The sequence below is a fragment of the Citrus clementina genome, unplaced genomic scaffold (genome assembly GCF_000493195.1).
Source record: "Citrus clementina cultivar Clemenules unplaced genomic scaffold, Citrus_clementina_v1.0 scaffold_9, whole genome shotgun sequence".
Lineage (NCBI taxonomy): Eukaryota > Viridiplantae > Streptophyta > Magnoliopsida > Sapindales > Rutaceae > Citrus > Citrus x clementina.
The window spans coordinates 19,929,731-20,001,819 of NW_006261964.1; the positions used below are offsets into that span (position 1 = coordinate 19,929,731).

At 34.9% G+C, this 72,089-nt stretch overlaps 2 non-coding genes across 2 annotated transcripts; both read left to right on the forward strand.

Annotated features, from left to right (window-relative positions):
* Positions 1 to 18,721: 18,721 nt before the first annotated feature.
* Positions 18,722 to 18,825, forward strand: LOC112095469. The gene has a single exon (XR_002903830.1). It is a non-coding gene; the product is annotated as a small nucleolar RNA R71 (small nucleolar RNA).
* A 13,531-nt stretch (positions 18,826 to 32,356) lies between these two features.
* Positions 32,357 to 32,460, forward strand: LOC112101615. Its single transcript, XR_002907640.1, has one exon. It is a non-coding gene; the product is annotated as a small nucleolar RNA R71 (small nucleolar RNA).
* Positions 32,461 to 72,089: the final 39,629 nt, after the last annotated feature.

A 72,089-nucleotide genomic window follows, 5' to 3' on the forward strand; every position in this document is an offset into this window, starting at 1 on the left:
AGTAGCAATGTTCTCGATCAACAGCAGTAGTTTTTGGATGGCCAGTAGCGCATTCGTTCTACTCTTCATGTTCACTTGCCAGCTCTCCACCACATCCATTACAATAGTTTTCTTTATTCTCCGTCACTTTGCTTTTCACACAAGCATTTATCATTTCTTGTTATGTTAACTTTATATTACACTTTTATTTTAATTTAGGAGATTGGATATTGGTTTCTATGATGATGGTTTGAACTTTTTATTACATGATTGTTTGATATTTGAAGGATTTGTGATGACTTCAATGATTTTGAGATGTTAGTATCTGTACTTTGATGATTTGGGTGTAATGTTGCTAAAAACGTTTTTTAGGGGATGCTTGTTGATAGGGGGAAGTTTTGCTGCAATTTCAACTCAGATAAAATTTTCTGCAATCTAGGTGTAATGTTGCTAAAACTTTAGATTTTCATTGCAATTTCTTTCCCTTTAACACTAAATAATTTTTTTTTTATGATGAAGGGAGAAAATAATACAAGCATTTAAACTTTAAACTTGTTAAATTGGCTTTTTACTAAGGAAATTGCATTGTTAAAATTGATGTATACGCATGCACACACGAAAGGGGATGCTTTTAAATTGATTAAAATTGGTATAACCTGTTATATTGACACCAATTAAAACTTCTAAGATACTAAGTGGAAGCTAATATTTTTTAACCATTCACGCTATGAATACATGTAAGATTTGTCATCATAAAAAAATAGAGAGATTGTTGACATAATATACTTATAATATTGATTTTGATGATAACAAACCATATGTGTCATAGGTTATAAAATGTTGGAGTCTTTAAAATTGAATGAAATTCTTAACCTATATAGTGTTTTGAGACAAAATTAAGGTTTTAGAAATAAATGGATTATCGCTAACTTTGAAATGGTTAACTAATAACTTAAGGTTACTTTTTGATTGATTATGGATGATAACTGATAACCGATAATATGCAAACAGCAAGCTGGCTTCGAATAGGTGAGTTTCTAGAGTAAAGCAGCAAACCATTATGCAAAAACGATAAGCCGACTTCGATCAATAAACTCTTTGGAATTAAAAGAAAAACCTTCATGTGAAAATGGGAAGCAGACTTCAATCAGTAAAATCTTTATAATCAAATTGTAAACCTATAATTCTAAATAGTGATTCGATAATGGTTACTTGGCACAAGTTAGAACGACAAACTGACTGAGGTTAAGGCAATAATTTTCAAAAAGTCAACAACGGCTAGTTTTCTTCTTTAACCATAAAGGCTCAATCAAATTCAAATTTAGGTGAGATTCAACAATTGTCATAAAGCTTGCTTTTGCATATTCAAACTATATTGAGTTCAAACATGTTTATTCTTTCATCAAATTGCTCTTTGAGCTTTCATTTGTAAATGCATACACTGTGTGAGGAAAATCTGTCTAATATTCATCTCAATATCAAAATCGAGTGATGGTAAGTGTGGTAAACACGTTGAGAAATGGGTTAGAGGTCATCTCAGATTGTAAAGGTTTTATTGACACCTTAAGCATTTTGAAGCCTTAGGTTGTGAAAGCTTGGATAGTGGAATCCTCAAGGTCTGTTAACTTGGAGATTTAGACATAGGCGAAGTTTGCCGAACCACATAAAAATACATATTTGCTCTCTTCTTCTTTATCTTTTAAATTTAATTATTGTTAAATTTACTATTATTGAAACTCTTAAGGAATTAGTTTAAATATTTGTATACTTTTACTATTTTTTTAAAACTCGTTCACCTCCTTCTTGGGCTGCTTAACTGGAATTTCAAAATGCATGGAACCCAAAAAGGCTGCATATCAATATCGTGTCTCTGGGTTATTCAACAAAAAACTTCACCAACAAGCTTTTAATAAAGGAGATCTAGTGCTCAAGGGGATATTTGAGAACACAAAAGTGGTTTCGAAATGAGTTTTTAGGACTAACTAGGACAGTCCTTATCGAGTATGCAAGCTGGTCGGTTTAGGTGCTTACAAGTTACTAAACATAGATAAGACTCTAGTTAAGTGCCCATGGAATGCAGTTATACTGAAGAAATATTACCAATAGGCCACTCTGATCACTACTCTCTTTATTTGTTGTTCTCTTTAAATATATATTTGTAATACTATGTGTAGGCCTTGTCAATACCACACTAGCTCCCTACAATAGTCAGTTGTTCTTTTCAATTCTTAGAAATTTTTACAACAAATCAAGAGGCCTATAAGTTTCGCCTCCCTTAGGTTAACTCCTGCCATGTCATGTAATGATATAAGCTCTCATTACCTAGAGAAAAATCATCTATGAATACATGTATTTTTTTATCTATAAATGCAGCTATTTTTTATCGTTTTATGAACTAATTGAATAATTAATGATTAAACTCAATTCGTTGAGCTTATCTCTTTGCTTGATGATATATTTATTATCTTATGGTTACTTACTCTTGAGTGATCTCCAGTAACAATTCGCCATATCTTGATGCTTTTAAATCCATGTCCCAAGTTAGCATGATTGTTAAGAGACTAACGTCATGAAAGCTAAAAATACTGCAACTTTGTGTTAGGAGTAGAGATCATAGAAGACCTAAGCATAAAATCAAATCGTGAAGAGCCTATTAAAGGTAATTTTTAGAATTAAATCGCACACACACTCTACCCAAATTAATTAAAGGCCATTCGGCCAAAAGATTAATGCAAGCAACCACTATGATAGTTAACTGAAAATGATATATGAGTTAGCCACCAAGCGGGCTAACCAAACAATGAAGAAAGGCAATGAGCCTTTATGAGTTCACGCCCACACGAGGGAAATGATATTGAAGGAGACACAAATGCTCCCATACTTGTGACAAAACGAGTTAAAAAAGCCCTTGAGAGAGCTCAACCACTCTACGATGCCCACAAGGCATCTCTTAAAATGTCTTATTTCACCATTTATCTTATTTACTGATTTGTCACTTATTTAAATCACCTAGAAAGATGAATATCGCCCTATAAGATATTGCCCAGATGAGATGAACTCCCATATAGTTTATTAAATTAATTGAATTCACCTTGAGTGAATGGATTGAGAATTCCTCTCGATGAAAGCATATTTTATTTGCCATTCAGAAGCATATATGTGTACAGGCATGTATGGTAAACATCCTAAACATGTAACCAAAGCACCATGTGGAAATTTAAGCTCCCCTAAGTGTCTAAAAAATAAGTAGAGAACTCCTCCCCATCAATGGTTTTTCTCTATTTGGTTGATAAGTGTAGATTGCTATGACGAGATGCAAGCCCCCAAGAACACACAAAAAAGAGTTTGAATAAATTTTGACCTAACTGCTCAAAAGGAAGAGCTCTAAAAATTTTCCAAACTGAGAAAAACCATAAACACTGTCAGTAAAATAGCCAAATAGTACTACTTACATAAACATCTTAGCTTAAATCAAACTTCAACGAAAGTTCCTGATTAACTCACCAAGTTTAGGTACCTAAAACAAATCAAGAGCAACTTAACCAAACAAATACAAAATAAAGCCCTATAGGAAGTGTTAATATGGAAATCAGTCATTTGTACCACCTTGAGAGGGTTACGATCTCCAAGGGGGGAAATTAGGATCGCTCAAAGGCAAAAACGAAGATCGCCAAATGAGAATTGAGGACCCCTCAAAATTAAAAATAAGAAACTCTAGATCGAGACCATGAATTAGTCAAAGGCACTAAGCCATTAGGGTGAAAATGTAGGGACAAGGCTTATTAATAGAAGAGAATCATGGAAACGAAATAAAAATGGATGAAGAAGTTGACTACCAAACTACCAAGCACACGAAAATAAGGGCACGACCCCTACTCCTAAAACAATACTCCACTTTCTTTTCAAATTGACTAGAGTCGGATTATGCCGGCTACGCCATCATCTCATGATCTCCTAAAATACAGGAAATGAAGTCAATAACTCCTCATATTCACCAAAATAAGGGACCTACTCACCTATAAATATGGTACACTATAAATACTCCATTACTTTCACAAAGAGAGGTAAGGTTCACTAGAACTCCAATTTTATAATTCAACTTGAATTCTCTAGCCACTGACTTTGACTTAAGCATTGGAGTAGGATCATCGGAAATCCTTTTTTCTAACCCTATCTCACCACTTTTTTTTGTTACTATATGCGTAGGCATACCTCTATAAACACACCTCTATCTGTTACACCAGGTTCGACCCTAGGCAGGAAACAATTTAAGTATCAATAGTTGGAGCTAGAACAAGGGTCTTTATGCCAACACAGTTATTGATTACAATGATGTAGTAAAAGTCACATCAATTGTCGAGTTCACTATAGTAATTTACTTTTAACTTTAACATGTCTTCCGAGACACAAGTTGTCCTAAAATTCACCAAATTTCAGCAAAATTAAAAAGAAGAGGCTATCAATCTAAAGGGCTAGAAAATATCATTCCCTTGGCGAACTTCATAGCATAAAAAAAAGGAAAATACACACGTAAATTTAGGAAAGCAAAAGGTTGAAGACAAAGGATTTCAACATAAATAAAAGAGAAAGACGCATATGAAGCTAGTCAAAAGCATAGGATTTGGAGACTTTAGCTTCCTTAGGAGAGTAAAACTACACTAATCAGAAATTTTGCCGCAAAGCCAAACTTTTTCCTAGAATGTTAAGTGTTATGACCACCTTAATGGTCACCAGATTTTTTTTTTAATCTATTAGCACCTATATCTTTTGAATTGACAATGATTACATGTAAACACATGCTATATGAAGTTGACCTGGCTTAAAGAAGCTTATGTATTAGCACTAGGAGGAAAGCACACATGTATTATATAGCTTCCAGTTAGGAAATTTCATTACATGAATAATCTTAATATATGAAGAAAATTGTATTACATGCCACCTTAAAGCTAAAAGTTCAGTACATTTACGAGGTGAATTATGGCATTTTGAGCGGGTAGAAAATTCTCTTATTATCGGCTAAGTGCGACATTTTAACACCTTATGGAGTAAAGATATGATAGTTTTAAGCTTGATATGGGATAAGTTATGAAAGCAAAATATGAAACTATGGCAAAAAAAGATTGAAATTGTTAACCTACAGTGTAGTTGAGAAATCATTATCACCAATATTTGTTTTGTATTTGTGCTATTAAGCTCAAATTTTGGAAGAACGAATTATTTAACTAAAGGTAACAAAATGTCTATGTAAAGTCATTTACAATTTCAATTTTAAATAATTCATAGATGTTAAGGGAAAACCCAACATTGTTAGCTATCTATAAGAGCATTAATCTCACGCTTGAAATTTCAAAATCTTTGATTGCAATGTATATCATAATCATTGTTCATTTGACATGTGACTATTAAAAAAAGAATGTTAAAATTTTACTTGTTTGTACGCTAATCTATCTTGACAAGCATCAATTGAGGGAAGAAAACTCAGAGTTGCATCAAGTATGTGAAAGCAAATATTATTAAATGATATGTTTTATATACTACTGACATTTGCTTGATATAATGCTCTCCCACTATTAAGCGGTGGAAAAAGCATAGATATGAATAGCGTCCCTCATCTAAGCAAGTGTTGGCAAGGTGCACTGCAAAGATAAAATACTTCCGCCTAAGAAAGAAGAAAAATAATAAAGAAACTAGAAAGCACAACTTTAATTTTGCCAAGCGTCGGATAGTTAAACGGGATAACTAGAGCGTAAATGAAAATGACAATAAAGCTCTTCCGGGAACTCAAAATTTGAAGTCTACAATGGCTACTTCTATTACTCAGTTGCAACTATATAAGATGAGCTTTATAGGTCTTGTTAAGGGGAATTTCATCATCAAATTTCATCTTATAGCAATTTTCATAGTTTCCACCCTACAACATGCTAGACAAAGGGGAGACCACATGAAAGATATTGCAACAAATTGTTCATGACTCATGGATGGAACCCTCAAAATTGATTAAATCTTTTATTCAACAATATTATAATTGAACATTTGAAAAAAGCAACATGGGAATCAGCACAATTAAACTATATGAGGTCTAGTATCATTGAGCTTATTTATAAGTTGTAATGAGGTCAGAGCTTGAGAAATCGATATGCTGACTACTTAACTTGAAAGTTGTTTAGAATTTTTTTTTTTTATATTATATGCTATGTTGGAACAATCAACACTTGGGCCAATTAATATTAGCTGAAAGGGAAGAACAAACCTTTACGGTTAAAGGAGTATTATATATGCATTATGTTTATTGTTTACTTGGAAATACAAAATTAATGATTGTGTTAATTAACTTTATTGCACACAAATTACTTTTGAGAAAGTTTGTGTTCCAAATTTAAGGAATCATTCGTTCTTACATGAGCATTTACCTTTAAGAAAGATCTAGCATCATGCCAGCCCACATGGGAAGATCATGACCTCAAACGTGGCAAATTATAAGTTTCATCCTGAAATTTTACGAGAGGATTGATGACATATTTCATTGCAACAAGGTGCGTGTATATGTTAGTTAAGCAATAAAAGGAAAAAAGAACATTGATACAAAGTCTCCATGAGATGAAACAACCAAGCAAAAATGAAAAGTGCTATAAAATAATCAAATGTAATGCCTGAAGAAAGGCCACTAGCTCAAGACCAGATGAGGGTTTTCAATTTAACCATGAAGACAACTATAAAACAGAGGATTATAATGTTTGATTAAGGAAAAAAGAATGCCCACAAGTGCCTACAATTACCGTGTTCTTTTATTTAAAGCAATTTAATTTCCTCACCCTAATTATAGTTTTCTACAACATAACGTTAGCATAGCGAGAGACGAATTTAGATAAAAAAATGGGATAAAGTTAGTGTACCTATAAAACTTAGTAAAATAAGAAAATACTTAAAGGACGACAAGTCTGCATGTCTGTCTAGATAGTTACAGCCTTAAATAAAGTGGAATTGGATGGTCTCTGTGAGTGCTAGAAAGTGTATATTTATAAAGGAAAAAATCATCATTTTACACTCCAAGTCTCACTAACATCCCTACTTTCATGTATTTAAGTCCCTTGTGATTTAATTATGTGTGTTTTTATTATAATTAAGTGTTTTATGTATTTTAAGGGGGCATCATGGTCATTTCACAATGACCAAGAGATCAGATAGTAAAACGGACATCAATTTTGAACTCAGGACAATTGAAAACCTTAGGAGGAGCATAAAAGGATAAACGACACCGTTCACATATACGGTACTATTCATGACACTATTGACATATGTTGTACGATGACGTGGCATTGACCGATGATGTGGCAGCATTTGATTGGATGAATGATGTGACATTGACTGCTTATGTGGTGTTGATTTATGATGTGACATTGACCGATGATGTGTCACAATCTTATTGGACTGGTGACGTGGTAGTTGTTGTGCAAATTTTAATGTACTCACAAGCGCACGAATCTATTGTAGTATAGATCAATGGTGACGAGTGTCGATCCCACGAGGAGGTGGATTTTAATTGTGTGTAGAATTAATTTTATAAATGGGTGATTGGATTTGTGGTGGAAATGATTTGGAATATGCTAAAACTTAAATTAAAATGGCGAGAATAAATTCTAAAATTGGAATTGAAATGACGAGAATAAATTGAAGAGAATTCTATTGAAATGAAGCACTTGGGTATCCGGATCCGTATCAACATGCCACATGGGCTAAATAATCCGTATTAATGTCAATTAAATCATGAGGGGGGAATCCACACCTCATGAACCACGCTCTAATTAATATGGTGCTAAGGGTTTATCGTACCAAATAATAATAACCTTGTACTAGAGGGCCGATGAAACCAAGGCGGTACTAGACAAGATTAGTATTATTTGTCGACGAGAAGTCAAAACATCCACAAAAACTAGAGGGGAAGAGAAAATTAGCCACTCATAATTGAACTAGGGGCAAAATGGAAATTTATTAAAATACGAAGAAAATACAAGATAAGAAAGGAATTACAGAAAATAAATCCCAAAAATGGATTCAGAGATATCAAATTAGGGGGGAAGGCCCCCTTTTTATAGATACATGGAGTAAATCATGGCCATCGGATTAAAAACAGTTTGGACGCTTAGGATTGCGCCGTGTCATCAGTCAACAGTACGCGGTTTGACCACGCGGATGAACAGTAACACAGTTTGACCTGGGTTGAACAGTAACGCGCGTTTGGTTGAAAATAATCCTGTGTGATGCATGTACCGTACGCGAGATTTTTCGTCCACTGATATGCTGCCACGTCACTATCAACAGTATATAAGAATTTTAGTCCAACAGGATCGTGACACCTCATCAGTCAATGCCACATCATCAGTCAATGCCACATCATCGATCCGTCTATGTGAACAGTGTCGTGAACAGTAACGTAGACAGTACCGTACACGCGAATAGTACCGTACATGTGAATAGTGCCATTTTTCCTTTTATGCTCCTCCTAAGGTTTTTGACCGTCCTGAGTTCAAAAGTGATGTCCGTTTTGCCGTCTGATCTCTCCTTTATTGTGAAATGACTATAATGCCCCTAAAATACATAAAATACTTAATTAAAATAAAACACATGTAATTAAATCACAAGAAGGTTAAATACATAAAAGTAAGGGTTGTTAGTAAGACTTGAAATGTAAAATGACGGTTTTCTCCTTTATAAATATGCATTTTCTAACACTCAACACACCCCCCAACCAGCTTATTGCTAGTCCCTGGCAAATAAAGCGAAAACAAAATTCAAATTCAAAATGATTTTTTTTTTTTAGAAACACTCGTGTTTATTCAATCAGATTAATGATAACAATCAAATAAAAGTATAAGCATTATCTCCAGTCTAAAGCAACATCACACCCACATCAACCATCCACATGAATCAGCCCAGTAGACTTTGTTATAGCTACTTTCAAGAATGACATGTCAAACCCCAAAATCTCACTGGAAGTACTGACACTCTCACAAAGAAATTAAAACCAATAAAAATAGTCACTCCAATGAATGGTAATTGAGAGAGAAAATAATAAAAAAGTGATATCACATGCTCTCACCAAGATGAAATAAATATGCCATCAGCTTAGAAATAATACGATCTCAAGTCAAATAAAAATGCTAGTCAACCCAATTTATTTATCTTTTTTTTCTTTTATTTATTTATTTATTTTTATTATGCACCACTACATCTTTTTAGCCCATATAACTAGCTCCTACTTCAAACTATAGTTCCCTAAAATTAAGAAGGACTTTTATTAGGACGTAACGTAGGCTAGGGATATGGATAACAAAGAAAGGAAATAAGGAAAACAAAGTGTATGTTTGAGAAAAACGCAGAGATTTTTTTTTTTTTTTTGGAAGTTGCAAGGTGGATTTCACCTATTATTGTTATTTTTATTTTTTTGAAACAACAACTTTTGTTTTTTGTTTTTTTTTTAACTTATTTCGCATAACTTCACTGAACAACATAATTATTTACATTTTCTCAAACATAAATAGGTGATGGAACTTATAAGACATCGGGTAATACTCCAAATCGGAGTGGGTCAAGATGATAAGTTGACAAAGAAAATGGTTTTTTTTTTAAAGGCTCAAAAGGGTTAACTATGGATATTTAATAAAAGGGATGGCTAGAAAGGCTCAAACGGATCAAAGATGGCCTTTCCATCGTCTTTTAGGGTTCTAAATAATCATCCATATCTACTAGTTAGACGGGCCTCCCAATGTAGCAACACACATTTTTTTTTCTTTTTCTTCTTTTTTTTTATTTTATCATTTTTTTAAGGGTTAACTCAAAAGAAATCTAGAGATCGTGTATAAAATAATAAACTGCTAAACTGTATAGATAATGGGCAAAAGGGTTACTCTCCAAGAAAATGATAGGCTCAACAACTCACTTGGCACTTATTTATGACATGTTCATTCCTTCAAGCAACTCATATTTGTCTCCGACATCAACATGTAAAGTAGCAAACATAGCGTAACATCACTTAAGACCAAAGATAATACATATACTAAAATTTGAAATTAATCATGTCATCCAATGTTAAAACAAATCACACAATGTTTTTTTTTAAACAACATTCTACCACCCAACCTATTCTAAACATGAAAGGAAAATATGCATGCAGAAATGTGAAAATGATGCATAAAAACTAATTAGAAAAGTTACACGTAAAATGATAGAAAACGAAAATGGGTTTTTTTTTTTTTTAAGAAGATGCGTTTCTAGAGGCACTACACTCCATATTCAGCCATCTTCGACTCAAAAGTTAGAAAATGTATATTTATAAGGAGAAATTAAAAAGAAGAAGAAAAATGAACATCAAAACATAATAAAGAAAAAGAAAATGTCTGAATTTTTTTTTTAGTTTTTTTTTAACGATGAAGATGCGTTTCTAGAGTCACTATACTCCATATTCAGCCATCTTCAACACAAAAAGTTAGCAACAGTTAGTTTCTACAACAAAAAATTAGTAAAAACTTAACCAAAATTCCACAATTGTCGACTATTCCCTCCCCCCAACCAGAACGAAACATTGTCCTCAATGTTTGAAAGGAAAGAAGTAGAGTTTAGAAGACATCACTTGGGTGGTGCAACACAGAAGAAAATATTTACAAGCGGAGAGTTAAATCTAATTTGTACTTCTTACTACGGCTACTGTTACCATCATTATTTGGGCGCTCCAACACAAAGGTCCAGGGGTCTGGCTCCGGTTTATAAGCTTGTAACAGATCAAGTAGCTCATTAGCAGTGTGAGCACAAATAAAAAGTTTTTTCACATTAGAAGGAATGAAATAGTTTTTTATTGCATGGTTAAGAAATGTGATAAAGTCATCATAAAAGTTATTGACATTTAATAAACCAATGAGTTTCTGGTGGATGTGCAGATGGGCCCAAGATGCTAGTGTGATAAGTGCCTCTAGTGTTGCAAGATCTCCTGGAAGGAAAATAAAAGCATCAGCATGATTAAGCATTTGAGTTATTCTTTCTTGCATACCTAAGACGACTAACTCTTCTCCAGTTGATGAGTCAGATGAACTGCCCAATGGTTTTAGGACTCTTAGGATGATGCCTAACACTTGACTTCCTCTGACAAAAGCTGCTTCAGAGACCATTTTTGATAACTCTCGGTTACCGCCTCCATACACCAAGTGTAATTTGCTCTCTGTTATACTTCGACCAAGATCGATCGCTGCCTCAACGAACTCTTTATGTTTGTCATAGGTAAATTCAGAAAGCACACAAATGTTCTTGAATTGTCTATTTGGAGTAGTTGCCATTGTGATACTTCTCAAAAAAATAATTTGTGAGTGCTAAAAAAAAATCACATTTAAGAGTCTTGGTGACAGTGAGTCACAGTTGTGTATGAGGTAACATGTCAGTGTCAAATAACGCGTAAAGCACGTGGCTCGCGAGTCAAAAAGGAAACAGTAAAAAGGAAAAAGCAAACAGTAATAAGGAAAAAGCAAACAGTAATAAAATTATTAAAGACAATAATGCACACAATAAAACAATAGTGAAATAAAATAACAGTAAAGTGAAAGGATATTTACAGGTAGTTGCGACTGTGGCTCACATCTTCCTCTGGTTTTACGTCCAGAAACGGCTTGAACGCCCTCTATGGGTCGAGGATAGGCTTCCTATCCAGTTTTCTTATAAACTGACAAACAGGGTCGTTTATTGTCAGATTCCCGAGACTATATCGTGCATGCTCTTTCTGGAATAATGGCCATAACTGGAGAATCGCTCCTTGCACATATCTACTGGGATGCGTTTCAAGAGACAAAAGGATATCATCTAATGACTCCTTATTCAAGCCATCCCTAATGAATTGAATCTTATCTTCTCTGTTATCAGACACCATTCCTAAAGAACATAGGTTTTTATTGCAACTCATTCTGGCACACTTATGACAAGCAACAGAAATTCTTCGAGCTCATCGTTTTCTTGCATAATTTCCTTTACCACAACCAGGCATGTATGCAATAAATTTTGGAGGTAACTCACCTGCCGATCGTACTTTAGCCTTGATTAACCAACGGATGTCAGCAGGTATGTTATTCCTCATGAGTAATCGCATGCATTCGAACCGAGCTTTATAGATCGTAAAGAGGGCATTCTGAGAAGTGAAGGGAATCGCTTGTGAAGCTTCTCTAGAATCTCGTTTCTGTCCATACTTTGGCTTCAGAATATCAGTTATTATGGGAAACTGAAGTAACCGACTTGATTGTCACGGAGTACCGTTATCCGCCACTTCACCGGGGTAACAAACGAAAGCATACAAACAGAGAAACAAATTAAAACACACAAAGAAAATTAAAATCGTCCTCTTATTGAATTTACCTCAAGCTCCAACTGGATGTCGTAAACACTTCTCTCAATGTCTCTGAGTTGGCTTTCTAGACCCTCAACATAAGTACTAACTCTGGTGGTTGTAGAGCCCAAATGTGATGTGTTTTACAAAATTGAATCTGCCTTTTGAGATGAGTTTTGACACGTTGAAGTGGTTTAAGAATGTTCAGGAGGAACGGTCTAAGTAAAGTACTCATGATTAAAAATGATAAGAGAAAACTTAATAGTTAAACAAACACACTTATGCAAAAATAATTTCAATTAGCAAAAGAATAATATAAAGCAAGAAAAAAAATCAAATCAACAAAAAGAAAAAAAATTAATTCAAATCTGGTGGGTCACTCAAATTTATTTCGGTGTCTTCTCCATGTGGTTGGTATTCTAGATATGGCTTTAATCTTTGACCATTAACTTTAAACGTGACACCGTTCGTTGGGTCCTTAATTTCAATTGCCCCATGTGGAAAAACAGTATGAACAATAAATGGGCCAGACCAACGAGAGCGTAACTTACCTGGGAATACGTGCAAGCGAGAATTGAATAAAAGCAATTTCTGACCTGGAGTAAAAGATTTTCTCATAATTTGCTTGTCATGGAAGACTTTCATTCGTTGCTTGTAAATCTTAGCACTTTCGTATGCGTCATTGCGAATTTCTTCAAGTTCTGCCAGTTGTAATCTTCTTTTTGAGCTGGCTTGCTGCATGTCAAAGTTGAATTTCTTGATGGCCCAATACACACGATGCTTGAGTTCCACAGGTAGGTGGCAAGTTTTTCCATACACTAACATGTAGGGTGACATCCCAATCGGGGTCTTGAAAGCCGTTCTATATGCCCATAATGCATCATCAAGTCTTAATGACCAATCTTTTCTGTCCGGCCTCACCATCTTTTCTAATATGTGCTTTATTTCTCGATTGGAGATCTCAACTTGGCCACTAGTTTGCGGATGATACGGGGTCGCCACTTTATGAGTGATTGAATACTTTGTCAAAAGAGCTTTGAATGCTTTGTTACAAAAGTGGGCACCACCATCACTGATTATTGCTCGAGGGAATCCAAAGCGTGAGACAATGTTGCTTTTCAAAAATGCTATCACCACCTTGTGATCATTGGTCCTACATGGAATTGCTTCTACCCATTTCGATACGTAGTCAACAGCAACCAATATGTATTGATGGCCAAAAGAAGGGGGAAAGGGTCCTATGAAGTCGATACCCCATACATCAAAAATCTCAACCACTAAAATTGGATTTAGTGGCATCATGTTCCTTCGTGTAATGCTCCCCATTCGTTGACACTTATCACATGAAGAACAGAAAGTGTAAGCATCTCGAAATATAGTTGGCCAATAGAAACCACATTGTAAAACTTTAGTCGCTGTTTTCTTAGCACTAAAATGGCCTCCACAAGCTTGTTCATGGCAGAATGAAAGGATATTCTGAATTTCAATTTCTGGGACACATCGTCTAACAATTTGGTCTGCGTAATACTTGAACAAATACGGGTCATCCCAAAAGAAATTCTTTATCTCTACAAAGAATTTAGCCTTGTCTTGCTTGGTCCAATACTCTGGAAGTTTACCTGTAACAAGATAATTAACTATATCAGCATACCAAGGTAATACTTCCACACTCATTAATTATTCATCTGGGAATGACTCATTCAATGGTAATGTATCCATAATTGTGTCAAAATGGAGATGAGAGAGATGGTCCGCCATGACATTTTCTGTCCTTTTCTTATCTTTGAATTCAAAGTCAAATTCCTGCAAAAGTAACACCCAATGAATTAGTCTAGCTTTTGCATCTTTCTTTGTGAGAAGATATTTAATAGCAGCATGATCTGTGAACACGATTATTTTACAACCAATGAGATAAGATCGAAATTTCTCTAATGCAAACACTACTGCTAGCATTTCTTTTTCAGTAGTTGAATAGTTCAACTGTGCATCATTCAATGTCATACTAGCATAGTAAATAACGTGGGGAATTCGATCAACTCTTTGTCCTAATACTGCTCCTACTGCATAATCAGATGCATCACACATGAGCTCAAATGGTAAGCTCCAATTTGGGGGCTGAATGATGGGTGATGATGTCAACAACTGTTTTAACTTTTCAAATGCCACAAGACATGAATCATTAAAGACAAAAGGTACATCCTTAGCAAGTAAATTGCATAAGGGTCTAGAAACTTTGCTAAAATTTTTAATGAAACGTCTATAGAAACCAGCATGCTCAAGGAAAGATCTTACTTCTCTGACTGTTTTGGGTGGAGGAAGATTAGAAATGAGATCCACCTTGGCTTTGTCAACCTCAATACCTTGCTCGAAATGATGTGACCGAGAACAATACCTTGTTTTACCATAAAATGGCACTTCATCCATAAAGACTTCAAGGAATCGTTCAACCATATCAGAAAAAATGCTCAACATGCATCATTGAAATGTAGCAGGTGCATTACATAATCCAAATGGCATTCTCCTATATGCAAATGTGCCAAAAGGGCAAATGAAAGTAGTTTTCTCTTGATCTTTTGGTGCTATGGGAATCTGATTATATCCTGAGTAGCCATCTAGAAAGCAATAAAATTCATGGCCTGCCAATCTATCAAGCATTTGATCGATAAATGGTAAAGGAAAATGGTCTTTACGTGTGACAGACTTCAACTTTCTATAATCAATGCATACACGCCATCCTGTAGTCACTCTAGTGGGTATCAATTCATTATCAGCATTCGTAACTACTGTGACTCCTGACTTTTTGAGGACAACTTGTACAGGACTGACCCATGAACTATCAGAAATTGAGTAAATGATACATGCGTCTAATAGCTTAAGGACTTCTGTTCTAACAACGTTTTTCATATTAGGATTTAACCGACGTTGCATTTCCCTAGTAGATTTAGCATTTTCATCAAGGTGAATGTAATGCATGCAGTTTACTGAATTTATACCTTTTATGTCTACTATGGTCCATCCTAATGCTCCTTTGTGCTCTGTTAAAATGTTGTGAAAATTTTAATGTACTCGCAAGCGCACGAATCTAGAAATAGAGCAGTGGTAACGAGGTCGATCCCACAGGGATTGTTATAAATTGAAAAGTCTAATTTAAATCTAAAATTAATATTAATTCTAACCTAGTTGACCAAATTGAGTTTTAAGAGAAATTAAACTAATTAAACTAAGAAAACAATTAAAGCAAATGAGAATTCAATGAGATAAAAATTACCGAGGTTTCGGAATCCACCACTATTCAACTAGTAATTATCTAATTATTAATTAATCCCCAATTTTAGAGTGACAACTCGAAATCAATCTGTGTCATCTCATGGATATAACAATTAAGCCCAAGTAATTAAATCTAATGTAGGTTCTTTTTCTGCTTAATAATATGACATCTAAGAATCTCATGTAAACACATTGAATAACAAAAAGTCAAAGTTTCCTAAGCACTCCATGTAAACAATTTAATGAAAGACATAAAATCAAAGATAATCATGTATAAACTTTATAGATCCAAGCATAGAATTAATCGAATATTAATCCTAACAATCAATAATGTATGACAGAATTGATGAAAAGATTTTATTAACATCCAATTAATCATGTGAAATAAAAACCATAATCATCAAAGAACATATATAGGGAATTAATTAAATAAAAAGATAATTATTTTATTGAATAGGGTTTCATCCTTAACCTCAGTGTAAGAAAATTAGCTAAACATACTTGAATTGGGAGTAACACAAGAAATAAAATCAGCCATGGAAGCCGAAATATTGCTGCTGCGGATTGCTCTCTTCCAAAGCCGAATTCTCCTCCACTGGCGGCTACTCTAATTCAAAAGCAAAACTCCCTTTTATATTGCTTGGCCACCGAATCCTATTGTGATTCTAATAACTAAACCAACTTTTACAAGCTAAAGCCCTAAGCTTGCCACGTAATTGAAAACAATAAAAGCCAAAAACTATTGATTTCCTTCCTTTATTCTACTTTGACTTTCCATTCAAAGGCTTAATTAAGAGCTTTGTTTTTATGTGCTGCCCACTTTAGCTTTAACCTTCTTCTTTGTTTGCACGTGGATGGTGAATGCATTTGTTGAGTTCGGTTTTCTTGGCTTGAATTAACATGCATATAAGCATAATTGCTTCCAAGTTAATTAATCTTTAATCCTCACAAATTGAACTCCTTTGTGCCCTTTTTATCCATAATCTCCAATTAATTCCCTATTCAATAAAATAATTCAATTAATTAAAAATAACAAATAAATATAACTAACAATTATTTAATTAATGGTAAAATATGTATGTATTATATGCTCATCATAACACATCCAACAACTTACCTTTTTGTTCGTCATTTAGGGATGATGAGATGATTACCGGTAAAGTACTTTCTTCCCCCAAAAATGCATATTCCAAAGTGTTGGGCAATGGTTTGAGCTCGAGTTTTGGTGGTGATTCTGATGATGGGATGAGTTTCTTCTCTAATAGTGCTAGTTGTTCAACTCTTGACTTCCATTTATTAGTGTCCATGGATGGTGCTGAGTCAAGCAGGGCGTTGACCTCATCGACTGATCTGTCAATATCAAAATCCAAACCAAAGTGAGTTAAACATGTTTGTAAAGGATCATCACTAAAGTTTGAAAGAAAAGTGTAATCAACTAATGCTTCAATTAAATCCACATCAACAATTTCATCATCTGCATTGTGAGGTTGTTTGGCAATGTTGAAAATGTTCAGCTCCATAGTCATGTTGCCGAAGGACAACTGCATATTTCCAGTCCTGCATTGAATGTGAGCATCCGCAGTTGCCAAGAAAGGTCGACCTAGAATAATGGGGATGTGCTTCCTTGAATCCTGTATTGGTTGAGTGTCAATTACAATGATATCAACAGGAAAATAAAACTTGTCTACCAGGATAAGCACGTCCTCCACAATACCACGAGATATTTTTGTGGACCGATCTGCAAGCTGTAAAACCACTGGAGTTAGGTGTAATTCTCCCAGTCCAAGTTTCAAAAATACTGAGTAAGGCAATAGATTTACACTAGCTCCTAAATCCAACAAAGCATTCTCAATTGTGTGGTTCCCTATGCTACATGAGATAGTGGGAGAGCCTGGGTCTTTGCATTTTAGAAGAATTTTATGTTGGAGGATAGAACTAACGTTTTCTGTTAAAAATGCCTTCTTTTAAACATGCATATTTCTCTTTTTAGTACAAAGGTCTTTAAGAAACTTGGCATAAGATGGAACTTGTTTAATAGCATCAAGTAAAGGGATGTTAGCACTTACCTGTTTGAAGATTTCAAGAATCTCATCTGTGGATTTTTCCTTCTTTCCTTTAGCTAACCTCTGAGGAAATGGAGCTTTCGGAACATATTCTCGTGGGTTGGTTTCTTCTTTTTCTTCCGATGGTGAGTCCTCAACATTCACAGGTACAATTTGATTTTCTTTTGTCACCGGTATCTCCACTTTGTTGTCGACTTCTTTTCCTTTTCACAAGGTCATGACTACTTTGACCTTTCCATGCTGCTGTGGTGAACTGGTACTTGCTTCATGTATTCCTTTAGGATTAGGCACTGGTTGACTTGGAAACTTGTCTTTCTCAACAATCATTGCCAAGGTCTGAACTGAAGAAGCAAGTTGTCCCACCATCTTCTCAAGGCTTGAAATTGATTGAGCTTGTGAGTTGAAGCATGCTCTCAACTCATTTCGTAGTCCATCAATGGTGCGGTTATGTTGCTCAATCGTAGAGTGAGTAAAATTCTTGAGATTTTGGAATGAATCCTCCCATGGTCTGGGTTGAGAGTAGTTCTGGTTCTGATTGTATAGTCTAAATGGGGGCTGAGAGGCTTGAGGATTTTGTGGAATTGGTGGAGCTGGAGTTGCTGGTCCGTTCTGTTGCAATCCTTGAGACCATGAAAAATTAGGGTGGTCTCTCCATCCAAGGTTATATGTGTTAGAGTATGGGTTGTAATTTGATGGCTTTCTCATTACACCTATGGCATTGGCTTGATCTGAGTATGAGTCATGGTCATGTGATTCTGTTGATTTAGCAGTCGATAACGATGCTATTTGTCGAGCAAGACCTTCAACCATCTCCTTGACTTCTTTGATTCCCGAAGTTGACTCGCCAATTTGAACCTCATTTACTCCCTTAATTCTTCTAGTATTCCGGAGTGATTGACTCCGTTGTTGGGAATTATCCGCTTGTCGTTGAAAGAACTCCCAAATCTCTTATGCACTTTTTGACATTAGCTCTCCTCCACTTGGTGCCATTAGCCATTCTTGCACATTCGGCAATAATCCCTCCAAAAAGTATTGACATTGGTGCCATTTCTCGTACCCATGATGTGGACACTTCAAGAGTAGCCCATTGAATCGCGCCCATGTTTCAAAAAACTGCTCATCTTCTCTCTGTGTAAACTCTAAAATTTCCCTGCGAATAGCATTGGTTTTATGCACTGGGAAATATTTATTCAAAAATTTCGTTACCATTTATTCCCATGATGAAATGCTATTAGCAGGTAATGTATTAAGCCATGAGCGAGCTCTATCCTTTAAAGAAAATGGGAATAGTCTAAGTTTAACATCATCGTTTGAAAAATTCTCGTATTTAAAAGTTTGACAAATAGCATGAAAATCATTCAGATGATTATATGGGTCCTCATTTTCTAAGCCATAGAATGTGGGGAGACAATTTAGCACACTAGGTTTTAGTTCAAAGCTCCTAACATCTACATTTGGGTATCTTATGCATGATGTGCTCAAATTAGCTAAAGGACTGAAGTAGTCCTTAAATGGCCTCTCCTGTGGTTGCAAATCCATTTTATTTTTAATTTGTTTGTGTGTGCGAAGTGTTTTTTCTAATTCAAGGTCTATAGGTTCAAGATTAGATAATAATGACCTACGACCATGCATGCAAAAAAAATAAAAATAAAGATGGGAACAAAACAAATAAAAATAAAGAAGAGGGAGAAATTACGATACTAACCTTATTGCGCTATTACAACCTTTCTATAAAAATACACAAAAATAAATACGTGAAATAAATTAACTAAAAATTAAATTAATAAAATAAAAAAAATTACAAAGAAAAATAAATTGAAAATTAAATTACAGAATTTTAAAGAAGAGAAAAAGAAAAGAAATACTAACCTTTAAATGTAGATTCACTTTTTTTTCTTTTTTTTAATAAAAAAATACAAGAAAACAAATAAAAGAAATTATTCACAAAAATTAATTCTATGAATTAAAATTACTTACCTCCCCGGCAACGGCGCCAAAAACTTGTTGTGCAAATTTTAATGTACTCGCAAGCGCATGAATCTATTGTAGTATAGATCAATAGTGACGAGTGTCGATCCCACGAGGAGGTAGATTTTAATTGTGTGTAGAATTAATTTTGTAAATGGGTGATTGGATTTGTGGTGGAAATGATTTGGAATATGCTAAAACTTAAATTAAAATGGCGAGAATAAATTCTAAAATTGAAATTGAAATGGCAATAATAAATTGAAGAGAATTCTATTGAAATGAAGCACTTGGGTATCCGGATCCGTATCAACATGCATCATGGGCTAAATAATCCGTATTAATGCCAATTAAATCATGAGGGGGGAATCCACACCTCATGAACCACGCTCTAATTAATATGGTGCTAAGGACTTATCGTGCCAAATAATAATAACCTTGTACTAGAGGGCCGGTGAAACCAAGGCGATACTAGACAAGATTAGTATTATTTGTCGACGAGAAGTCAAAACATCCACAAAAACTAGAGGGGAAGAGAAAATAAATTTACCAAATAAAGCCCATGACACATGTTGAGACTTCACCTTCAATCCAAGCTTGAAAGAAAATTAGCCACTCATAATTGAACTAGGGGCAAAATGATAATTTATTAAAATACGAAGAAAATACAAGATGGAGAAGGAGTTACAGAAAATAAATTCCAAAAATGGATTCGGAGATATCAAATTAGGGGGGGAAGGCCCCCTTTTTATAGATACATAGAGTAAATCATGGCCATCGGATTAAAAACAGTTTGCACGCTCAGGATTGCGCCACGTCATCAGTCAACAGTACGTGGTTTGACCACGCGGATGAACAGTAACACAGTTTGACCCGAGTTGAACAGTAACGCGGTTTGGTTGAAAATAATCCTGTGTGATGCATGTACTGTACGCGAGATTTTTCGTCCACTGATATGCTGTCACGTCACCATCAACAGTACATAAGAATTTTAGTCCAATAGGATCGTGACACCTCATCAGTCAATGCCACATCATTAGTCAATGCCACGTCATCGATCCGTCTATATGAACAGTGTCGTGAACAGTAACGTAGACAGTACCGTACACGTGAATAGTACCGTACATGTGAATAGTATCATTTTTCCTTTTATGCTCCTCCTAAGGTTTTCGACCGTCTTGAGTTCAAAAGTGATGTCCGTTTTGCCGTCTGATCTCTCGTTTATTGTGAAATGACTATAATGCCCCTAAAATACATAAAATACTTAATTAAAATAAAACACATGTAATTAAATCACAAGAAGGTTAAATACATAAAAGTAAGGGTTGTTAGTAAGACTTGAAATGTAAAATGATGGTTTTCTCCTTTATAAATATGCATTTTCTAACACTCAACAGTAGTATGTTACTGGACCAAAAAAGTGCATACGGTACATGCATATACACGGAATGACAACCCGGATGATGTGTTCTATCCAATCATAACTTGCCACATGTCGCAATCATGAGCGTCTAAATTGTTTTAATACAATGACCATGATTTACTCATTGTATCTATAAATAGGGAGCTCCCCCCTAATTTGGCACCCCTGAATTCATTTTTGAAATCTATTTTCTGTGATTCCTTCTCCATCTTGTACTTTCTATGTATTCTGTAATCCCCCCATTGTACTCCTAATTCAATTATGAGTAGCTAATTTTCTTTCAAGCTTGGGTTGAAGGCAAAGTCTCAAAATGTTCTATGGGCTTAATTTGGTAAATTTACTTTCTCTTACCCTCTAATATTTGTGGATATTTTGATTTTTTATCGACAGATAGTAATAATCTTGTCTAGATATTGCATTGGTATAACCGTCTCCCTAGTGCAAGGTTATTACTATTTGACACAATAAGCACTTAACACCATATTTATTAGAGTGGATTCATGAGAAGTGGAACCCCCCTCATGATTTAATTGGCACTAATAAGAAATATTAAGTCCATGGTGCATGTTGAGTGCAGATCCAGAGACCCAAGCACTTCATTTTAATAGTTTTCACTTTAATTTCTTCCCGCCATTCTAATTTAAATTTTAGAATAGTCTAAATCACTTTCACCACAAATCCAACCACCCACTTAGAAAATTAACTTTACAAGCAATTAAAATCCATCTCCTCATGGGATCGAGACTCGTCACCGTTGATCTATTATACAATAGATTCGTGCATTTACGAGTTCAATAAAATTTATAAAACAGTCTCAAGAAGGCCTTTCCATTTAAAAAAATCTTAATATGCAAATAATCGCAAATTATACTACCCTCTAAGCCATGAATTATATTGTCCTCTAGTAGAGGTGGCAAAAATACCCGCCCGGTCCGGACTCGGACCGTACCCGGGTGTTGCCAGCCCGGATATGAAGCCGGGTCGGTCTTGGGCATCACTTAATAAACCCGGAACCCAGATTTTATTAAAAAAATTATAAAATATATATTATTTTAAATATTTTATATTTATTTGACTCATTTATTATACATATATAAAGTTTTAAACACTTAAGTTTACATTTTCATATCAAATTTTATTAAAATAAATTTAAAACTTATAAAATTACCAAAAAATAAAAAATATATACACATAAGGCCCGGACTCGGACCGGTTGCATCCGGGCAAGGTCCGGTCATGGCAATACCCGGACCCGGCCTGGGGTTTTGCCATCTCTATCCTCCAGGCACAAATCATATTGCCCTATGAGCAGTGTGCAAATTATACTGCCCTTCGAGGCATGAATTATACTACCCTATGCGTAGTGTGCAAATAAGCACAAATTATATTGCACTCCGAGGCATTAATTATACAACCTATTGTGCAAATTTTATTGAACTCGCAAGTGCACGAATCTATTGTAGAATAGATCAATGGTGACGAGTGTTGATCCCATGAGGAGGTTGATTTTAATTATGTGTAGAGTTAATTTTCTAAGTGGGTGATTGGATTTGTGGTGGAAGTGATTTAGATTATCCTAAAATTTAAATTAAAATAAGGGGAATTAATTGAAGTGAAATCTATTAAAATGAAGCATTTGGGTATCTGGATCTGCATTAACATGCACCATGAGCTTAATATTCCTTATTAGTGTCAATTAAATCATGAGGGGGGTTTCCACTCCTCATGAACCACACTCTAATCAATACGGTGCTAAGGGCTTATCGTGCTAAATAATAAAACCTTGCACGAGGCAGCCGTTTATACCAGTGCAGTGTGTAGACAAGATTATTACTATCTGTAGACGAAAAGTCAAAACATCCACAAAAATCAGAGGGGAAGAGAAAGTAAATTTACCAAATAAAACCCATGGAACATGTTGAGATTTCATCTTCAACTGAAGCTTGAAAGAAAATTAACTACTCATAATTGAACTACGGGTAAAATGAAAATTTATTAAAATACATAGAAAATACAAGATGAAGAAGGGATTACAGAAAATGGAGCTAAAAAATGAATTTAGGGGTGTGGAATTAGGGCGAAGCCCCTTTTTTATAGATACAACGAGTAAATCATGGCCATTAGATTAAAATAATTTGAATGCTCAGGATTGCGCCACATGGCAAGTTCTGATCGGATAGAACACATCATTAGGGCTGCCATTCCATGTAATGTATATATCGTATGCACGTTTTTGGGTCCACTGACATACTGCCACGTCATCGGTCAACTCTACATAATCATTTTTGTCCAATAGGATCGCGACACATCAGCGGTCAATGCCATATAAGCAGTCAATGCCACATCATTAGTCCAATCAAATGCTGCCACGTCATCGGTCAATGCCACGTCATCGGTCAATGCCACATTATCGTGCCGTATATGTGAACAGTCTCGTGAATAGTATCATGAACAATACCATATGTGTGAACAGTACCGTATATGTGAGCAGTGTCATTTATCATTTTATGCTCCTAAGGTTTTTGACTGTCCTGAGTTCAAAATTGTTGTCTGTTTTGCTATCTGATCTCTCGTTCATTGTGAAATGACCATAATGCCCCCTAAAATACACAAAATACATAATTATAATAAACACACATAATTAAATTACAAGGGACTTAAATACATAAAAGTATGGATGTTAGTAAGACTTTGGAGTGTAAAATGACGATTTTCTCCTTTATAAATATACACTTTCTAATACTCAACACACCTCCCAACTAGTTTGTTGCTAGTCCTTCGCAAATAAAGCGAAAATAAAATTCAAACCCATAATGATTTTTTTTTTAAATTGTGTTTATTTAATCAGACGAATGATAGTAATCAAATAAAAATATAAGCATTATCTCTAGTCTAAAGAAACATCACCCTCACATCAACCATCCACATGCATTAGTCCAGCAGGCTTTGTCATAGCTATAGTAATCAATCCACTTTTAAGAATGACATGTCAAATCTCAAAATCTCACTGATAGTAGTGACACTCTCACAAAAAAATTAAACCCAATAAAAATAGTCACTCTAATGAATGGTAAATTGAGAGAAAATAATAAAGAAGTAATATCACATACTCTCACCAAGATGAAAGGAATATGCCCATAGCTTAGAAATAACATGATCTTTAAGTCAAACAAAATGCTAGTCAAACTAATGTATTTTTTTCTCTTTTTTTTAATTTCTTTTATGCATCACTACATCTTTTTAGCCTATATAACTAGCTTCTACTTCAGACTATAGATCTGTAAAATCAAGAAGGACTTTTATTAGGACGTAGCGTAGGCTAAGGACATGGCTAACAAAGGAGGGAAAATATGGAAAACAAAATATATGTTTGAGAAAAAGTAGAGATCTTTTGGAAATTACGGTGCATTTTGCTTATTTATTATTATTATTTTTTTCTTTTTCTCTTTTTCTCTTTTTTTTGAAACAACTTTTTTTGTATGGCACAACTTTACTGAACAAAATAATTATTTACATTTTTCTCAAACATAAATAGGTGATGAAACTTGTAAGACATCGGGTGATATTCCAAATCGGAGTGGGTCAAGATGATAAGTTGACAAAGAAAAAAAAATTTATATGAAAGATTCAAAAGAGTTGATTATAGATATTTCACAAAAGGGATGGTTAGAAAGGTTCAAACAAGTCAAATATGACATTTCCATCGACTTTTAGGGCTTTAAATAATCTTCCATATCTGCTAGTTAGATGGACCTTCAGATGTAGCAACACATTTTTTTTTCTTTTTTAAAAATTTTATTTAACCTTTTTTTTTGAGGATTAACTCAAAGGAAATCTAGAGATCATGTATAATATAATAAACTGATAAGCTGTATGAAGAATGGGCAAAAAGGGTTACTCTCCAAGAAAAATTACAGGCTTAAAAACTCATTTGGTATTCATTATGACATGTGCATTCTTTCAAGCAACTCATATTTGTCTCCGACATCAACATGTAGAGTAACAAACATGGCGTAACATCATTTAAGACCAAAGATAATACAAATACTAAAATTTAAAAGTCATCATGTCATTCAATGTTAAAAAAAAATCACAATTTTTTTTTGTTCAAACAACATTCTACCCCCCAACCTATTCTAAACATGAAAAGAAAATATGCATGCATAAAGGTGAAAATGATGCAGAAAAACTAATTAGAAATGTTACACTTAAAATGATAGAAAAAGAAAATGTCTAAAAATTTTTTTTTAACTAAGAAGATGCGTTTCTAGAGTCCCTGCACTTCATATTCAGCCATCTTCGACTCAAAAATTTGAAAGTGTATATTTATGAAGGAGAAATTAGAAAGAAGAAGTTATAAAATAAAAAAATTATTGTCAAAGCTTAATAAAGAAAAAGAAAATGTCTGGATTTTTTTTTTGTTTTTACTTCCAAACTAAGAAGATGTGTTTCTAGAGTCACTACACTCCATATTCAGCCATCTTCGACTCAAAAAGTTAGCCACGATTAGTCTCTACAACAAAAAATCAATAAAAACTTAACCAAGATTGAGACATTCCATAATTGTCAGCTATTCCCTCCCCCTAACCAGAACGAAATATTATCCTCAATGTTTTAAAAGAAAGAAATAGAGTTTAGAAGACATCACCTCGGTGTTGCAACATAGAAGAAAATACTTACAAGCGGAGAGTTAAATCTAATTTGCACTTCTTACTGTGGCTACTATTACCATTATTATTTGGATGCTCCAACACAAAAGTCCTGAGGTCTAGCTCTAGTCTATAGACTTATAACAGATCAAGTAGCACATTAGCAGTGTAAGCACAAATAAAAATATTTTTCGCTGTGGAAGGAATGAAATAGTTTTTTATTACATGGTTAAGAAATGTGATAAAGTCATCATAAAAGTTATTGATATTTAACAAATCGATGGGTTTCTGATGAATGTTCAGATGGGTCCAAGATGCTAATGTAATTAGTGCCTCCAGAGTTGCAAGATCTCTTGGTAGGAAAAAAAAATTAGCATGATTTATTATTTCAGTTATTCTCTCTTACATACCTAAGACGACTAACTCTTCTCTAGTTGGTGAGTCAGACAAACAGCCCAAAGGTTTTAGGTTTCTTGGGATGATGCCTAACACTTGGCTCCCTCTGACATAAGCAGTTTCTAAGACTAATTTTGATAACCCTCGGTCACCTCCTCCATATACCAATTGTAATTTCCTTGCTGTTATACTTTGATCAAGATCTATGGCTGTCTCAACAAACTCTTTATATTTGTCATAGTTAAACCAAGGGAGCACATAAATGTTCTTGAATTGTTTATTGGGAGTAGCTGCAATTGGGATAATTCTAAAAACTAATTTTTGAGTGCTTTAAAAATTTCATATTTAAGGATCTTGGTGACAGTGGGTCACAGTTATGTGTGAGGTAGCATGTTTTTGTCAATTAACGCGTAAAGCACATGGCTCGAGAGTAAAAAAAGAAACAGTAAAAAGGAAAAAACAAACAATGATAAAATAAAATTATTAAAGACAATAATGCAAATAATAAAATAACAGTGAAGTAAAATGATATTTACAAGTAGTTGTGACTGTGGCTCACATCTTCCTCTAGTTTTACGTCTAGAAACGGCTTGAACGCCCTCTATGAGTCGAGGATAGGCTTCCCATCCAGTTTTCTTATAAACTGGCAAACAGGGTTGTTTATAGTTAGATTCCCGAGACTATATCGTTCATACTCTTTTTGGAATAATGGCCATAATTGGAGAATTGCTCCTTGTACGTATCCACTGGGATGCGTTTCAAGAGACAAAAGGATATCATCCAATGACTCCTTATTCAAGCCATTCCTAATGAATTGAATCTTGTCTTCCCTGTTATCAGACACCATTCCTAAAGAACATGGATTTTTTTTTGCATCTCATTCTGGCATACTTATGACAAGCAACAGAAAGTTTTTGAGCTATTCTTTTTCTTGCATAACTTCCTTTACCACAACCAGGCATGTATGCAATAAATTTAGGAGGCAACTCACCTACCAATCATACTTTGGTCTCGATAACCAGCAGATGTCAGCAGGTATGTTATTCCTCATAAGTAATCGCATGCATTCGGATCGAGCTTTATAGATTGTAAGGAGGGCATTCTGAGGAAGTGAAGGAAATCTATTGTGAAGCTTTACTAAAATCTCATTTCTATCCGTACTTTCGCCTTAAAATATCAGTTATTATGGGAAACTAAAGTAACCGACTTGATTATCACGGAGTATCGTTATCCGCCACTTAACTGGGGTAACAAACTAAAGCACACAAACAAAGTAACAAACTAAAACATACAAAGAAAATTACAATCGTCCTCTTATTGAATTTACCTTAAGCTCCAACTAGATGTCGTAGATACCTCCCTCAATTTCTCTGAGTTGTTTTTCTAAAGCCTCAACATTGGATACTAACTCTAGTGGTTGTAGATTCCAAATATGATATATTTTACAAAATTGAATCTGGCTTCTGAGATGATATTTTACACATTGAAGTTGTCTAAGAAGGTCTAAGAGGATCTGTCTAGCTGAAGCACTCATGATTAACAATGATAAAAGAAAACTTACTGGTTAAACAATTACACTTATGCAAAAATAATTTCAATTAGCAAAAGAATAGTAAAAAGAAAAAAAGAAAAAAAATCAAATCAAATCATCGAAAAGAAAGAAAAATCTCAATTCAAATTTGGTGGGTCACTTAAATTTATTTCGGTATCCTTTCCTTGTGGTTGGTACTCTAGATATGGCTTTAATCTTTAACTATTAACTTTAAAAGTGACACCATTCTTTGGATCCTTAATTTCAATTACTCCATGTGGAAAAACAATATGAACAATAAAAGGGCTAGACCATCAAGAGCATAACTTACCTAGGAATAAATGCAAGCGAGAATTGAATAAAAACACTTTTTGACCTAGGGTGAAAGATTTTCTCAAAATTTGCTTGTCATGAAAGACTTTCATTGGCTGCTTGTAAATCTTGGCAGTTTCGTATGCATCATTGTAAATTTCTTCAAGTTCTGCCAGCTGTAATCTTCTTTCTGAGCTAGCTTGCTGCATGTCAAAGTTAAATTTCTTAATGGCCCAGTACACACGATGTTTGAGTTCTATAGGTAAGTGGCAAGCTTTTCCATACACTAACCTGTAGAGTGACATCTCAATCGAGGTCTTGAAAGTCGTTCTATATGTCTATAATGCATCATCGAGTCTCAATGACCAATCTTTTCTGTCTGGCCTCACCGTCTTTTCTAATATGTGCTTTATTTCTCGATTGGAGATCTTGCCACTTTGTGAGTGATGGAATCAAAAGAGCTTTGAATGATTTTTTACAAACGTGGGCACCACCATAACTGATTATTGCTCGAGGGAATCCAAAGCGTGAAACAATGTTGCTTTTCGAAAATCTTATCACTACCTTGTGATCATTGATTCTACATAGAATTGCTTCTACCCATTTCGATGCGTAGTCAACAGCAATCAATATGTATTGATGGCCAAAATAATGGGGAAATGGTCCCATGAAGTCGATAGTGGCATTATATTCCTTCGTGTAATGCTCCTCATTTGACACCTATCACATGAAAGCAAAAAGTGTAAGCATCTCGAAATACAGTTGGCCAATAGAAACCACATTGTAAAACTTTAATAGCTGTTTTCTTAGATCTGAAATGGCCTCCACAAGCTTGTTCATGGCAGAATGAAAGGATATTTAGAAATTCACTTTCTAGGACACATCCTCTGATAATTTGATATGTACAATACTTGAACAGATAAGGATCATCCCAAAAGGAATTCTTTATTTTCATAAAAAAATTGGCTTTGTCCTGCTTAGTCCAATGCTTTGGAAGTTGACCTATAACAAGATAATTAATTATATCAGCATACCATGGTAATACTTCCACACTCATCAATTGTTCATCTAGAAATGACTCATTCAATGTTAATGGTTCTGTAATTGTGTCAAATTGAGACGAGAGAGATGGTCAGTTACAACATTTTATGTGCCTTTTTTATCTTTTTGAATTTTCAAGTCAAATTCCTACAAAAGTAACATCTAACGAATTGGTCTAGCTTTTGTATCTTTCTTTGTGAGAAGATATTTAAGAGCAGCATGATCTGTGAATACAATTATTTTACAACCAATGAGATAAGATTAAAATTTCTCTAATGCAAACACTACTGCTAGCATTTCTTTTTCAGTGGTTGAATAGTTCAACTGTGCATCATTCAATGTCATATTATCATAGTAAATAAAATGGGGAATTCAATCAAGTATTTATCCTAATACTGCTCCCACTACATAATCAGATGCATCACACATGAGCTCAAATGGTAAGTTCCAGTTTGGGGGCTGAATGATGGGTGATGATGTCAACAACTGCTTTAGTTTTTCAAATGCCACAAGAAATGAATCATCAAAGATAAAAGGTACATCCTTAGCAAGTAGATTGCATAAGGGTCTAGAAACTTTGCTAAAATATTTAATGAAACGTCTATAAAAACCAGCATGCCCAAGGAAAGATCTTACTTCTCTTACTGTTTTAGGTGGAGGAAGATTGGAAATGAGATATACCTTGACTTTATCAACCTCAATACCTCTGCTCGAAATAATGTGACTGAGAACAATACCTTATTTTACCATAAAATGGTACTTCTCCCAATTTAAGACCAAGTTCTTCTCTATACATATTTGCAGAACTAGTGTTAGATAATGTAAACATTGATCGGATGAATCACCAAAAATAGAAAATTCATCCATAAAGACTTTAAGGAATCGTTAAACCATATCAGAAAAATACTTAACATGCATCGTTGAAATGTAGTCGGTGCATTACATAATCTAAATGACATTCTCCTATGTGCAAAAGTGCGAAAAGGGCAAGTGAAAGTGGTCTTCTCTTGATCTTTTAGTACTAGGGAATCTAATTATACCCTGTGTAGCCGTTTAGAAAGCAATAAAATTCATGACATGCTAATCTATCAAGCATTTGATCGATAAATGGTAAAAGAAAATAGTCTTTACGTGTGACAGAATTCAACTTTCTATAATCAATGCATACAGGCCACCCTGTAGTCACTCTAGTGGGTATCAATTCATTATCAGCATTGGTAACTACTGTGACTCCTGACTTTTTAGGGACAATTGAACAGGACTGGCCCATGAACTATTAGAAATTGGGTAAATGGTACTTGTGTCTAATAGTTTAAGGACTTCAATTCTAACAACTTCTTTTATGTTAGGATTTAATCGACGTTGCATTTCCTAGTAGGTTTAACATTTTCATCAAGGTGAATGTAATGCATGCAGTCTACTGGGTTTATACATTTTATGTCGGCGATGGTCTATTTTAATGCTCATTTGTGCTCTTTTAAAAATTCCAACAACTAATGTTTTTGTTCGTCATTTAAGGTTGATGAGATGATTACTGGTAGAGTGTTTTCTTCTCCCAAGAACGCATATTCCAAAGTGTTGGGTAATGGTTTGAGCTTGAATTTTGGTGGGGATTCTGATGATGGGCTGGGTTTCTTTCCTGATGGTGCTAGTTGTTCAACTCTTAACTTTCATTTATTAGTATCCATGGATGGTGCTAAGTCAAGTAGGGCATTGACCTCATCGACTTATCTGGCAATATCAAAATCCAAACCAAAGTAAGTTAAACATGTTTGTAAATGGTCATACTAAGGTTTGAAAGAAAAGTATCATCAACTATTTCTTCTATTAAATTCACATCAACAATTTCATCATCTGCATTGTAAGGTTGTTTGGCAATGTTGAAAATATTTAGCTCCATAGTCATGTTGCCAAAGGAGAACTGCATATTTCCAATCCTGCATTGAATGTGAGAATCGGCAGTTGCCAAGAAAGGTCGGCCTAGGATAATGGAAATGTGCTTCCTTGAATCCTGGACTGATTGAGTGTCAATTACAATGAAATCAATAGGAAAATAAAACTTGTATACTTGGATAAGCACGTCCTCCACAATACCACGAGGGATTTTCATGAATCGATCTGCAAGTTGTAACACCACTGGAGTTGGATGTAATTCTCCCAGTCCAAGTTTCATAAATACTAAGTAGGGTAACAGATTTACACTAGCTCTTAAATCTAACAAAACATTCTCAATTGTATGGTTCCCTATACTACACAAGATAAGGGGGGAGCCTGGGTCTTTGTATTTTAGAGGAATTTTTTGTTGGAGTATAGAACTAACGTTTTCTATTAAAAAGGCCTTCTTTTGAACGTGAATGTTTCTCTTTTTAATATAAAAGTGTTTAAGAAACTAGGCATAAGATGAGACTTGTTTTATAGCATCAAGCAAAGTGATGTTAACACTTACCTGTTTGAAGATTTAAAAAATCTCACTTGTGGATTTTTCCTTCTTTTCTTTTGCTAACCTCTGAGGAAAATGAGCTTTAGGCACGTATTCTCGTGGGTTGGTTTCTTCTTTCTCCTCTGATGATGAATCCTCGGCATTCACAGGTACAATTTGAGTTGTTTTTGTCACCAGCATCTTTACTTTGTTGTCGACTTCTTTTCCTTTTCGCAAGGTTTTGACGACTTTGACCTCTCTATGTTGTTGTGGTGAACAGGTATTTACTTCATGCACTCCTTTAAGATTAGGCACTGATTGACTTGGGAATTTGCCTTTCTCAACAATTATTGCCAAAGTTTGAATTGAAGAAGCAAGTTGTCCCACTATCTTCTCGAGGTTTGAAACTGATTGGGCTTGTGAGTTGAAGCCTACTCTCATCTCATTTCGTAGTTCATTAATGGTGCGATTATGTTGCTCGATCATGGAGTGAGTAAAATTCTTGAAATTCTGGAATGCATCCTCCCATAGTCTGGATTGAGAGAAATTCAGGTTCTGATTGTATGGTCTAAATAGTGGCTGAGAGGCTTAAGGAACTTGAGAAATTGGTTGCATTGGTGGAGCTGGAGCTGCTGGTCCATTCTGTTGGAATCCTTAAGACCATGAAAAATTGGGATGGTCTCTCCATCCAGGAAATACCTTCAACCATCTTTTTGACTTATTTAATTTCAGAACTTGACTCGCCAATGTGAATCTCATTCACTCCCTTAATTCTATTAACATTCCTGAGTGATCGACTCCGTTGTTAGGAATTATCCGCTTGTCGCTAGAAGAAATCCCAAATCTCTGATGCATTTTTTGACATTAGCTCTCCTTTACTTGTTTTAATTAGTCATTCTTACACATGCGGCAATAATCCCTCCAAAAAGTATTGGCATTGGTGCCATTTCTCGTACCCATGATGTGGACACTTCAAGAGTAGCCCATTGAATCGCTCCCATGCTTCGAAAAATTGCTCGTCTTTTCTCTGGATAAACTCTGAAATTTCCCTGCGAATAGCATTGGTTTTATGCACTAGGAAGTGTTTATTCAAAAAATTTGTTACCATTTGTTCCCATGATGTAATGCTATTAGCAGGTAATGTATTGAACCATGAACGAGCTCTATCCTCTAAAGAAAATGGGAATAATCTAAGTTTAACATCATCATCTGAAAAATTCTCATATTTAAAAATTTGACAAACTGAATGAAAATCATTCAGATGATTATATGGGTCTTCATTTTCTAGGCTATAGAATGTTGGGAGACAATTTAGCACACTAGGTTTTAACTCAAAACTCCTAGCAGCTACATTTGGGTATCTTATACATCATGTGCTCAAATTAGCTAAGAGACTGAAGTAGTCCTTAAATGGCCTCTCATGTGGTGCTGGTTTTGGTTGTTGTTGCAAATCCATTTCACTTTTATCTTTAATTACAACGTGTATGTGTGTGCGAAGTGCTTTTTCCAATTCAAACCTTATCACTTTTATCTTCGACCATGCATGCAAATAATACAAAAAGAAATGAGAACAAAATTAATAAAAATTAAGAAGAATGAGAAATTACGATACTAACCTTATCACGTTGTTACAACCTTGCAATGAAAACACACTAAAAAAATAAGTGAAATAAATTAACTAAAATTAAAATAAATTAATAAGATAAACAAAAAAATTACAAAGAAAAATAGCTTGAAAATTAAATTACAGAACTTTAAAGAAGAGAGAAAAAATAAAAGAAATTCTTACCTCAAAATTGAAGATTCACTTTTTTTTAAATAAAAAAAAATTACAATGAAACAAACTTTATTGAACTCACAAGTGCACGAATCTATTGTAGAATAGATCAATGGTGACGCGTGTCGATCTCATGAAGGATGTGGATTTTAATTATGTGTAGAGTTAATTTTCTAAGTGGGTGATTGGATTTGTAGTGGAAGTGATTTAAATTATCTTAAAATTTAAATTAAAATGGCGTGAATAAATTGAAGTGAAATCTATTAAAATGAAGCACTTGGGTATCTGGATCTGCATCAGCATGCACCATGGGCTTAATATTCCTTATTAGTACCAATTAAATCATGAGGGAGATTTTCACTCCTCATGAACCACACTCTAATCAATATGGTGCTAACGGCTTATCGTGCCTAATATTAATAACCTTGCACTAGGGAGCTGACTATACCAGTGCGGTATCTAGATAAGATTATTACTATTTATCGACAAAACGTCAAAACATCCACAAAAATCAGAGGGAAAAAGAAAGTAAATTTACCAAATAAAGCCCATGAAACATGTTGAGACTTCACCTTCAACGCAAGCTTGAAAGATAACTAGCTACTCATAATTGAACTAGGGGTAAAATGAAAATTTATTAAAATACGTAAAAAATACAAGATGGAGAAGGAAATACAGAAAATGGATCTAAAAAATGAATTTCGGGGTGTCGAATTGGGGGGGAGCCCCCTTTTGTACATACAATGAGTAAATCATAGCCATCAGATTAAAACAATTTGGACGCTCAGAATTGCGCCACGTGGCAAGTTCTAATTAGATAGAACACATCATCAGGGCTGTCATTCCATGTAATGCATGTATCGTATGCACGTTTTTTGATCCACTGACAAACTGCCACGTAGGCTTGGCAAAATCTGGGTCCAATTCGGGTTTTGGTGTTGCCCAGGACCAGACCGGATGAGTGAAACTCAAGACCGGACCCGGGTTAAAACACGATTTTTTCGAGTGCGGTCCGGGCTCAAGCCCAGCACTCGTTAGGCCTGGGTTTTTTATCCGGATTTCTAAGCCCGCATGTGATAAATTCAATTTTTTTCTTCAATTTTTTCTTTCATTTCTCTAACAATGCAAATTTTTAAAAAAGAAAATAGTCAAATACAAATATATAACATACTAACAATGCAAATTTTACACAAATAATAAATAAAAATTATTTCAATATACTTTCTAATACCTAAATTCATTCAATTTCTAATCTAAACTCATTCAATCTATATAAAAAAAAAATTAAATTCAACAACATAATAAATCTAAATAACATCCAACATATCATAAATTCATAATTATATATTTATATATAATATATAATATATGATATATTTATATTTTCTTTTTTAATTTATTAAGAAACCGGGTCCAGGTCCAGGTTTCGGGTTTTTGGTGTTAAGCCCGGACTCAGGCCCGGAAATGTCCGGGTTTGAGAATTTCAAACCCGAATCCGGTTTTTTTGTGTATGCGGTCCGTGTATTGTCCGGACCGGATTGCCCGGGTCCGGTCCGAGTGGGCTTTTTTGACACCCTTACTGCCACGTCACCGGTCAACTCTACATAATCATTTTAGTCCAATAGTATCACGACACATCATCGATCAACACCAACTCATCAGTTAATGCCACATCATTCGTCCAATCGAATGCTGCCACGTCATCGGTCGGTGTTACATCATCAGTTAATGCCACGTCATCGTACCATATATGTGAATAGTGCCGTAAATAATATCATGAACAATACCGTATGTGTGAACAATACTGTATATGTAAACAGTGACATTTATTCTTTATGCTCCTCCTAAGGTTTTCGACTGTCCTGAGTTTAAAATTGTGAAATGAACATGATGCCCCTAAAATACATAATTATAATAAAACACACATAATTAAATTACAATGGACTTAAATACATAAAAGTATGGATGTTAGTGAGACTTAGAGTATAAAACGACGATTTTCTCCTTTATAAATATACACTTTCTAACACTCAACACTCCCCTATGAGTAGTGTGCAAATAAGCACAAAGTATATTGCCCTCATAGGCATGAATTATATTGCCCTATAAGTAGTGTGCAAATAAGCACGAATTACAATACCTTTTGAGGCACGAATTATACTATAATATGAGCAGTGTATAAATAAGCATGAATCATGCTGCCCTTTGAGGCACGAATTATACTGCCATTCAAGGCATAACTTATACTACCTTATGAACAATGTACAAATAAGCACGAATTATTTTGCTTTCCGAGGCACAAATTGTATGACCCTCTAAGCCATGAGCAAGTAAGCACGAATTACACTGCCCTCTAGGCCATATGCAAGTAAGTATGAACTATACTACCCTCTAAGCAGTGTGCGAATATGCATGAACTATATCGCCCTTTGAGTTATGCATGGATATCGCAAGTTATTGCCATCTAAGCAGAAGTGCAGATAATCATGAGTACTTACCGTCTGGTCTGCGTGTAGATAATCGTGAATTATTGCAATCATGAGTAGAAGAATGGATAATTGTGGATTATTCCCATTTGAAAAAAATTGCAAACACGAATTGTTCATACTTGAGTAAGATGATGCATGAATTATTGCCACAGGAATACTGTGCCGATTAAAAACAAATTATTGCAACCAGAATAATATGCTAACTAAGCACAAATTATCACCATATGAGTAAATATATGGGTAATTACAAGATGTTCCTTTTGAAAGTGTGCATGTATGGACAAACCATATTGCCAGTAAGTAAAAGTAAACACTTTCTAGGCAAATGTTTAAGTAAGCACAAATTATACCTTCCAAGCAATGCGAAGTAAGTATGACCATATTATCGTATGTCAAAAGTGCAAAAAATCATGAATCATTGTTGTATATCCAACGTGTAGATAATCATCAATTATTGCCATATGAGTAGATGTACAAACAATTGCGAGTCTTCCTACCCAAAAAAAGTTCAAACACACACGCATTACTCACTTGTGAACAAGATAAGCACGAATTATTGTCATTTAAGCAAGAAGTGCAAATAAGCATGCAAAGTGCAAATAAAGCATGACTAATCACCATTGTAATAATGTGCCAACTAGGTACGAGTTATTCCAATTAGAATATTGTGCTAATTAAGCACAAATCACCATTATCAAAATGATGTGTAGATAGTATAACTAATCGCCATCAGGATAATGTGCTAGCTAGGCACGAATTATTGCAATTAGAATAAAGTGTTGATTAAGCACAAATTGTCACCATCAGAATAATGTCTGACTAGGCATGAACTGCTGTAATTAGAATAATGTGTTGATTGTGCATAAATCATCACCATCAGAATGAAATGCAGAATAAGTACAAATATCACCATCAGAATAATGTGTGGGTTAAATATGAATTGTCATCATCAAAATAATGTGACGACTAAGCATAAATTATCACCATCAGAATAACATGCCAATTAAAATAGTGTAGATGAAGCACAAATTATTACCATCGGAGCAAAGTGTAGATAAAGCACGAATTAACACCATTGGAATAAAGTGCTTTCAAGTACGAATAACTACCAATTACACAAAATTGCATTCAAGCAAGATTGCGACCTATGCAATTTTAGGTGAGTGATTCCTATCTCTCCAGAACGATTACATGTAAGAGCCAATCAAGTGATCATACATTGATTTTATGCATAATTCATTAAGTCCCCTTTGGAATTAAGGTGTTGTAGCTTTTAAGCTACAGTTGCTGTGGAAAAAGCTATAAATATTAAACAAAAGTTAATAATACATAATAAATATAAATTTTAAATAATAATTTGGACAAAATTATTAAACATATAATAGATTTTCTATTATACAAGTGAAAAATCATATCAAAATAGGTTTCAAGCTACAGTAGCCAGTGTTTACCAAATACTTTAGTGTTGTAGCTTAAAAGTTAAAGCTGTCCAATCTCAATCTCAAGCACACCCTTAGGCAATTCAACTTGCCTCAAGACAAAGCTATGCAATTGCCAAAAAAAATTGCCACCAAGGGAAAAATAATTAACATGAGACAAGTGTGCTGATAGACTATTACAAATGTGAAGAATTGCTCCATAAGAAAGAAATATGTTGAAGTTGTATAATCAGTCTTTGCAAATCAGATCATCAAAATGGACAACAAGGCAAAGACAAAAGTTACAAAACAAAAATGGCCTACATAATGGGTATAAACGTCTTCATTTAGAAAGAAAACATAAAAATATCCTTCAAAGTGATTTCTTCCCTAAATTCAGTAACATTTGTCGATTAAAAAGTGCCCAAGTAAGGGTCTAACAATACTTTTTGAGAAAACGATTGAGTTACCCAAGCATGAAAGCATACCACTTAAGCATACCTACAAGCTGTCTAACATATTGATGTTTAGCAAAAGACTACACCTGATGCAGCTTGCCTCTAGAGTACTACAACTGATGTTGTCTCATAATAAAAAGGCTACATCATATGCATCTTAACTCCATCATACTTCATCACTCGCTCTTAAACAATAAAACTTCTAATATCGCCGTCAAATCTTTTATCTTGTTAAGAAGTTGCTGCAATCAATATCTTCAAAAGGGCTATAACTTATAAAGCTTTATTAAATGCTGGAATAAACTCGGTAATGCTCCAAAATCTCCTAAAAGTAACTTAAGTTCAAGCAATAAGAAATCTTTCTCCTCTTAGATTTGAAAGGTACAAAGGAAGAATTGTGAAAAATAAAATGTCACCTTAAAAATGAGTGTAGGCACATATTTACTAGTTAGTTCATAAAATAAGACTTCTGAATTTAAAAACTCTTTTCATGAACTAGAGTATGTGTTGACATGGAAATTTGTCATTTGTACCACCTGAGGTGGTTAGGATCACCAACGAAGAAATTAGGATCCCTCAAAGGCAAGAAAAAATATCACCAGGCAGTTAATAAGGACGCCTCCATATAAGAAACAAGGAACTGTTGATCTAGGCCATGAATTGGTCAAAGACAATAAGCCAACATGGCAAAAACATAAGGACGGGTTTATTAATAGAAGAGAATCACAGAAACACAATAAAAATGGATGAAGAAGTTGAATATCAAGCTATCAAGCACACAGAAGTAGAGGCACGACACCCACTCTTAAAAGCATGGTCCACTTTCTTCTCAAAGTGATCCTAAGGATCGAATTATGCCATCTATGTCGTCATCTCATGACTTCTTAAAAAATAGGGGGTAAAGTCAATAGCTCCTCACATTCACCAAAATAAGGGACCTACTCTCCTAAAAATACGGTATACTATAAATACTTCATTACTCTATCAAAGAAAGGTAAGTGCACTCGAATTCTAATTTTAATATTCAACTTGAATTGTCCAACCACTAACTTTAGCATCAAAGTAGGATTGCTAGAAGCCCCATTTTTTGCCCTATTTTTTTGCTTTTTGTTTGTTATTGTATGTGCAAGTATACCTCTTCTGTTTGCCTTCTTTATCAACACTTGAGGAAATCTCCTCATTTCAATCTGAAGTGTCCTGCAAGCCTCCTTTAATGCCTCCTTTGGCCATTTTTTCTTCTTCTATTAGAGCCAAAATATCATTGTTCACCATGAACGACTCCAAGTATGGGGCCTCGAATTGAGGAGTATGATTGCCTGAGCTTGCTGATCACTTTGTTCTTAAGTCTCCTAAGTAATCCTTTTCTCTAAACATAGCTCATCTTCCAACTCCTTTTTCTCTCATGTGAACCTCACAAAGATAAGTGAGACCCTGCACTCAACGATGTTCACTTGCCAAGATTTGTTATAATTCAAATTCAAATGACTATAAAATAAAGAAAAAATACAATGGTATAAGAAATAAAGGGTTGATGTCATACTCAAGAAAAAAGAAAATATCATGAGTGGTGAGTTCAGAAAGAATGCCACAAAATGAAATCTTAATAAATTCTGAAAGTTCTTTAAAGATCCAAAGAGAAACGCTCTTACTATTATTATAAACTCTCATCTAAAATTCCTAATAAGATTACATGGGTTTATATAGTTATATTTACTAATGGAATAAGGTTTTCCTTATTACTAAATATAACCTAAAGTAAAGAAATAAAAGATCCTAAAATTAAAAAAATAAATAAAAGATCATACTTCTAAAATAAATTAGGAAAGAAAGATTTTGCCTTTTTTTAAATTGCCTAATGCCTTGTTTGTCATTCATCCAACTCAATCCCAATCAAAATTATAAGCTTGAATAATATTGGCAAAGTATTGATTATGTTGAATACTTATTTTAAATAGAATAGTGTCATGGATAAGGCATGAATTTCATATGTGCTCAATTAATCTGATTAATGCTTCCTTCATTTTATTGGTTCTTACCTTTATCATTAGACCTCCACGGATACTTAATGGATCTTGTGAAGCTTAATCAACATGGTCCTCATCGTTCTCAACCTTGTACCTTGGTGTGTGCAATCTCTAATGCTATGGGTGTTGATAACTCTATGAAATGAGAGTTATTATGACACTTTTAGACTTAAGTCATGATTACTTAGAGAGTAAATGACATGTTTTTATTGTATTTTAGTAATGTTTTGCATAAACATCCATTTTAGTTTACTTCTAATAAGTTTTATTTGATTTATAATAAATTGTGTGCTCATATGAATAATTATAGGTGACCGGAAGCAAATTGCGAAGAAGAAATGCGGCTACAATAGGCTTATAAAGATAAGGAAAGAACTTGGTTAGAGATGAATTGAAACAAGTCTGAAACAGTGCAGATGCTAAAGTTGTTGCTGTAGCAATCCTAGGGCATTGACAAAAAAGATTTCGCGCGAGATATTTTGAAGATTGCGATCTAAAGTTTCTTAAACTAGAAGATGCGCTCCCTAAGCTTTCGGTTGCCCTAATTTTCAACTATAAAAGGAGTAAACACACAAGAAAAAATGAAGGGCCTTTATTAGAGAGAATAAGATAAATAAAACAAGAGAAAATAAATATCAAGAGAGAAAATTGGTGATTGCAACAAAGGATTCAAGAACATCGAGTGGATCTTACTCTTATTTCTTGTTCTCTTGTTTTTACCTTGTTATGATGAATTGTTTGATGGTTGAAACTATTTTGCTTATTATTTTATCGCAAATTATGAACTAAATTTACTTGTGGTTGAGTGATAAACAAACTTGATGGTTAATTGACTAATATTCTGTGTTGCTGCATGTTTGCTACAGCATATTGTTATGATAATACTTATTTCAATTCACTATTTTGACTGACCACCTATTTAGTGATACTAGTTAAGAAAGAGCCTAAAAAAAGATAGACTTAGTGGAACATATTAGAGTAATACTTGGTTTTAGATTGGGTTTCCTAAGTTGGGTTTAACTTGATTCGAAAAGGGCCATGTTTAATCTAAAATTAGTGATGAACTAGATATAAGAATTCACCATGTAGGGTAATTAGAATCTAAAACGTGTAATGATATATCTTATGTTAGCATAATAATTGGTGACTGTTAAGTTACATTTAGATATAAGACATCTAACATGCGACAGCTGATGATACATAAGGATTTTGCCCAATGTTGTAGCAAATGTTGTAGCAACCGAACCAAACATTAAAAAAATAGTCAAAAACCATTAAGTGAGTTTAATCACTCAACTACTCCATTCCCCTTGGTTACATTCTTGTATTTGCTGTGATATTTTACTTTATTGCGTTTTTCTTATTACATTTTTATTTTAATTAGTTTATTAGTTTAAGAATTTATTTTAGGGATATTATCATTCGTATATCCTATCTAGGGTGAAAGTATTAGACAAAGATGAAAGAATTAAGAATGAAAGAGCTCTTACTGCCGAACTGTTGAAAGAATTGCTGGGGAGACTGTTGCTGTAGTAACACCAGAACATGTTACTGTAAGGAGGCTGTAAGAATTGAGTGATGAAAAGGAGATCGAGGATGAGCAGGATGATAAGCCTCTAGTTGCAGTGTTTCCAAGCAAGGACAAGGAAAAAGTTCTAACTGATGAAGAATCTAACGACGATCAAGATAATATTGATGCAGAAATTGAAACAGCTACTATGAGGGCTACAACAACTGTTGCAGAAAAGAAGATTTTGCTGGACATTATTGCTCAAATCACATCAGGGGAACCTGCTACAACAACACCTACAACAACCACTACTCAGAAACCTCCCCTCAAATCTCCTTCCCAAACTCCCAAGGTATCCAGCAAGTGCAAAAGGGCACAACCCTCTAGAGATGTTGCAGTAATGCACGCATCAGAAGAACTAGAGACTAAGAGAACAAAGTTTGATCAGCCCGCATCTTAGGAAGCTGCTAAAACCCCCATTCACCAACCAGTCCAGCAAGAAAAAGAAGAAATCGAGTGCCGCAACACGCATCTTACCAAGAAAGAGTGTCCAAGGTGGAGCCTAGCAGCAGTGACTCTGCTTCACCAGTGCTACAGCATAGCCCTCTAACAACGGACTACCCCTTACCAGCCAGTTTACTTTAATTATTTCTAAAAATTTTCTTTTATTTAGATATCTTTTCTTATATATTTTGCATGTCTTTTTATTTCGTCTATGCTTGTTTATCGTTATTTGGTTTTATGTGCATGTAAGGACACAACACCTCTCAAGTTTGGGGGGTGTTGTGTTATAATGCATTGTGTTTGTGTTGTGCATTATGTGAATCTCTGTTATCTAGTATTTGTGTATGAATTGAAAAACTTAATGAAGATAAATTGAGTGTTGTTCAATATTTATGACTGCCAATTAAGGATAGTTTATAGATGGAGGTTGAAATTTTGTCCCAACACTTGAGCTTTGGTTGAATTTTATGAGAATGTAGTAGTAGAGCCAGGAAAACTAAAAAGGGTATAAAATATTTCAAGTTTGAAGGAAATTTTTTGTTGAACTGTGCTTGTTATGAAATAAAATTATGCTCCAACAGTTTAAGTTGTTGAGTAACCAGGGCTAAGTATGCACCTCATATGCAGACTTGAGTCTAAAAGCAACAAGAGTTATGAGCATTGTTGTAGCAACGAAAAAAAGAGGTCCTCTATTTAGGATATTGAATAGTCACGTCTGTTCATGAGCCTCATGTTCAGCCTAGAGTTAAAGGTGTCTATATATAAGATTATGTTGTGAGTATTGCTACAGCAACTCTAACATGTACTTTGAGTGAGTAATTGGGTATCGTCATTACAAGTGATAGGCATTCACATGAAAGCTCAATGTACATTGAAGGGTTTGACTAAAAAAAAAATTAAGGATGATTGCTGTAGCATAGTTTAAAGTTGTTTTAAGACATTTGTCTTCCCCACAGGATATAATTGGTTATATTGTTTTCATCTGTAAAATACATCTGATGCTTGAGTGATGCTGCAACATCTCTAAGATTTGATCAAGGCACACACACACATTTTGGACATAATAAAGCCTAAGTATAAAACTGAACTACTATGGCAATTTTGCATGATTAAGAGTGTGATCTGAGGGTTGAAGAATCCTTGCAAATTTGATAACAGAGCTAAGTTATTTGTTGCATGATTGTATGATTAAAGTGTGAGTGTTGTTGTCATTACTTAAGGACAAGTAATAATTTAAGTTTGGGGGTGTGATAACTCTATGAAATAAGAGTTATTATGGCACTTTTAGACTTAAGTCAATGACATGTTTTTATTGCAATTTAGTAATTTTTTGCATAAACATCCATTTTATTTTACTTCTAATAAGTTTTGTTTGATTTAGAATAAATTGTGTGCTTAGATCATATGCATAATTGTAGGTGACCGGAAGCTCAAATTGCAAGGAAGTAATGCGACTGCAATAGGCTTGTAAAGATAAGGAAAGAATTTGGTTAGAGAATAATTGCAACAAGTCTAGAACAATGCAAATGTTGAAGTTGTTGTTATAGCATTATTGTTGTAGCACCGTTGTTGTAGCAATCCTGAAGCATTGACAGAAAAGATTTCATGCGAGATATTTTGAAGATTGTGATCTGGAGATTCCTAAATTGGAATATGCGAGCCCTGAGCTTCTGGTTGCCGTAGTTTTCAACTATAAAAGAAGCACACACAAAAGAAAAAAGGAGGGGTCGTCATTAACGAGAATAAGAGAAACAAAACAAGAGAAAACAAATATTAAGAGAGAGAATTGGCAATTGTAGCAAAGGATTCAAGAAGAACATTGAGCGGATCTTACTCTTATTTCTTGTTCTCTTGTTTTTACCTTGTTATGATGAATTGTTTGATGGCTGAAACTATTTTACTTCTTATTTTATCGTAAATTATGAACTAAATTTACTTGTAGTTGAGTGATAAATAAACTTAATGGTTAATTAACTAATATTTTGTGTTGCCGCATGTTTACTATAGCATGTTGTTCTGATAATACTTATTTCAATTCACTATTTCGGCTAACCACCTATTTAGTGATACTAGTTAAGAAAGAGCTTCAAAAATGCATATCTTAGTAGAATATATCAGAGCAATATTTGGTTTCCTGAGTTGGGTTTAACTTGATTAAAAAGGGTCATGCTTAATCTAAAATTAGTGATGAACTAGATATAGAAATTCACATTATAGGGTAATTAGAATCTAAAATGTGTAATGTTATACTTGATGTTAGCATAATAGTTGGTCATTGTTCAGTTGCATTTAGATATAATACATCCAACATGCAATAGCTAAGGTTACATAAAGATTATACCCAGTGCTGTAGCAGAGAGTGTAGCAATTAAACCAAACATTAAAAAAATAGTCAAAACCTATTAAGTGAGTTTAATCACTCAACTACTTCATTCCTCTTGGTTACATTCCTGTATTTGTTGTGATATTTTACTTTATTGCATTTTTCTTACTACGTTTTTATTTTAATTAGTTTATTAGTTTAATAATTTGTTTAAATTATAATTTAGACTAAAAACTACACTGATAAAATTACTATAGCAATTCCCATAACAACAATCCATGTGGAGATGATCTTGAGTACTTATTATTATATTATTTGTTGAGTACAATTGCACATTAACACCAATAGCAATAGAAATCCTACAACAGGTGTCAATGTGCAAATGTACACAATGTATTATACTAATGAGTATCTAGATTGTCTCCACAGGGATTGATGTTATCAGATTTGCTCCAGCAATCTTAACAGTGTGGTTTTGTTCTAAATGAAAATAAAGCGGCTAAAAAAATAAACTAATTAAAATAAAAATGCAGTAAAAAAATTCTCACATCAAACACAAGTATATAACCAATGGGAATAGAGTAGTTGAGTGAATAAACTCACTTAATGGCATTGATCATTTTCTCAATTACAGTACCGTTGCTACAACATCTACTATAGTACTGGGCAGAATCCCTCACGCATCTTCAGTTGTCGCTTGTTAGATATCTTATATCTAATGCAACCTAACAGTGACAAGTTGTTACGCCAACATTAAATATAGCATTAAACAATGTATGTTTCATTTACCCTATAAGGTGAATCCTTATATCTAGTTCATTACTAATTTTAGGTCAAGTACGACCCTATTCAAATTGAGATTAACTCAACTTGGGAAACCCAATCTAAAACCAAGTATTGTCTTAATGAGATCCACTAAGTCAGACTTTTTTAAGGCTTTTTGTTAGCTAGTATTTCTAAATGGGTGGTCAGCCGAAATAAAGAATAGAATAAATACAATTAAGACAAAATACTATAGCAAACATAGAGCAACACGCATATATTAGTCAAACATCCATCAAGTTCGTTTATTACTCAAGTACAATCACATTTAGTTTATGATTTGCGACCGAAAAATAAATAAAAAAGTTCCAGGCATCAAATACATCCCCACAAGTAAATAGAAAACAAGAAAAGAATAAGAAGAACTGATTTCAAATGGACTTTTGTGATTTCTCCTCTATCAGCCTTCGATCTCTCTCTTGATTTTTATTTTTTCTTATGTTTTTCTGTCTAGTTTATTCTTGGGTGGCGGCTCTCTTTTTTCCTTTGCGTGTGTGCTCCTTTTATAACTTAAAATTAGGGCAACTGGAAGTCTAAGGCGCACATCTTCCATTTTTGGAAACTCCAAATCGTAATCTTCTAAGTATCTCACGCAAAATCTTCTTTGTCAATGCTCTAGGATTGCTATAGCAACAGTGCTACAGCAACGACTACTATATGTTACTTCAAATTTAAGCTTCTGATCACTTACAATTATGCATATAATTCATGCACAAATTAATATAAAACAAACTAAATTTATTAAAAATAAACTAAAATGGATATTCATGCAAAATATAAGTAAAATGCAATAAAAACATGTCATTTACTCTCTAAGTAATCTTTATTTAAGTCTAAAAATGTCATGATAACTCTCATTTCATAGAGTTATCATACCTCTACTTTTGGGATTCCATTAAGGAGTTCACCTCTTCTAGTCACTCATTCTTCTGCTTATTTGAACGCTCATACTTCCTTTAGAATTGAGCCACCTGCTCTTCATATTTGGCATGCGCTAAGAGAACAGTAAAGGATTCCTTGGCCAAGTCATAGTTTTTTGTTAGCACAAGGTAGCTTGAAAATAAGAGAAAGATAAGCTCTCTACAAGGAGGAAATAAGAGAGGAATACATACAACAAAGCCAGCCATAGAGGAAAACTTACTTCCCGACGGGCATCAATGCCCTAGTAGCACTGTCCAAAGAGACTCTATTTGTTCATTACGGCGTCAGCTTCAGAAAGCAGGTGTTCACTTATGAATTGGAGAAACCTCCCAAGGTGAGAAGGTTCCCTGCCCAATGTTATATCTAAATCTACAACTTCTCGAACACCTGAAAAGAAAAACAGCTCAGGATGCTTTTTTATTTTAGAAAAAAAAGTAATCTCAAAAGGTTTCTTCAAGCCGATCATCAAGGAGTGCTAATGTCTAGTCATCATACTAAGGGCGAGAAGATAGCTCCTTTGTCAGAAAAATTCACATTCAGTTTCTTTTTAATTGACTTTGACATAAAGTCAACAAAGGCCTACTTGTCCAAAGCCTTCTGCTTACTCTTGTTATAACCGAAAGGGTATTTAACGGTTCTAAAGGATGACAACTATTGGCCATCAAGTAAACTTGTAAGGGAGAACGATCAAGCAAAAAGATAAGAAAAATAAAGAAAGAAAGTCTTAGAGGGATAATTAAAGTAATCATCATATATCTTACATGCTCATTAGATAAAAGGTGCTCCTTAATAAGCCAAAACTTAAGAAGCCTCTTCTTACTCAGTACATCTCCCCTTTTATCAGGATTAGCAAATCTTACTTTTTAAGAAATCAAAAAATCTTGTACCTCTTTCATTAGAAAGCCCCTCGTACTCTATATAATATCTACAAGGGCACAAGGGTAGTTTAAATCAATTCTCAAGTGTAAGAGGTAGCTCAACTAACAAGAAGCAAAATCTAAGATAGGACACTAAGTTTTAGAGTTAAAGGCAGTCTTGACGTAGCTCACTTTACCCTTGTGCTTATAGCAAAGCCCCAATCCTCCTTTGCTATAAATTGCCCATATCTGAAGCCTTTCTTTAAAGTAGGAATAAGAGGCATTGGATTGTTACCTGTTGTCCAGGGAAAGAGGTATATTTAACTAGATAAAGGTATTTTCTTGAGCTAGTAAAGTCTTTTAATGTCACCTAAAGCAATCTTTTCCTTGATGTAACGCTAAATTTCCATGATTATAAATTATGGAAATTTTGCTTTATTAGAAATTACAAATGACATTATTGCCCTTATTAATAAGGATTATTTATGGGGTAATTTTGGAAAAGACTTACTTTTTCCAAATCTAATAAGGTTTCTTAAGACTCCCTATAAATTCATACTTTTCCCTCTTCCATAACCCTAAATCCACAAAATTTTCTTCTATTTCCTCTACTACTCATTGCTTTCTTACTCATACCCTAGGATTCAAACCATTGCTTAGGAGAGAATCATAATAATTGGTCAATTTTACTCTCCCTATTCTCCACAAGTTTTCCTATCACTCTATTTAGAGTTTTCATTGGCATGGTTTTAGATTGTTATAGACCATTATGCATGATTTAGGATGTGTTTAAGTTGTGTTTAGGGCTTTGATTTATTGTTCAATCTTGTTAATCAATCCTTGATACAATAAACACACTGGACAATTTTGAACAGTATGAATATCTCGAAATTAAACATATATTTTTTGAATGATTATTAGGACGAACCTTACCTTTCTAAAACTAAACATTTGAGGCCTATTTAATAAATTTTTTTTTCATAAGATTTGACTTCATTTTCAATTTTATATGTATTTTTGAAACAGACATTGTTGCACTGTAAAAAATTGACTTCAGCAGAATGACAAAATTCACAAAATTATTTGTAGTACCAAAAGAATTCAAAAACTTCCGAAATTTTAAACGGAGATTGATTTATTTTTCTAGTATTTGAAATTTAAGTTCATAATTTTTTTTGATTAATTTATGATTTTATAAAAATCTTGGAACCCATTTTGTTCAGTTAAGGCACTGTGAAACAATTTCGAATTTGTCAAGAAATAGATAGTTTTGAAAATGTTTTTGTTATCGGATCTCCTTGAAATTTTTACATGAGATGCCCATGGATGTCCAAAATAGTTCTATAGAATATTAAGTGATTCTGACTTTTAGATTGAGAGTTAAAATTCTAAGAATCAGACTTGTACGGGTATGAATTAGAAAATCATGTTCTTAGAATAAGTTCTTAATAGTTATATCTTGTATTTGTTTAAGGTGTTGGAGGTGTTTGAGGTTCTTAGAGGTGTGCTGGATCAATTCTTTATCGAGGTAAGTAACTTCATGCCTAATATACTGGATATGTATAGTTACTTTGATACTAGTAGTTTTTTTAGTTCTTTGAAAATTAATTGTTTTTCATAGCAAAATTGGTTTACGTACATATTTTCAAATCTAAAAATTATGTTATTTTTATGGGTTTTAAAATAATATTATAAAAGCCTTTAAATATGTAATTTAATTTGTTAAATGATTATCTCTTATGAAATTATCTTTAAACTACCATAACAGAATTTGTTTTGCAAGCCTAACTTAGTGTTATGATCTTTAATAAGTCTGACAATAATGTTTTGATCACATATACAATTAAGATTATTTATGATTGTTCGAGGGCCACCTCTTGAGGGCCAGAGCGTCGCAAAGTATCACATACAGTGCAAAGTATCATGTACAAGTCATTACATATGAAAAACTAATTTGAATGCTTTTGCTCATTGTCCATAGTTATTTTGATTCTTATTCAAATTCCATTCTGTTAGCAAGCTCTTGCCAATCCACGTCCTCTGGTTGTGGGTCTATTTCTGGCTACAGCCATTGTTCTAGGTCTAACCAGTCAGCGATCTCTTCAAGCTCTCATCTCCACCTTTCGATCTCAGGGGTTCTCCATGGATACCCTCCTTACTCTCTTCCATAGTGCACGAGGTATTCTCTCTACCTTTCTTGCATGTCTTCCTCCCCTTCGTTATCATTGTAGAGTCTCGCATCCCTGATTCCTTTTCTGTAGTAGAGATCTTATGCTCCCTGGACTTGTCGATAAATTGGGCTGTGAGTTATGTACATAGGAACTGTACCATAAACTTCAGCCAATGCTTTCCTTACCGTGAAGCATCTTGTCCACATAGAGTCGATGTCTTCACACGAATGGTTGTAATCTACTACCTTGACTATTGGTTCTACGAACTCCTTTTGTCTCCCCTAGATATCTATCAATTTCACAATCACAATAGTGGTATGCGTGATGTGATAACCATTGATCAATTTAAGTGTCAGGATATCTTCAAAGATAAGGGCCAACATTCGATCAAACCAGCGGCCTCTTGCATATCTCCTGCTGATGTGGATTAAGTTTGGTTCGAACTGAATTGCTACCGGATAGATATTCAGCCAGTACCAGAATATATAGTAAGCTTGTAGGGTTATATCATAGATGACATAATGTCCCCAGTTTGCGTTCTCATCCATCACGTGGTGGAATGTACAGCCTAACTTGAAGACTGTTTCGTGCATCTAGTTTAAATTCGGATGTGGCTCAAAAGGTCTTTGACTCCTTTTATTGTAAGCGGGCCTGAACTCCTGTATGGCCATGAGCTGCCATATTCGCCATGTTAAAGCTCTGTCTTCTGGGTCTCCCTTGTGGTCAATCACCTTTTTGAAAATTATTTTTTGTACATCATCGAGAAGCCATGCGATGAAGGTGTTGAGATTTTCGAGGAAGTGTCCCCTGGTTTCGTGGGCTTTAGAACTTCACGTGTGTACAGGAGAGATTCTATTTAGATAAGGATAAGAGTGTGATGTGAAATGATGTAGATAATGAGTTGTAAAGTAGATTCCTTAGTTATAAGGATCAATAATGTAAATAGTGTGTAATAGTGGATCCCTTGAGCATATAAAAAGGAGCCCCTGGTTTGCATCTAGGCATCAAGTCTTAGAGCGAGTCTAGTATCTGTAAGCTCTACTCTGTAATCAAACAACCCTTCAGTTCTAATAAAATATTCAGTTTTCAAAAGTGGTATCAGAGCCAAATTTCCCAAAAGGAAACCCCTGGGTGTGCAATAATATTATACTCTGTGGTTGCCGAAATACTTCGGATCCTCCACATCAGAAAGTTGTTGGATACTAGTCTGCCTGTTAAAATTTTCCAAAACCTAAAACACTTCTGAGAGAATTCCCTAAGGTGTGGCGCCCGTTTGAAAAGGCCATGAGAGCCGTGTGTTTAGGGCTTATCACCACAAAGAAAACTCTTTGAGTCTTTTTAGCCATGGAAAATCCAAACAGTCCCGGAGTAGAAACCCAACCAACTTCTAATGCCCCTTCATCAATTGCCTGGCTTCCCAGAAATAGCTCACCCTTCATAAACTTTCATTTTGAAACCCAAGAAAATGAAAACAGAGAAAGAGTGGTACAATCCTTCAGACTGTATCCACTCGACCCCTACATATACTACCATGTAAACACCACCCTAAACCACTTGAGAGCCATAATTCCTATCAGACAACCTAAACTAAAATCCATCTATAAATCCTCCAAAATAACCGTCCAAGCCATATCCTCCAGTTCAAAAGAAACCTACCTGCCTATTCTTTCTTCTCCTGAGATTATCAGGTATAGGAGAGAATGGTACAAAGGGTTACACCTTGGAGCAATCCAGAAGGATTACAACTATTATTCCTAGCTGGAAAAGTTGTCACATGTTTTGTTGCTATCATCGATACAAGATGGCAAACATTTGAGAAGGCCTTAATTACTGTTGTTGAAGCAGGGCTCAATCAAGGCCATATTGTCCTCCAAGTAGAACCCAACTTCACCCTTGACCTATCTAAACCATCCCTCATAGATGCCATTAAAGTGTTAATCCAATTAAACGGGTTAACAATGAAACCTGATGAGTCAGCCTTAGCTATCCATCACTCCATAACCTATAAAGTCCAAACCCACATGTTCTCCATAAGCAGTTCTGGAAAGCCCATCACCATATTCATAGCTGGTGAAGGCAGAGTAATTCAGTCTATGATTTATAAGCAGAACCAACTCATTTATCCTCCTCAATGGATCAATGAGTATGAGAAAAATAGCAGGCCTCAACAAATCCATAAAGCCCCACAAGTCAGCAGGATGCAAGGTGGTAGAGTGTCAGTCTCATTTCCCTTAGAAACTAGACCTCTCTATCCATGTGAAAATTGCCAAATTGAAGGGAAGCCTCCATCTTTTTGCACTCATATGCCCAAAAGATCAACTTCCTGGAGAATCATTGGTCCAATTACTATGATCAACACTCCTGATCTTGATAATGAATTTATCAAAGATATGTCAGGAGGCATGGCTGTAGTAAAATGGGTGGTACAGAAAGCTCGGACCTATTGAAAAAGCGATCAACTGGAACAACATCAATGTTGTTGAACAAAATCAAGCATTGGGAGAGATCTTAATTAACCAGCAGCAAATACTGTCAGAACTAAACAATCTGTGAAATCAGATATAAAAGACCAGAAAGGGTGACAGGATGACTACACAGCAGCTGTCACAACTCCACGAAAATCTCAGGCTTATCAGCATGATAGTTACTACGGGAGCAGCATCCATAGAAGAAATGGAAAGAACAAGGCAGTGCTTCACGAGAAAAGTGTCTAGACACTGGGAAAGCAAGCCTACCAAACCTTGGCATATTTGGGAAGAAAATGCATCTGGAAACTGCCAAAAGGCATTTTGGAGAAGTTATGCTATGAGGTACAATTTTCTTAAATATAGTAGAATTTATTTTTAAGCTAACAAACCCCTTGAGTTTATAATATTTAATTTTAGGAAACGATGACATAAGAAATAACGTAAGAAATAATGACGTAAGCGATGACATAAGCGATGATGTAACAAGAAGTGTAAAGAAAGTTAAAGAATTCTAGAATTTAGTAAGTTATTTATGAAGGTTAATCTCAACCATTGATCAAGAGTTATGGTGGCAAAATCCTAGCCATCCATTAGCCTTAAAAAATCCTATAAATACCCCCCCCACCACCATATCTCATTTTCAATGCAACCTAGAAATTTCATTCCCTTCTATTTTAAGTCATAATAACAAGAGTAAAGGAATCCTTAACTTAGAAAGGTCTAAAGAAGTCAAGATCAAGAGGTAAGTAACACTTCAACTGCAATGTAAGGATAAAATTATGTTTATACTTAAGTTCCGTTTTAACAATCCCTTTATATTATGATGGCTATTATAGTGTGATTAGTATATTCTAAATCTTTATACGATCGGCCCTGTCGCCTAATATGTGATGTTATAGTCGGCTCTGCCGCTAAATATGTGATCCTATGGTCGGCTCTACCGCCTAATATGTGATGTCATGGTCGGCTCTGCCGCCTAATATGTGATGCTTATACTTAATTATGCTATGGTCGGCTCTGCCGCCTATACTAAAGACTCTTATTTTTAAATAATGTTGTGTGTTGATTTTGTTATGCATCGAGGAATTTAAAATGTTATAAGTTGCATTAGATTCATGCATATCATGGACTACATTATGAAGAAGACATTTCAGAAAATGAATTTATGAAAAATAGGTGGTTGTAATACCAGGTGGCAAAGTTCTAAGGAGGGCAAGCCCTCAAAACTAAATTGAAAGAAATCTTTTGAGGACGGCAATATATAACGCCCAAAAGATCAACTAATGAGGTCCAATGGCATATTGTTTAAAGAATAAAAGTGCCAACCTTGCAGTGCAACATACCTAGGGCCCAAATAAAGTTATTTTGTATTTTCTAAGTTTATTTTAAGAACTTAATATGGTCATCTATATGCATCATAATTTATACATGCATTAAAGTGTTATCTTACTAGGCATTAGCTCACTAAATCCTTACATTACAGGTAACGATGAGTAGGGCAAACTGGCGCCAAGTCCTAACCAAGACGAAATACAAATGGACATAACCGACCTTGGGATTTTATGATGGGCTCAGCTTTGTGTTAATAAAAATAAGTATCTTGGCTTTATGTAATAGTTAAGTTTTTAAATAAACTAAGAAATCTCTATATGACTCTTACTTTTCTGTAATAACGTTTTGTTAGATTGTGCTAAACTTTTAGAATTCGTATTTATATTAAAAGTAACTATGTTTTTAAGCATTTTTTTTAAGTAAATAATATAGTGGAGTGTTACATATGCTCCACCACCAGAATATCTGTGGCCAATCAAAGCAGCAGGTTGGGGAAACGATGATGAGGAAACTAATACTTCTTTAGAAACAGAAATTTCTTCAGATGAGGAAGAACCAAATCCAATACTTATGGAGAGACCTGCTAATCCATTCTATATGGATACCAGGAGAAAGTTTACTACATCAGCAACAGAACAAGGCCAGACCTCTGATCTTAACAGATAAGTACCAACTCAAAACCCATCTAGAGCAACCCAATTAACAGCCCCAGAATATGCTGCAGAACCAGCAACATCTGAAGTAGAATCTTCTAACCCAGCTAGGAGACCACCCAGAAATGCTCATTCAACAAAACAAGAAGATGAGATGCCCCAAGGAGAAAAATGGGAAACGAGAGTCTAACTTAGGCACTCAACAACAGGAAAAATGTTCTGGAATATAGACGGAATAAAGCCAAAAGAAAGATTGGCTTATTTTGAAAAGATGGTAGCATGGTATAAAAGAGAATGTTAGTGAGCCCCTCAACTAACAAGGAGAGCAGCTACTATAAGACTTATAGCAGGCTTTGTAAGATCGCTAAGAAGATAGTGGGGAAGAAAACTTACCAAAGATGAAAGAGAGTTCATTCTGGGCAGAAAATATCCTTGTAGATCCCTCATGGAAAATCTATCTTTAGATTTTCTAGGGCAATTCACAAGAGAAGAAGAAGTAACAGAAAAATAATTTCTCCAGAACAAATATTGTGATGTCAGGCAAATGGAAGAATACTATTTGGAGCAGGAAAGGTTATACTACATCTTCCACAAACCCACTGACACAATTCACAAAACATTCATGCTCAACATGCCAGGACCTATAGCAGAAATGATGGAAGCAAAATTCAAAGCGGATGCAGTAACAGACTTATCAATGTACAGCATAGTATAACTGTACCAGATGGTAACTAAACTCATTCAAAACCACTACAGATCACAGGAATTAAGAAAGAATATGAGAGGCTTTAGTTTCTGGAAAATTTAAACAACCAGTTCAGGATCTAACAACTTTTTAGTGGAGGATCTGGAGTATTTCAGCAACCACAGAGCATAATATTGTTGCACACCTAGGAGTTTCCTTTTGGGAAATATGGCTCTGATACCAATAATAAATAAAAACACAGAGGATAATTATATTACTGGAATAAATAATACAAGATTTGACCCAAGTATCCTTACAACTCTATATTACAATGACTCCAAGACTCGATAATCCAACACACTACTAGAGAGTCCTTTTTATAGGCACTAAAGTAATCTTTTTTTACTATTTACATCATTGCATTTTTATCCTAAAAGAATCTACTTTATGACTCATCACACTTTACATTACACCACACAGTACATACTTATCCTTAGGGGAATCTCTCATGTGTACTTGTGATACATGCATATCTTTATTACAAATGTCTACATATTATTATCACCATCACTTCCACTGCGAGGTCCACCTTGCTTTCGCTATAGTCCAGAGTTGCCACTCGTTGGCGTGCTCTTTTCTTCAGATGCAGCTTCCATTTTGTCTTCTAGTTCTTGCCAGTCCATGCTTGTATTGTCAGTTGGTTGTGGTTCAAGCTCAGGTTGTGGCCACTGTTCAGCGTCTAGCCATTCTGCTATCTCATCCAATTCTCCTCTCTATCTGTTAATATCTGGAGTTTCCCATGGGTTTACTTCTTCTTATCTGCCATGACGCATGAGGTAGTCATTATACCAGTCTTGCATCTCCATTTCTACATTCTTGTCATTATGCAGTCTTAAGTTCTTGATCTCTTCTCTGAAGTAGAGATCTGGTGTTCTTTGAACCTGTGGTAAAATAGGGTTGTGAGTTATATACATAGGGACTGTTTCCTATACCTCTGCCAGTGCTTTCCTTGTAGTCAAGCATCTTGTCCACGTGGAGTCTATCTCTTCATGAGAGTGTTCGTGTTCTACCACCTGGACCATAGGCGATTCGTATCTTCCCTAGATGTCTGTTAGTTTGATGGTCACGATCATACTATGAGTGAGATAGTATCCATTGATACGTTTCAGGGTTAGGACGTCTTCAAAGATTGCGGCAAACATCTTATCAAACCATCTCCCTTTTTCCATATCTCCAACTGGTATGCATGAGGTTTGGCTCGAACGACTGGGTATATGTTTAACCAGTACTAAAACACATAGTAGGCTTGGGGGGTTATGTCACAGATAACATAATGTCCCCAATTGGTGTTCTCGTCTATCACGTAGTGGAATATGCATTCTACCTTGAAGATAGTCTCATGCATCTGGTCCACTTCTGGGAACGGCTCGAACGGTCTTTGGCATAGCCGATTCTGGGTAGGCCTGAATTTTTGTTTGCTCAAGAGCTGCCAGACTCTCCATGTTAGGGCTTGGTCATACGAGTCTCTCATATGATCTATGACCTTTTTGAAAATTATTTTGCTTATTTCAGAAGAAAGCCATAAAATAAACGTTGACAGATCTTTCAAAAAATAAGCCCTTTCTTTATGCCATCTGGATGTTCCTTCTTGCCAAGGTTTGGGCAAGCTTCTTTTGATCATTGTGATTGGTCTCGAGAAAAAAATCTACAACAGTGTTGGATTCTCCCTTGTGTACTCAAACCACCTTGCTAATTGAGAATATAGAATTTGTCCTTCTTTTCTTTTTAGAAGTCCCTACAAGTATTTGTAATCTGTTTCAATTACAAAGGGTGTTAGAGAGAGAAAGAACTAGAACTTCTTGATCCCTTTGACAACTGCTAAGACTTGCAATGGCATGTTTTGTCAGTGTATTGGCAACTAAATTTGTTGGGCTTGTCATTGCAGTATTTTCGCAATGACGTTTTTCCATATGTTTCATGGCCTTTTCAGTCCCTGAGTCCTGCAATGGCTTTGGGTTAATTCCATCGCCATTTGGTATAATTGTACCAAGCTAAGAGTTTTCATATCTCTCACAGCATCTGCCTTGAGCTTTGCTTCCATCATTTCAGTAACTGGTCCTGGCATGTTTAAAACAAATGTCCTGTGGATTATGTCTGTTGGCTTGTGGAAAGTATAATATAGTCTTTCTTGCTCCATATAATACTCTTCCATTTGTCTAACATCATAGCATTTGTTTTATAGGAACTGCTTTTTCGCTACTTCTTCTTCTTTCTCATATGGTCCTAGAAAATCTAGGGATAGATAATCTAGGATCGCTTGGCAAGGATCTTCTCTACTTAGCATGTAGTCTCTTTCTTGTCTGGTTAATTTTCTTCCCCACTATCTTCGCAATGAGCCGGTGAATCCTGCTACTAGCCTTAAGGCTGCTGCTCTTCTTGTCAATTGTGGAGCCCTCTCCTTCATACCATGCCACCATTTTCTCAAAATAACTTTTCTTTAGGCTTTATGCCATCTATGTTCCAAAAGACTTTCCCAGTAGTAGAATACCCAATTTGGACAGTCGTTTCTCATTCTTCTCCTTGGGAAAACTCATCTCCTGGTTCGGTTGTAGGGGCATTTCTTGGACGTATCCCTGCTGATTTGATGATTCTACACCAGGTGCCTGGGGTTCTGCATATTTCGGGGCAATGAACTCAATTGCTCTTGATGGATTCTGGGTATGTATAGTTCTGTTGGGATCAAAAGTTTGGCCTTCTCCTAGTATCCACATAAGTAGGATTAACAGGATTAAGTCTCTCCATAAAGATTGGAATTGGGGGTTTATCTTCCGAAGAAGAATTAGTAAAAGTATCTGATTCCTCATTTCCCCATCCCAATGATTTAATGGGCCATGGCTCAACATAAGGCATTGTGTAGTCTCTCATAATTGCCTTTGTGTTGTTTCCTGTATAGCTTTCATCTCATATTTGCAGGGGCCTCGTAGGCCTATCTCTTTTCCAGGAAATTGGCCTTTTGAAACATTCTCTTGTTTTTCTCATCTCCTCATCATAATCTATTCTAGTTCTTATTATCACATTTATTGGCCTCGATTTTTCATGGAGCAGTGATAGTTGTTAAATGGTCATCTTATGAATCATTTTGGCTTTCTTTACCTGCTTATCCAATTTGGCTCATTGGGCTATGATTTGTTGTTGATTGATTAGGATTTCTCATAATGCTTGGTTTTGTTCAACAACATTGATGTCGGTCCAATTTATCGCCATTTCAATTGGTCCGAACTCAGCAAGGCTAGTTTTCTGGATTACTTAATGTACTGAAGTTATCCTTCCAGTTATATTCTTAACAAATTCATTGTCAAGATCCGGAGTATTAATCATGGTGATAAAACCCATAATTCTGTAAGAAATTGATCTTCTAGGCATATGCATACAAGAGGGGGGATGTCTTCCTTCAATTTAACACTTCTCGCATGGATAAAGGGGTTTAGTATTTGATGGAAAAGAGGTTTCAGGAAGAGAAAGTATAGGTAGGTAGGTTTCTTTTAAGCTGGAGGATATTGCTTGCACTGTTATTTCAGAGGATTTGTAAATCGTCTTTAGTTTGGGTTGTTTGATTGGGATTATGGCTCTCAGGGAGTTTAAGGTGGTATTTACATGGTAGTATCTGTATGGGTCTAGCGGATCTAATCTGAAGGACTGAATTGTTCTCTCTCTGTTGTCATCTTCTTGTGTTTCATAATAGAAGTTTATTGATGGTGAGCTATCTGTGGGCACTATGATGGCTAAGAAGGAAGGATCAAAAGTTGTTTAGGATTCTAGTCTAGGATTGTTTGGGTTTTCCATGGCTAGAGTGTTTTAAAGAGTTTTCTTTGAGATGATAAGCCCTACACACACGGCTCTCCTGGCCTTTTCAATTAGGCGCCACACCTAGTGGAACTTTCTCTGAGAGGCTTTAGTTTCTGGAAAATTTAAACAACCAGTTCAGTATCTAACAACTTTTTTATGTGGAGGATCCGAAGTATTTCAGCAACCATAGAGCATAATATTATCGCACACCCAGGAGTTTCCTTTTGGGAAATATGGCTCTGATACCAATAATAAATGAAAACACAAAGGATAATTATATTACTGGAATAGAGAATACAAGACTTGACCCAAGTATCTTTACAACTTTATATTACAATGACTCCAAGACTCGATGATCCAATACACTACTAGAGAGTCTCTTTTTATAGGCACTAAGGGAATCTCTTTTTACTATTTACATCATTGCATCCTTATCCTAAAGGAATCTACTTTATGACTCATCACACTTTACATTACATCACACAGTACATACTTATCCTTAGGGAATCTCTCTTGTACACTCGTGATACATGCATATCTTTATTACAAATATCTACATACATAAATATATATATTCTGGACCAGTACTGGATTTCTGTTATGATCACTACACATGATATTTTGATTATGATTCTGTTTCTGTCTGGGTCAGCAGGATTATAGGTGACACTATGTGACATGAGCTAACCTTTTATTTTCTGTGTATGTGTTATGCGATTTACTTTTATAATTAACTATGCTTTTGATATTCTATATTACTATGAATTTATGTCATCTTATCGTGATATGTAGTTTTATGAAATTTATGAATTATAATGTCTTTTACTAAAAAGAAAGCTTGCAATATTTTTGGTATCGATAAGCCTAGTGTATCAAGAATAGTTTTACTCATCGAGTTGACAGCTCATCCATTGTCATTACTTTTTACAGATTAAGTACCTTACTGAAAAGCATGCTTATCATTGGAGTTAGAGATTTGTTCCTTTTGCTAGTTGAATAAGAGTAGGATAAACTCATGTTTCTCTTAAGTTTATTTATTTTATGAACTTGTAATTGGGGAGTTGAGACTTTTATTACATTTATGTTTTTGGGAGAGATTATTTAGTGTTAAACGCATAGATTTGTGGTTTTAGTTGATTAATAATTTGAGGCATTTCAGTTTGAGATTTTTGTGTAAGGATTTTGATTTGTAAGTAACATTCTTCATCGCGTGCACCGCACGTGTTAGATTTAGGGTGTTACACTTGAACAACTCTCACCAATACACGAAGCACCTAATAATACTCCTCTAAACAGGGAGAGTAAGTTGGACAGGAGGAACATCAAGACAAACAAGCAACTTCTTAATGAACAACTGAAGGGGTAATATAAGGGTGAAGTGAAAGAGGTCAATGTAAAAGAAAGCCCAAATCTAAAGTACATAAGGCCTCTCATCCTCATTGGGATCCCTAAGCCTAACCAAATAAGGGATACAATATTTTCTCACGACTATGTCCAAATCCTCTTGGGACATCGTAAAACAAGTGTTAGATGGTGGGGAATTTTCAGTTGAGTCAGAAAGGAACTAAAGCTTCAAGAAATGGCAATGTCCTTCTCTTTGGAGTTACAGCTACACCTAAGAGTATTGCTTTTCTTTTTGGTTTTATAGAAGGTAAAATTCTATGTGGGTCAAGAGCCATAGCACTCTCATTATTCCCCTCAGAATCCTCTCTAAAATTGCTCCTGGACTCAATCTCTTGTTTATCCCCCTCCTCCCGTCAGTTCTTTATATTTACCTTTATCACCCTCACCACTCAATGTATGAGGATAACTATACTTAAGGGCAATCTTAAAATAGAAAAACTCATCATTGTTTGTACTCGAGTCATCATTGTTCCCCAAAAACAAGTCACCAGCTTTTCTCGTTATAACTATCACAAATCCACCAAGCTATACCCTCAACACAACCTCAATGCAAAGCCAAAAAAAAAATGGCAGGAGGTAACCAATAAAGCCAACAAAAGAAAAGGTAGGGTTGAATATACTTAATTTGATAGAAGGTAAAATAAATTCAAAAGAGTGAAAGGAAAAGGGGCAAGAAACCAAATAATAAACTGCTTAAAAAAAAAGAGAAAAAAAGGGTTATGATAAACAAAAATAAGAGAGAAATTAAACTTCAATGTAAAACACCAACAAAGAGGTTGCAACAACAAGGTAACAGACAATAAGCCCTACACTACAATGGCTTTGATCAGAATATATGATTATGAGATGGAGCAAACCTCATAGAGGAGAGAAAAAGGAGAAGTGAGTCCCACTGCAAAGGTCAGCTTCAAAATGCTCAAAACAAGCCAAAAGCTTATTTTTTTTAAGAAACGAGAGCTTGATTATAAGAGATACCGATTCAAGTTATAGTATTTCCTCAAAGTAATTGAACTAGTGCTTTGACTAAATAGATATGGGCATAGAGAGGAAATCCTAAACGATGGGAAAAAAATGAGAGCTACTTGCCAGCAGAAGGGAATGAATAAGCAAGTGTTTTCGCATGTAGTCACTAAAATTTTATTTACATTATGTAAGCCTGTTAGTGCAACTTGGCTGGAAGAGATTTTAAGTGAGAGGCAGTACTGAACCGGAGCCACATCGAGTTAGCTCCCCTCAAAGCCTTCTTCCAAACTTGCCAAATAGTGCTTATGAAAGCGGGTCGATCTTTATCAAAGAATCAAGCGCTAAAGACAACAGGGACTTAGGGCAGGGGCACCAGTAGATCGGAGCCATAATATACAGTAGCAAAACTAGAACCATATGTGGGGGTAGGTGATGCATCACAAGTAAGGGCAGGTACATATCCATGCCTAGCAGTACGCCTTCTAGTTCATTCCGTTGATTCAGTGGATTATTTTGTTGTTTAGCTCAGTAGTGGGTTCTATAGTTAGTGAGGAACCACTACTTCACCTAAAAACACTGAATACCAAAGGGTGGAAGGGGTGACACACAGGGCGAACTATAGTGGTTTTTATCTGATTGGTGGTGATAACATTGTTTTCTAATGCACAGGATCCTCGAAAAGGCAAGTGCAGAGCATACTTAGTGTATGGATGGAAATGAATGATGATGATAGTTTTTCCTTTTCTTATCAGGATTTCAAGAAAGTAGGGAAGGAGATTAGAAAGCCATAAATTTGCACAAGCTGATTTTTTAAACTTTAAACTTTTTTATTCTTTCAACAAAAGACTTCTCCCTTTATATATAGAAAGAAGCTAAGAAGACGACAAGCTTTTCTGACAAGAGCCCGACAAATACACATGGGCCAAAGTAAAAGTTGGTACAATTATTACAAAAGCAAAAGTCAAAAAGCAACCAGTTTCTGGACATGAACCCGACAAGCACACATGCGCGAAAGTAAAAGTCAAAAAACAACCACAATTATTACAATATTTTTTTAAAGTGCGAGCTTAAAGAAAAAGCTAGGAGATGTCATCTCAAAAGCTATGAGATGGAGACAAGTTGTCTACATCACTATCTACTTCATCAAATAGGGACATAGGTTGTCGTGTTGGAGAATTATTAGGAGAGCTGTCACGAGAGTTGACAGGTGTCTTGTTTGGTAGGGTAGAAGAACTTGATGCAAGGTGAATGCTTGGAGTCTTTTGCGAAATTTCTAGAAATGAGAAGAGAGACATGAATTCTTCCCAATGATCTTGAGAGTCTTGGAATAAAATGTCTGTATAGTCTGGTCTTTCTTTCTTTATGATGATTCCGCTGGTGGGTGGAGTACTGTTTACGCCAGGTGGAGGTAACATGAGGATTTCATGTTGAGGGCCTTGAGAGGTGTGCTGGATGAGAGTTAAAGGTGGTTGGTAATGGTTGATCTCAACGAGGAAATTCCTTAAGGTTGAGACAATAGTGGGATCATATTTTATGAGAGAAATTGGTAAGGTTTTCCATTCATAGAGCTGATCATGAGTCCAAAAGAGGTTGGTGACAAGATGCTGAAAATAAGGTCGGTGGATGATGAAGACTGATGTGAACTTATTGGCTTCACTTGTTGGAATTAAGTGAATGTGATTTTGGTGGTGAATGCCGGTGAGTTCTTTTCTCCACCAAGGGATGGGAGAAAACCACTCAAGAAGAGTCCATAACAGAGAACTAGCATTCTCAGGAGTGTCGAGATGTTGGCGCATTTCTTGGACTGGAAATACTAGTGTTGTAGCATAGAGAACCGTTAAACACCATATGTACCATAACTCATCTTCAGAGATATCCTTAAACGGACTAACTGAAAGACCTGTCAAAAACAAACAGTCAGGATGAAATTGCATGAAACTATCAGGACTAGTTTGGTGGACTTTAAACATATAACAATAGACAAATTTCTAGGTGAAGTCTTTAATCTAGTTAAGAGTGGTGAAGGTAAGATTTAAAGGGAAGGGTTTCTAGATAAGAGCTTGATTAGGTAGTGAGGTTGTCATGGCTATGATAGGAAAGTATGTCTGAAAGGTGATGAGTGAGATTTTATGCGGTCTGGACAAGAGGTCTGGGATGAGGTTTTGATTTCCCTTTATGTGTTTTACTAAGAAGTCATATTGGGAAAACCAGTTTTTCAGTCTCAGCAGTTATTTATCCGGAAGGGTTCGGTTTTTAAATTCAAGGATCTTAGGGAATGAAGAGTTGTCAAGAAGGACGTGATAATGATGACCAATCAAGTGGAACTCAAATTTTTTAATTCCATACTTGACAGCCAAAATCTCTTTATATATCACATGGTAGTGCTTCTCGAAGTCCTTGAATTGCCCACTGGCATGGGCACAAAAACGTTCTTTGCCATCTATCAATTCGAGTAAAATGGCACCCCAGTAATTGTCGCTTGCATCGGTCTAGAGAATTCTGGCCAGTGGATGGAATCTTTAAAGCTGGTAGATTTTAAGTGATCAGTTGTAGGTGTTGAACAGCCGAGGTCTGAATAGATACTTGTGGCAGGAAATCCCAGAGATAATTGATTATCCCGAGGAATTGTTGGATCTGCTTTTTGGTCAGGTGCTCATCTGGAAAGTGTAACAATTCTTGTGCTATGTGGGGACCAGGACGGTAGTATCCATCTTCGAGGATCATGCCATGAAACTCAATTGTGGATTGACTTAAGGTACTTTTCTTTTCAGAAAGCATAATATCGTGGGATTCTACTGGAGTGAGGAAGTGGTCCAATAATTTTTGGTGAGTCACATGGTCTTTGGAAAAGATAAGGATGTCGTCAATATAGACCAATGTGTGATGGAGGATTGGCTCAACGATTTTGGTCATAGCCTTTTGAAAAAGAGAATGGGCTACTTTTAAGCCAAATGGCATGATAGTCCACTGATAATGTCCATTGGGTATGCAAAAGGCAGTTTTGTGTCTATAACTATGAACAATGCCTAGTTGCCAAAAACCTACTTTAGGGTCAAATTTTTAGAATACCTTTGCATCATGGAGGTGGACGAACAAAGATTGGATTTTGGGTAAAGGGAACTTGTCATCTTGAAGAAAACAATTTAAGGGTTGGTAATTAATGACAAGTCTCTTCTTTTTCCGAGTGATTACGGATCGTTTTTCTACATAGAATGCTTGACATGCCCAGTCTGATTTGGTGGGTTCAATAAGACGTTGTTGGAGGAGGTTCGAACATTCTTGTTGAGCCAATTTGAGATCTGTAAGAGACATACCTAGATGTGTGGCTTTGGTGGGATTAACATCTTCGTTAAGCTTGAAGGGAAGCTTAATGAAGAATTGAGTATTTTTCCAGAGAGGGTTTGAATGGCTGAATTCGGTATGGGATTCTAGACAAAATGGGAGAAATTTTTAGATGTAAGGCTGGTATGATAGTGTAGTCTCCAAAAGTTTCTACAGGCGTAAAACTTCTGTATATGGCTTGAATTGTATTTTGTAGGAGACTCCTGGAGCTGTGATCTGCAGTCTTTTGGATAAGGCTAAGAGATCAAAGCCAATTAGTAAATCCTTATCTGGAAGCTCTGAGCCAATAATCTTTGACCATATGACACAATTTGGAAAAATTTGTACCCTAATGGGAGCCTTAGTGATAAGGCTGGTTTGAAAGATCTGGCCATTTGTAGCTCTGAAATTTTCAACATGTTTTACCCAGCAGTTTGGAGGGAGGATTGAAGGATGTAACATACTTTTTCGAGAACCAGTGTCGATGAATCCAATGACAGAGATGGGTTAATAGAGATGGGTTAATGGAATTTTGAATGGAGAATATAGACTAAAATGGAGGGTATAGATATGGGGGACTGAGCAACATATGCTCGGAGAATTTGGACCATGTCGATTATCTGGACCTTTTCTAAGTCAGAGGCAGAATCTGTATCTGTCTCTTTGAGAGCAAAGATTGTTTCTTCATTAGCACTCTCTTGTTTTGAAAATAAGGACTCAATATCATCATGGGCAGATATGATAGAGGAGGTTTGTAAATGATGGAGAAGGCGATTGGACTTTGTCGACTTATTTGGGCGATTTTTTACAAAATGCCCTGGTTTTTTGCATATGAAACAAAGACTATTTTTTAGGTTTTTAGAAGAGAATGGATCTTTCTTTTTTAAGAATCGGTAAGGTTTCTTTGGTCTGGAATAAGAATTCTTTTTGGAGCGGACTTTTTTTAAATGGGATTTCTTCTTTGAGGAGCAGGTGTAGTCTTTTTCATCTTTGCACTTAATCTCCAGATAAGGCTTCTTGCATGCACTTTTGAATGGTTGACGGTTTTCCATCAAGTCTTTGAAAAATTCTTTTTGTTCACATAGACATTCAAGGTAGCTCATTGCGAGTTGATAAATTTTTCTAAAAGATAGGTTAGAAATGTCTAATTGGTGAAGGTTCACTTGCCGTTGTAATTCAGGCTGAAGTTCTTTTGGCAAAGAGGCTACAAACACATGTTTGAGTATTGGATCATTAAACCTATTTAGTTTATAGAACAGGGCTGACATGCGCTTATAATGATAATTCAAATCTCTTTGTTGGAGCGAGCAACACTTCATTTGAAAATATTCTTTTCGCGCCAATTCATTTGCTGGGACTGCTTCTCCGATGAATTGTTCATACAGGAGGCCTAGTGTTGTGGCCATGTTAGGAATTTGTATGAACTGCAATTGTCTGTATTGACCAAGACTGTCGAACCAGTCTCTTAGTGAACCAAGAAATCTGGAACCAAATCCTCTCAGGACTGATTGGACTGATGAACCAAGCCTGAGCATTTGGACATCGATCCAGGTTGTAAATTTCTGTAATCGTGAGGGCCATTTCGCCTTAGGGATGTCATCAAGAGTGAACCAAGGACCATTTGAGGGCTTAGGTGTCGTGTCAGATTGATTAGGAGGAACTGTGCTCGTTTCATCTGATTCTTCCACTATGGGTGTATCAGGTAGGAATTCTGATGGAGAAGGATCATTGGAACCAGTGGATGGTATGGCCATGAGCAATTTGGTAATATCAGCAAATTCGGCTTCCGAATCTGAGGCATAATCGGATTTATTTACTGATGTTGATTCAGAATCAGAAGATTCCACAGGAGAGGTTAAGTGCAGCAAAGGGATTGAATGTTCAACATATTGTTGACTGGGTTGGCTAGGATGTTTATCCTTAGCTTGTGGAGGATTTGAAGCTAGATGAGTGTTTACTCTAGATGGTTGTTTACAAGGTGTTGTAGAGGAATATGGTATAAAGGTTGAGGCTTATATTTTTTAAGAGGACTGAAATAACCTGTATGTAAGGCTGAATGTTTTGGAATAATCATGGGGTTTTCCATACAAGGACAGAGTGTAGAAAGGTGGATACGTATTTAGGGGTGTATGTCTGTGCAAAGGTTGTGTAGGAGCAAACAGCGAAGGTTGCTGTTTTTCAGAGTCAATTCTGGATAATTATGCTTGGAGTCTATAGATCTCAGCTTCTTTTTTATCAAATTCAAGACCCCAGTATCGTTGTTGGATCATCTGTCTGATTTCAGAGTCAAGTAGAGTAACTTTGTTCTTGAGATTAGTATACATTTGTTCAAATTGGGCAGCAATGCTGTCAATTTTTTTATCTGTGTTCCGAACCTGAGTTGGAACCGATTGAACCTTATGATCAAGGTTTTGTAAAACAGTATTTTGTGCTGTTGCATTCTGGATCTGCCAATTGAAGACGGCTTCAAAAGGGCGAGGTTCTTCCAACTGTCCAGCAGGGGTAACTGGGGATTGTATATAAGGTTAAAAGGAAACCTTTGTACTTGGATCAATGTGTTTTCCAAGTGTTGGAAACTGTGTTTGGTATAAAGATGAAGAACTTGAAAATATCATACAGAGAGAAACTTTAGGTGGACTAGGGGGTACACTTGTTTGGAGTTTGCAAGGAAAAGCCTGCGTCTTTTGCAAATATTTGAGCCCTTTTTTTTATAAACTGGTAAAGGACGTTGAAAGTTAGGTTCATCTAGCAAGTGAGGAGGGTAGGTATGACATAGGGTGTTTGCAAAAACAGGCTTCTTCTTTTTCTTTTATCTCTGTTGTACAAGATAATCGTCGTCTGAATCATAATCATCCAAACAGGGACAGCCGGGATCGCATATATGGGCCTCAGAAGTGTCCCATAAGAAATGGCCATTGAGTTTGGCAGGATAAATGGGATATCCATTTATTTGAAAAGCAGAGATGGGAATATCTTCATGATTTGTGGAAACAGCCGTAATCATCGAGGAGTTAGAAAAAGAAAGTATTGGGGCTTATTCTGCGAGAAGCTTAAAGGTCATCCTGACAATTCCATCTGGACGCTTTTCATAAAAGGCTTCTGAAGTTTGGACAGGCTGAGAGTTTTAGTGGAACTGCTCATAATTAGAAAGTCATTTAAGTGGCATAAGCTTGAGCAGATCTTGTTTTGGGATCTGTCTGGGGATTTGTACGATAGTTGGTACATACTATGTATCAGCTAAGATCATTAAAGCCTCAGCTAATGTATGTGGAGTTAGCAGACCAAGAGCATTGTTCTGAAGTCAGTATACCAACTGATGGTGAAGCATTGCCATCTTTGATGATACAACCTGTTCAGCGCCCTGAAGCTGGATCTGAACTCTTAAGGTTGTAGGTAGATTGGGATCTTAAAGAGAGAAATTGAAATTTGGGTAGAAAGTGAGTAGTGTGCTTCCAGCAAGAAGAGTTGTAAGGACGGTGTCAATAACAGCATGTTGGCATTCTTTGAAATGGGTATCAAGAAGGGCTAACCGAGCAGTTACTAGTAAACCTTTTAGCCATGAAGAGTAAGGATTTGTCTGATACCTCCAAGGTGAAGGTGAGTATAACCTTCCCGTTTCCAGGTGGCTATAAGCTCAGAAGGTATTTCAAGGGTGACGTATTGTTCTGCTTGGGTGGCCTGAATTGAATATTGATCCAATAGGGAAGACTAGATGTATTCTTTTGGAAGAGGTCGTTTGGTAGAGATAAGAGTTTTGATACTATGGGTAAAAGAATTTGGTCGTTTGTAAATATGGTAAGGGCTAATTAAGGGCATGGATGATTCACTTATCTGGGCTGACTCTGGGATATAGGAGTATTCTACCAGGTTTTCTATTTTTAAAGTTGTATGTTTAGAACATGAGGGTGGGAGAGAAAGAGTAGATGAGAGAGTAACAGGATTGGGGGCAATAGAGGAGTATGAAGAAGATGGTGCCATGATACAAAAAAGTGCTTTCTTGTTATCACTGAAGGAATAGAAAAACCTATCACATTTACCACTTCCGCGGAAGAGTCGAGCTCTGATGCCACTCGGGGAACCTATCACATACCTGGTTCCAGGCGCATCGATTGCAGCTTGGCCCGTTAACCATCTCAGTTATATAGTTGATGAGGTTGGTTCATCAGTTGAGTCAATCCAATTGCACGAGTAGATCCATATTGAGTTAGAGTAGAGAATATAGTAGTTTCTCTAGTAACATGTGAAAGAATTTGTAATATAATGTGTTTGGTCAACAAGAAAGTTAACGAAAAAAAGAACAAGAAACACTTAAAAAGAATCTGAAGTTTATTAGAAATTATTAACTCAATCATAATAATGATCTGAGCTCTGTATTTATACAAAGATTATTACACTCACTTAAGTCTGTTACAACAAATACACACGCCTAACAAACACATTAACAGTAAGCTGAGTCATCTAACTAACTATAACACGTCAGCAGGGAAATCATCTTATACTTGCAACCTCATATTTTAACCATGCTCTGTAACATCCCCTCTCAAGCTAAACTGTCATGGGTGAACATTTAGCTTGCTTCGAAGGTAATGAAACTGATCAAAAGTTAATGGCTTGGTAAGTATATCAGTTTGATCTTCACTAGGAACAAATTGCACAACTATCTTCTTAGCTACTACTTTTTCCCTAATGAAATGAATATTCAGTTCCACATGCTTGGTTTTAGCATGATGCACTGAATTGTAAGCCAATGCTATAGCACCTTGATTATCACACCACATTATAGGAGATGCAGCAAGCTTAATATTGAGTTCACCAAGCAAGGCTTGAATCCATACAACTTTATATGTGGCCTGAGTTAAAGCTCTATACTTAGCTTCAATACTGGACCTTGATACCACTGGTTGCTTCTTAGAACATCAGGAAACTAAGTTTGAGCCAATGTAAACAGTATATCCAGCAACTGACTTTCTATCATCTTTGTTACACACCCAATCTGAGTCACTAAAGCAGTTCACTTGTAAAGTTCCATACTGATAAAAATGCAGACTAAAATGAATAGAGCCCTTCAAATATCTCAGAAGTCTCTTACAAGCTTCCCAATGTTCTGCAGTTGGTGAAAACAGATATTGACTAAGTTTATTAACAGAGAAAACTATCTCAGGCCTTGTTAGTGTCACGTACTGCGATGCTCCAATTATATTTCTATACTGAGATGCATTTGAAATAGTTGAACCTGATCCTTTTCTGAGCTGATGTCCTGTGGATATGGGAGTAGGAACTAGGCTACAATCTGTCATATTATGCTTTGCTAAGAGGTCAGCTATATACTTTGCTTGAGAAAGATAGAATCCATTTGTTGTTTTGGAGACTTCAATCCCAAGAAAATAATTCAACTCTCCCAAGTCCTTCAAAGCAAAGGTTTTCTGCATATTAAGAACATATTAAAATTTTATGGTGATTGAATGAATATAAGATAAAATATAACTGGTGTAATAATAATTTTCTACACACAGTGTAATAATAATTTTCTACACACACACATATATATATATATGTATGTATGTATGTATATGTGTATGTATTTAGAATTTTAATAAATTTTACACTATGATTGTAATAATATCCTAAAAGAATAAAAATAAAAATATTAGGTTTCCAAGCAGTTGGCGTTTCGTGTGTCGAAGGAAGCCAAGACCAAGAGAGTCTCTGTGTTTCCATGCACCGCCAATTAAGTCATTTTCAAATGTCAGCGAAGTGAAACCACAAACACAAAAGTCCCTCCCACTTCAAGTGAAAGATGGAATGGCTTATTCATCAGCACGTGGCCCACTTACCGACTGCCAAGTGCCAAGCATATTTTGGCTTTACATCCAAAACCGGAGAAGACCGGTGGAATTCCAAATTTACCGGCAAAATAGCAATTGTCCGTTTCTGACTTTCCGTTTTACAAATGTCAATTACTGTATCTACAATGCGATCGAACGAGACAGAATCTTTGTTTGTGAGTCCTCCGAAAACATGGCGCTCATTTTGAAACCTACGGTTGATTGGACGGACTTCAAAGACTACAGTGTAGTTTATGTTGATGTGCTGTGACGCATGTGATACAGAATCAACGTGGACCCACTTTAGAGGACATTCGTATTCGTGTATGTGCCCTGTTGACGGTAGTTTTATAGAGGAATAAATTAAGGAAAAATATTCACTGTCCACTTATTTTTTATATTTTTTTTAAAAAATACACTATTTTTTTATTTTTTGGCTGGAATCTACCTAAAGTTATATATATTTCACTTTTTCAATTCCGTTTAGAATCCGTTAAGAAAACTAACGGAAACTTAAAAAATAACAATTTTACCCCCCAAAACAAAAATTATAATTTTACTCTAAAAAATGCCAAAAATAATAAGATTTAATGATGAATATCATTATTGGTACGTTAATGAAGTACAAAAAAATCTTAACTACTAGAGATTATAACTCAATGAATAATAAAACTCTATTTATCTTAAATTCAATTGATGGTTTGTGAGATTTGGCTATTTTTAATACTACTGTTATAATTTAGCATTATAATTACAGACATATTTAAAAAAAAACTTGCATTTGATGGTTGTGGAATTAATTTCTTTATTGACCAATGGAAAAAATAATTAGATTTAATCTGATTATTTTTGGTAATTTTTAAGGTAAAATTGTAATTTTCGTTTTGGGGGTAAAATGGTCATTTTTTTAAGTTTCCGTTAGTTTTCTTAACGGATTTCAAACGGAAGTGGAAAAGTGAAACAAAATGTAACTTTAGGTGGATTCCAGCCAAACAAATGAAGGAATTGTGTATTTTTGAAAAATGTGTAAAAAATGGGTGGACGGTAGATATTTTCCCATAAATTAAAGGCAATGAAGTGCATGATCGACAATATGTTGGAAACTCGGAGCATCAACCAATTTTTTTTAACAATTTTTTGTTTATAATTATAGTAGAATCTCAAAAAATTAGTTGTTTTAAGATTATGAAAATTTTATTAATTTAATGAATATTAATTTGTTAATTTATAAAAATAATATTACATTCATAACAAGAATTTTTATGAAGTATAGAGATAGTTTGATTAGAGAATATAATTATTCTATCAAACTGTATGATAAAATTCTAATTTGATCTTAATTGAGTGAGTTGGTCACTTGATAATTCTTTGATTGAATTATATGGCTTGATCGTGATTACATGTAATTCAGTAGAAAAGACTTTTTGGAAGAAACATATTAAGTTGATTCTCTCTCTAATTTCTCTTAACATGTCACATAAAATACAACCATAACTTCTTATCTGAAAGGTGTAAAGAAAGCAATAATAATTGGTCAAATGTGTAAAGCATCCTGTCAGTATAATAAAAAAATCATAGATATATCATATGTATTCAATTTTAAATTAGTCAATTATTAATTTATGTGTTATTGAGGTCTGATAAAAAAAAGATTTTTTTGAAAAGCTATTACCTAATAAATTTATTAAGTTATTAATTTACCACATTTGGTATAAAATGGAATATTATTTTATTTTATTTAATATAATTATATTTAATTTATTAAATATAATTATATTAAATAAATATAATATTATTTAAATTTAATATACTGAAATATAATATAATTATATTAAATTTATTATTATATAAAATAATAATATAATATTATTTAGTACAAAATTAATATTTTCTTAGAATAAACTATTTATTATTATTAATTATTAATATTAAATAAATATAGTACTATTATTTTTAAAATAAATATAATAATATTATATTTTCAAATGAAGATAGCATCTAATAATATTTATTAATTCTCTATTAATATAATAATATTAATTTTAAGTAATTTTAACTTGGAATTAATGTAAATTATTATTTAGTTAAATATAATAATATTATTTAAATAAATGTAATATTATTTATTTTATTAAATATTAAATTTAATTAAAAAAATAAAAAAAGAGTGGTGCCACTTCCCACTAAAAAAATGAGTGAAACCACGGAGAGAGATTTTCAAACTCTCCTTAAATTGTTGAAATAAATATTAAAATATGAGAAATTCACACTCCCCACTACCCCCAAAAATAAAACCCAACGTAAAAGGGGTGACGCTTCTTACATTTGATGTAAGTAACATCCCAAAAGTAAAATATCAACTGGAACCCTTAGACTTAATGGAAACTATATTAATAGAATTAAAACAGATCCTTTTAAATCTTAAAGAAGAAATGAAAGAAATTAGACAAGAAATAGGAAAAATAAAAATAGAACTATCTACAATACAGATAACCCAAAAGAAAAATAAAAAGATAGAAAAACTTGAAATATTAAAGTCAGTGATAATTGGAACAAGCTTTAAAAAGCCTGTGATGAAACCACAAGTAGGAAGTTATGACGATTGGTTTATAAAAACCCAATACCCAAAAATATTAGAGGAATCAGAAAAACTAAAAGCAAAAATAAGAAGTAAAGAAAAAGGCAAAGAAAAGTTATAAATAAAAGAGGTTACACCTAGTGATTCAGAATAATGGAAGACACATTAGAAGAACTAACAAAAAAATTTAGTGATATTAATCTTAGTGACTTAGAAGAATTTGAAAAAGAATATTGCATAAAAATGAATGTTGCTGGAGGTCCGGAATTAAAACCTGATATAGAAGAACCAAGCCATAGGTATGAAACAAATAAAAAGAAAAATCGACCATTTTTTT